This window comes from Dendrobates tinctorius, unplaced genomic scaffold, assembly GCF_039654945.1.
Source record: "Dendrobates tinctorius isolate UK_male_01 unplaced genomic scaffold, ASM3965494v1 ptg000004l, whole genome shotgun sequence".
NCBI classification, from domain to species: Eukaryota; Metazoa; Chordata; class Amphibia; order Anura; family Dendrobatidae; genus Dendrobates; species Dendrobates tinctorius.
In genome coordinates, this window is record NW_027361672.1 from 41,279,135 (window position 1) to 41,351,223 (window position 72,089).

The following is a 72,089-nucleotide window of genomic DNA, read 5'->3' on the forward strand; positions in this document are numbered from 1 at the left end:
AAGCTGTATATAGTATTGGTGGGAATTTGAAGCTCACTGTAGATTGGAGGACGCTGAACTATTTTTTCAGGCCCAGGACAGATTACACCGCAATGTGACAGGCAGAAATTGGCTGGTGTATGAGAAGGCAGAAGCTGTATATAGTATTGGTGGGAATTTGAAGCTCACTGTAGATTGGAGGACGCTGAACTATTGTCTCAGGCCCAGGACAGATTACACCGCAATGTGACAGGCAGAAATTGGCTGGTGTATGAGAAGGCAGAAGCTGTATATAGTATTGGTGGGAATTTGAAGCTCACTGTAGATTGGAGGACACTGAACTATTTTCTCAGGCCCAGTAGAGATTATACCGCAATGTGACAGGCAGAAATTGGCTGGTGTATGAGAAGGCAGAAGCTGTATATAGTATTGGTGGGAATTTGAAGCTCACTGTAGATTGGAGGATGCTGAACTATTGTCTCAGGCCCAGGACAGATTACACCGCAATGTGACAGGCAGAAATTGGCTGGTGTATGAGAAGGCAGAAGCTGTATATAGTATTGGTGGGAATTTGAAGCTCACTGTAGATTGGAGGACGCTGAACTGTTGTCTCAGACCCAGTAGAAATTATACTGCAATGTGACAGGCAGAAATTGGCTGGTGTATGAGAAGGCAGAAGCTGTATATAGTATTGGTGAGAATTTGAAGCTCACTGTAGATTGGAGGACGCTGAACTATTGTCTCAGGCCCAGGACAGATTACACAGCAATGTAACAGGCAGAAATTGGCTGGTGTATGACAAACTGCAAGGTGTATATAGAATTGGGCAGAATTGGAATCTCCCTAGAATGTAGGTCTGTAAGAATGGACAAACTCCTCGGCTTTTTCTTACAGAGTCACACACAGATAGCTTCAATTTGGCCGCTGAACTAGTATCAAGCGCAGTTGAGATTACACCGCAATGTCACAGGCAGAAATTGCCTAGTGTATGACAAACTACAAGGTGTTTATAGAATTGGGCAGAATTGGAATCTCCCTAGAGTGTAGGTCTGTAAGAACGGACAAACTCCTCGGCTTTTCCTTACAGAGTCACACACAGCTTCAATTTGGCCGTGATAACAGTCGGTCCACGGTACTGTGTGAGGAGCGTACACCGCTGTAAGGTGTGTGAAAAAATGAACGCTCAGTAACTCACCAGGACAAAACAATAAAATTTGGATTGCTTTGAAAAAAGCAGTTTGCTCAGCAGTGTGAAAACAGCAACGCAGCTATCAGGGAGCCTTAAAAGGCAGCCTAATAACCAACAGAGCTGATGCACCAAAATATAGCCTCCCCTTGCACTGCACAGTAACTGGTGTGTTGTACAGGCAAAATCGCTAGCAGCAGAAGCAGCTTTTGGTATCTTCTTCCCTGCCTAACGCTCTCCCTACAGAATCATCATCAGCAGCAGCAGCTCTCCCTATTCTGAGATCAGCATAAGTAAGATGGCGGTCGGCGTGCACGCCCTTTTATACCCCCTGTGACGCCACACAAAGCAAGCCAATCACTTGCATGCCCTTCTCAAACATGGTGGTGATCGCTGCCTATGTCATCACGTTGCCCACAGTGTCCGTTCTTCCTGATTGGCTGAAAAAGGGCGCTAAAGCATCTTTTGAAACGCGACTTTGGCGCTAAAGTCGCCGACCTCGTGGCTGACCTCACGCTAAGGTCGGGTTTCGTTTCGTGAAACCCGACTTTGGCAAAAGTCGGCGACTTTTGAATTTTTTCGACCTGTTTCGCTCAACTCTACAACTGGGGTAATATTTGGGATTGATGTCAGCTGTGAAATGTCTGCTGACATCAAGCCCAGAGGTTAGCAATGGGGCAGCACCTATCAGACTTCATAGTTCACTCCCATTCAGTGGCAGGCATGGAAATTCTCACCCTCTGCCTGTCGGTGATTGCACGCAACCCTATTGAGGATCATTCTTAGAGGATCATTCACAGTCAGCAGAAGTCATGAGCACGAAAATTTACGTGCCTGTCGCTGAATGGGAGTGAACTGTGAAGTATTTTCTGAGAGTCCATAGGATTCAATCAGTGTCATGGGATATAGCACTATTAGATTACCATCAGAACTTCCTGGATTTATTTTTAATTAATAAATGGGTAAATGAGGGCGTGTGCAGGAGTCTATCTTCAAATGAAGTATTTTTTTGTGTTTATTTATTTTTACTACTAGGGTAGTAATGGGGTTTTCTGACTTACACCCCTCCATCACTAACTCCTGGACTTGTTGTCAGTCAGCTGCTGACAACAACCACGAAAACAATTACCTCGATTGCTTCCACACCAGGGCAATTGGGAAAAGCCGAGGCAAATTGCTAGAATTGTCATATCAAATCTCAAATATGATGCACCACTTATGGGACAGCTGCTGGCTGATATTTGTAGGTTGAGAAAGGCAAAATAACCATGGGCATTCCCAATCTATTAATATAAGCCTTCAGATGTCACCCACACTGTCATTTATTTATTTATGTATTCATAACTAATAAATAAATAAATGAATGAAAAATACTAAGAAATAAATAAATGAAAAAAAATATGTAGGGTCCTCCCACTTTTTAGTAACTAGTCAAGGGAAAGCAGACAGTTTTGGGATGATATTAATAGGCTGAGAAGAGCCATGAATATTGTCCTCATCTCAGCCTAACAATACCAGCTCTCCGCCGCCCTAGAAATGGCGCATCCATTTGGCTTATCCTTGGCTCTTCCCAGTTGCCCTGTGGCAGTGACAATTGGAGTAATGGGACTACGGGGTTAAGCTCAGCTGTGCAATGTTCACTGACATCAAGCCCACGGGTTAGTAATGGAGAGGCATCTATCAGAGCTGCAGTTTACCATGCTGTCACACAGAGGACATCATGGAAACTTCTGGATGTTTGGGCCCCCGTTGAATGGAGTTCAGGATCAAGTTTGGGTATCGTTCCTGTACCCAAACCAAACTTTTTTTTAAAGTTCGATCGTCCACATGTCCACTCATTCCTACTTGTGAGGTATCAAGCAGCTTTGTTTGAAGTGAAGAAAGAAGTTCTTCAATCCAGAAAAGTGAGTTAAAAGCAAAAAAATCTTTATTGTGACTTAATTAAAATCTACGTCGATACGTGGCAGATATGCCCATGTTACTATTCTATGAATTTTTTGCTTTTAACTCACTTTGCTGGATTGAAAAATCTTTTTCATCACATCAGAGAAATATTGATATAAAGTGGGTACCTGATCATAAATACCAGGACTGTCCTTAGTTTGGATGCTTATTGCAGTACCTTATATTGCATCCCCATGGTATACCATATTTAGTAAGGACTGACGCAGAATTGTGGTTGAAGACAGTTGCAAATTTTAGTGTTTGCTTTGTTGTACAAAAATATGCCTAATTTTCTAGTTCTTTCACCCTCATTTTTAACAAGTGGGCAGGACTTAGCAGAAGCGACATGCCATCCCACATCAAGACAAACTTATCATAATTAACACCAGTTATTGGCCTATTGGACAGCTGAGGGTGTAGAAAATTTACCGTATATACTCGAGTATAAGCAGAGATTTTCAGGCCATTTTTTAAGGCTGAAAGTCCCCCTCTTGGCTTATACTCGAGTCATATACCGGGGATCGGCGGGGAGGGGGAGCGGGGTGTCAGAGATCATACTCACCCCCTCCTGGCGTGGTCTCTGCAGCCCCCCTGCTCCTTCCATGGTCTCGGCACCTCTGCTCTTCCTGTGTTCAGCGGTCACATTCTGGACTTTAATGAGTGGTACCACATGACCGCTGAAACCTGGAAGAGCTGCAGTGCCGAGACCATGGAAGAAGCAGGGGGGCTGCAGATACCGTGCACCAAGAGGGGGTGAGTATGACTGGGGAGGACGGGGAGCAGTGCACTATTCACCTGTCCCCATTCCACTGCTGTGCGCCGCTCTGTCCTCTGCGTCCTCTGAGTGTGACGTTCAGGTCAGATTGCGCAATGACATAGTCAGTGCGTGCCCTCTGCTGAATGTCACTGCAGAGACCCGGGAGACAGGATAGCACGCTGCGATGGAACGGGGAGAGGTGAATATTGCCAGTGCCAGGGTCCTGAGCCAGCGGTGACATCGGCATCTGTCCCACATAGCGCACCGGTGTCCCCGCCTGCTCAGGACACCGGCACCTGGCCCCCAGCGACGAGAGGTGATGTAATTTTATTTTTAATTGCAGGAGCGGCAGCAGCAGCAATATATGGGCCGTATTTATCTATGGAGCATCTTCTTGGGCCACCATTAACCCTTGTGCAGCATTTTATGGAGAATATTTATCTATAGAGCATCTTCTTGGGCCACCATTAACCCTTGTGAAGCACCACCCTCGACTTATACTCGAGTCAATAAGTTTTCCCAGTTTTTTGTAGCAAAACTAGTGTGCATTACTTAAAAGATTAGATACATCTTTCTCCAGTGCACTATGGATTAAAACTTGTGCATCTAACATAATAAATTCCAGGTACTAGGAACTTTTTATAGATTCAGTGTGATATTAGGTTAAAAGCCCAAGGTGCACAGGCCATCAAGGTTAACATAGCCTTCTTCAGTAAGGAGAGGTGATGATCTTTTTGCACCTGAGGGTCCTGTGTAGGTAAATATTATATTCATTGACATACTATAACCTGCATGTTATGGAGCAAAAATATAGGTAGAAAGAATAAAGAGGCACATTCTCAAACTCCTGCCCTGGGCTACAAGGGTGCTTGTCCCTCCGTTGCTTAAGTGATTGGTGCACAGCTTCAATAACAGATATAGCCCAGTGATGCCAATTACATTGTTTCTGAAACACAGTATAAGACCTTTTTCCTAATCTCATTCAACCCTTTTACCAGAAACTTATACCCTCTATTTTTTGGAAATCAACTGGAGTCCAAACTAACAAACCCACACAGATGTAGCCTATTGACATGTCTATACCACTTCCTAAAAGATCAATGTTTTCTGTGTTCGCACCTTAAATTGTCTGATAGAATAAAAAAGTTGATCTGTTTCTAACACATTCTTCGATTTCAATTGTTTAGTTTGATTTTTCCACTTAGTTACATATACATTCATATTTATCGATCCAATTAATATGCAGTGAAAAGTATACTGGAAATGTAGTTGTCATATTTCAACAACAGGAGAGAAAATGTAAGTTCATTCTATTAGTAAGATAATACAATTCTTAGCTCATTTACACAAACAAGTCACATATTTCATTTTATTTGAAAAAATATTGAATACATTTAAATGAATGTAGATTTCATTGATATATTTCACACTGAGCACAGTTGTCAGGAACATATTTCCTTTTCTGCATTGCCAATGAGTGTAACATCATTATTATAATGGATTCCAGGCTTATTCATATGATTCATGGAACTGGTCTTTCATAGTAATTACTGATCCAATTGGCATGCACATAATTCTGTGATCTGGCCAAGGCTATGGAACTGGCATAAATGATGGACCTCCTGCCGGGAAAGAAACATGTCCATAGATTTCCAGACGGCTTGTTTAGTCCCATGACTGACTGTCACCTATACCCTTAGGCAAAGTGTAACCATCTGAGAAATGGGCACGGTGCCACTCAACCAGATGGGCAAGAAAGAAGTCAGACTTTGTGAATGTGTTTGAAGAGGGCAGAGATTAGTTTTTGAATGTCCATAGAATATTACTAAGGCTGTGTCAGCAAGTTTGTAGGGGAGTAAAATTCACTTCGTGGCACACAGGGGTAATTTCGTATATGAATTATTGTAGTGGGTGACAGAAGGAACACAAAAAATACTACCAAGGCCAAAATGTCATTTTATTAGTCAACAAATATGTGTAGTTCCACATGTTTCCTGATTTTGAATTGTAGATAATATAGCTGCATTTTCTATGGCTGGCTTCCACCACATTCACAAAATGTGACTAATAAGGTGCTCATTCTAATTACTATATATTAACTCCATAAGGTTACACTTTGAAAGTTCAAATCCATAAAAAATCCACATGTACATGAGATTTCTTAAATCTCATTCACTTGCTGGTATTGGAAAGTAATCACCAATTCACAAAACAGAAAAATAGGGGTGTACAAATAAACCATAAATCCTACAAATGACGTGCCACACTTCAAGGTATTAAAAAGAACTATTAAAAAACATACTATATCACATCTATAATATAATGAGCTAAGCGTCACTCTGTCTGAAGCCTCTATAGACTGCGCAAGCGCAAACCGCCTGCACACTGCGCAGTCTTGCTCCAGACAGAGTGACGCATCCCCCACAGAGTGACGCAGACCCCAAGAGATCACGGTATGCGTAAGCACTGAACGCATACTGCGATCTCTGCAACACCTTACCGAGCCGGTGTTGCTGTTGCCGTGGGGTCTTGCGTCTTCACGTGAGGGCAGGAGAGAGCGGGTTGTGGCGCCGGAATCGGCGCATGCGCAGTCTGCGCTTACCGCCACCATTTTGTAGAAGACTCACTGCAGTGCGCCTTCAAGAAAATAGCGGCGGAAAGCACGGACTGCGCAGGCGCAGATTCATGTCTGCAGTGGGCGTGTTCTGGTGCCGGACTCGGCGCCTGCGCAGTCCTCACTTTCCGCCACCATGTTCTTGAAGATACACTGAAGTGTGTCTTTAAGAACATGGCGGCGGAAAGCGAGGACTGCGCAGGTGTCCAGTCCAGCACCACAACATGCCCAGAACAGGACAGCGCTGGACACGGGGAAGAAAGGTGAGTATAAATGTTTTTTTTTTAATGTGTGCAGTTTAATAGGGGTGAGGGGGACCAATCATATCAGGATTTTTGGGGTGAGGGGACAATGCATACCAGGAAAGGGGGGTGAGAGGACCATGCATACCAGGATAGAGGGGTGATAGGACCATGCATACTAAGATAGGGGGGTGAGAGGACCATGCATACCAGGATAGGGGGGTGAGAGGACCATGCATACCAGGAAAGGGGGGTGAGAGGACCATGCATACCAGGATAGGGGGGTGAGAGGACCATGCATACCAGGATAGGGGGCAGAGAGGACCATGCATACCAGGAAAGGGGGGTGAGAGGACCATGCATACCAGGAAAGGGGGGTGAGAGGACCATGCATACCAGGATAGAGGGGTGATAGGACCATGCATACCAAGATAGGGGGGTGAGAGGACCATGCATACCAGGATAGGGGGGTGAGAGGACCATGCATACCAGGAAAGGGGGGTGAGAGGACCATGCATACCAGGATAGGGGGGTGAGGGGACCATGCATTCCAGGATTGGATGGTGAGAGGACCATGCATACCAGGATAGGGGGTGAGGGGATCATGCATTCCAGGATTGGATGGTGAGAGTACCATGCATACCAGGATAGGGGGGTGAGAGGACCATGCATACCAGGATTGGGGGGTGACGGCACCATGCATACCAGGATAGGGATGAGGGGGTACCATGCATACCACGATATGGATGAGGGGGGTGCCATGTATACCACGATAGGGATAAGGAGGGTGCCATGCATTCCAGGATTGGGGGGTTTGGGTACCATGCATACCAGGATAGGGATGAGGGGTGCAGCACATACCAGGATGGGAGACCATATACCAATAAAAATGCCCGCCACCCGGGCGTAGAACGGGTTCATAGCTAGTTCAAATACTTCCATGAAAGGAAAATACAAAAAAAATATAGTGGGACAGATAAGGGTAAGCGTATAATAATGTACCAGATCATAATAGATGATAAAGAAATCATGCTGAATAGTACAAAAAAAATAGTAGTAATACATAATCAATCCACCAGTTTACAATGTAGGTGTAGATATGCACATCTATACATGATACTAGATCAAACAAAGCATGATCATAAATATACCAAATAATTACCCGTACTTAAGAAATGGCGACACCTGACGCACGTTTCACACACTACTTGAAAGGATGATAGCATGCATATAACAACATACAATATAGCACTTTTTTACTCTTGAAAAACACGCAGCATGTGAATAAGCCTTACTTGCTATTTATACAAAAATAAACAAACATTGTATTAATTTTGTAGTTTGTTCTAGCAGTTTTTCGCTTACCAAATAGCACATTTTTTTTACTTAATGTTGGTCTTTTATGGCGTGAAAAACTACAAACTTAATTTTTTTTCTTAAACATTATTCTTAAAAAAATCATTATTTTTTTCATTAATTATTTTTATTTCGTATACAAAGCATCCTCTGAAATGTTAGAAAATACACTTTTTTAGTAGAACTTTTTGCACAAATGTGTTTCCTTTGAAAGTCCAATATGTCTGTTATACTGTATAGATTAAAAAAAATTAATTTCCAATCTCCAGATTTCATGACTGTGCCATGCTGTTTTTACCAGATAGACATTAGACCAACTGTGAAGACACAGTGCCAATGAGAGATTTTTTTTTAGACAACTGACAACTTGGCTGTCCAAAATATTGGGCAGCCAAAATTTTTTATAGACAAAGTAGTAAACCTTAATGAATTATAACTTTTTTATCACAATCCTACAACTCAATAGACTGACATGAGCCGATTGCCAGCATTCACTGTGCTCTGTAAAATAATGGTAAAAGCACTCCACGCACAATGATCTGCTCATGTACTACTATCCTTGCATGCACACATCAATTTTTTTCAGTGGGAAAAGTCCCTTATTTTTATAGACTATCCAAAAACGTGTAGACTGTTTGCAGCCCTGCAATCTGTTATACAGTAAAGGCTCATTCAAAGGTGTTCAAGTAAACAGAATAATTTCTCTTGATGGAAATGTTTAGATATTTCTGTTATTTCTGTTTTATAACTGCTTATTTTTTGTGATGCTTTATTATCTTTTTATACCTTTTTCTTGTAAATACTGTATTTTTTATATTAAGATTAATACATTCAAATGTTTGGGCCTTGTATACCCTAAACAATCCAATAATCCATAGCCTTTCAGAGAGTGTGTGGCCTTTTAACTGTAGGACAGTGATGTATATTTCAGAGACTCATTTGTAAGGAGATGGAAATGTTGCCCATGTTCTACCTTGAAGACACGTGTATCATTATAATGTTTATGTGTTTAATGATTTGTTTTATTAGTGATGAAGCTGTGTTCTGTCCTGCAACAGATAGTTGACAGGGACAGTTAGAGTTAATGGTTGGGACTTGCCCAGATTGGGGGGCCATGCTAAAGGGACAAGAGACAGTGTCCTGGTAGTGAGTCAGAAAGAGCCCAGAGTGTGTAGAGAAAAGACCCTGGGTCTAGTTTGAGCTGTGCTGCATGCAGTGGGAGTCCCTGTGGCAAGAGAGGAACTACTGAGGCAGATAGTAAAAATCTATAAGAGAAGAGATAAGTGAGAAGAGAAGCGAGCAGCAATATGGAATCGGGTCAGAGAGAGAGGGAAAGAAAAAAATATTGAGGCTATGGGCAGGAAGCTTACCAGTACTGTATAGTATGGAGTTTTAGGTCAGAGAGGTAATGGAATACAAATTTGTTTAGAAGTCCAGCTCACCCACGTCTGACCTCACCGCACCTCAGACTCGGATCCGGCCCTGCCCTGGCCGCACAGCAATAATAAAAGAAGAAGCGATCCAGCTGAGTGCTCTGGTGATTTATTGAATGCTGTTCAAACAACAGAACGTTGTTAACGCGTTTCTGGCTAGACGCCCTTAATCAGAACAACTAGTGAATGTTGCCAGTTCCACTATATACCCCCCTCTTTGATAGGGGAAATTAAGTGCAAGTGGAAACATACAGTATGTGTCAGCAAATAATGCTGTATTATACAAAAGTGAATAAGTGAAAAAACAAAACCACGAAAATAAAAAAAATGTAAAAATATCTACTGAAACCACATATAATGCTCTTTCAGATTATATATAACAAAAAACTCAATTGAGATTTATTCTGAATGAATTTATATACTGTATATACAGTGGGGCAAAAAAGTATTTAGTCAGTCAGCAATAGTGCAAGTTCCACCACTTAAAAAGATGAGAGGCGTCTGTAATTTACATCATAGGTAGACCTCAACTATGGGAGACAAACTGAGAAAAAAAAATCCAGAAAATCACATTGTCTGTTTTTTTTTCATCTTTTTAAGTGGTGGAACTTGCACTATTGCTGACTGACTAAATACTTTTTTGCCCCACTGTATATATATATATGTAATGACCAATGAAATTTGTGAGTCATTAAATGCATAGTTTTTATAGTTCATATTATTAATCATTGTTAATCATTGATAAACAATGATATAAATAAAATGTAGAGCAATTATAAGGGTTTTCACAAAAATAATATCAACATGATATATGATACATGATGGTGGAAAACATACACTTATAGATAATCATTATGTATGAAATCCTAAGAACTGGAAACAAAAACGAAGACAAAAATGGATAAGTCATCTTCAGGATCAGTATGAACGGCAGCGTTACCTTCAGGGCCTGTTGCGCCCCAACGTTCCAGTTTCCTTCAGGGCCTGTTGCACCCCAACGTCCTCGTTTTCTTCAGGGCTTGTTGCGCCCCAACGTTATTATTTTCTTCAGGGCCTGTTGCCCCCATCGACATCACTTTCCCCAGGACAGCCACCTCAGCGACCTCAACGCGGCCACGCTACCAAACCCAGCAGTCCCTGGAAGGCTAAGTGAAACTATATTTGGCTAAGATTGTTGAGTCCCTGCGTGGACTGTTGGTGTTGTTCTTTATCCTTGTTTTGTTCAGCCTAGCCCATCGGCTAGAGTTATATAAAAGTAATTTCGAAAACCACCATTCGTTTAGTGTCTCATCACTGCATCCTGTGAACCTGTCCGACCCTACAGCAGCCTCTGGCTTTAAGTCATACAGGTGCAGCTCCAAGCACAGCTCAGGACATAGTGAGTGGCAGCTGTAATCACACCCTGACACTGACTGACAGCTACCTCAGTACTGATGCACTGCTAAGCCAGCTGTCAGTCAGTGTTGGGGCATGGTTACAGCCACCACTCACTTTCTTCATGCGTACTATTGATTTATGTAAAGAAAAAAGTAAAACGACAGTTACTCTTTAAGGCTAGGGTCACACTATCGTATATGCTCTTTGCGAGAGAATAGGGTCTATTATGACAATGACACTCAGTGCAAACTGTGCTCCGAGTGCTATTCGATAAAACATCAGATAGCACTTGTCCTATGAATACGCTTGAGTGAGGAAACCCTAACTCTCATAATCTGTTGGTTTGAGAATGAAAAGGTCCTAACACGCTTATGTAAAACTGCCAATTTTGGGTCTTTAACCCCTTTACCCCAAGGGTGGTTTGCATGTTAATGACCAGGTCAATTTTTACAATTCTGAACACTGTCCCTTTATGAGGTAATAACTCTGGAACGCTTCCATGGATACTGGTGATTCAGACATTGTTTTCTCAAGACATATTGTACTTCATGTTAGTGGTAAAATTTCATTGATATAACTTGCGTTCATTTGTGGAAAAAACGGAAATTTGGCGAAAATTGAGAAAATTTCGCACCTTTCCAACTTTGAACTTTCATGCCCTTAAATCACAGAGATATGGCACACAAAAAACGTCATAAGTAACATTTCCCACATGTTTACTTTACATCAGCACAATTTTGTAACAAAATTTTTTTTTGTTAGGAAGTTGTAAGGGTTAAAAGTTGACCAGGGATTTCTCATTTTTATCACACCTTTTTTTTTTTTTTTGACCACATCACATTTGAAGTCAATTTGAGGGGTCTATATGATGGAAAATACTCAAAAGTGACACCATCTGCACCCATCAAGGTAACATAGTATCATAGTTATTAAGGTTGAAGGAAGACTTTAAATCCATCGAGTTCAACACATATCCTATCCTAACCTGCCCTAACATGTTGATCCAGAGGAAGGCAAAAAAAACACATGTGGCAATCAGTAAGCTTCACATTGGGGAAAAAAATTCCTTCCCGACTCCAAATACGGCAATCAGACTAGCTCCCTGGATCAACGCAATATTAAGGAAACTAGTGTATATCCCCTGTAATATTATACTTTTCAAGAAAGGCATCCAGTCCCTTCTTAAATTTTAGTAGGAAATCACTCATTACAACATCATATGGCAGAGAGTTCCATAGTCTCACTGCTCTTACAGTAAAGAATCCGCGTCTGTGATTATGCTTAAACCTTCTTTCCTCCAGACGTAGAGGATGCCCCCTTGTCCCCGTCACAGGTCTAAGAGTAAAAAGATCATTAGAAAGGTCTTTGTACTGTTCCCGCATATATTTATACATTGTATTAAGATCAAAGCCTTCAATTTTCCAAACTAAATAACCCCAAGTGTAATAACCTATCTTGTTATTGCAGACCCCCCAGTTCTCTAATAACCTTAGTCGCTCTTCTCTGCACCCGCTCCAGTTCAGCTATGTCTTTCTTATACACCGGAGACCAGAACTGTACACAGTTTTCTAAGTGTGGTCGCACTAGTGACTTATATAGAGGTAAAATTATATTCTCCTCATGAGCATCTATGCCTCTTTTAATACATCCCATTATTTTATTTGCCTTTGCAGCAGCTGCCTGACACTGGCCACTAAATGTGAGTTTGTCGTCCACCCATACACCCAGGTCTTTTTCAGTGACAGTTTTGCCCAGTGTTTTACAATTAAGCACATAATTAAACATCTTGTTTTTTCTACCCAAGTGCATGACCTTACATTTATCCCCATTAAAGCTCATTTACCATTTATCAGCCCAAGCTTCTAGTTTACATAAATCCTCCTGTAATATAAAATTGTCCTCCTCTGTATTGATTACCCTGCAGAGTTTAGTGTCATCTGCAAATATTGAAATTCCACTCTCTATGCCCCTTACAAGGTCATTAATAAATATGTTAAAAGGAAGCGGGCCCAATACTGACCCCTCTGGTACCCCACTGCTAACCATGACCCAGTCCGAGTGTGCTCCATTAATACCCACCCTTTGTTTCCTATCCCTGAGCCAGCTCTTAAGCCACTTACACATATTTTCCCCTATCCCCATTGTTCTCATTTTATGTATCAACCTTTTGTGTGGCACCGTATCAAAAGCTTTTGAAAAGTCCATGTACACCACGTCCACTGCATTCCCTTGGTCTAGTCCGGTACTTACCTCTTCATAAAAGCTTATCAGATTAGTCTGACAGGAGCGGACCCTCGTAAACCCATGTTGATATTGGGTCATGAGGTTATTCTTCTTCAGATACTCCAGTATAGTATCTATTAGAAAACCCTCCAGGATTTTACCCACAGTTGAGGTTAAACTTACTGGCCTATAATTTCCAAGTTCAGTTTTTGTCCCCTTTTTGAATATTGGTACCACATTTGCTATACGCCAGTCCTGTGGTACAGACCCTGTTATTATGGAATCTTTAAAGATTAAAAATAATGGTCTATCTATGACTGTACTTAATTCTTGCATTACTCGGGGGTGTATCCCATCCGGGCCCGGGGATTTGTCAATTTTAGTGATTTGTAGACTCCGCCGTACTTCCTGCTGGGTTAAGCAGGTGACATTTAATGGAGAATTTTTATCACTGTTCATGTTATCCGTCATGGGATTTTGTTGTGTAAATACTGTTGAAAAAAAGTCATTTAGCATATTGGCTTTTTCCTTATCCTCATCTACCATTTCACCAAGACTATTTTTAAGGGGGCCAACACTATCATTTTTTAGTTTCTTACTATTTATTAAAAAATATTTTGGGATTATTTTTACTTTCTCTGGCAATGAGCCTCTCTGTCTCAATCTTTGCTGTCTTGATTTGCTTTTTACAGAATTTATCTAATCTTCTGTATTTATTTAATGCCTCATCACTACCTACTTGCTTTAATTCTCTAAATGCTTTATTTTTATCTCTTATTGCACTCCTTACAGCTCTATTTAGCCATAGTGGTTTCTTCCTATTTCTTGCATGTTTATTCCCATACTTTACATATTGTGCACAGGTCCTATTCAGGATGCTAATAAATGTCTCCCATTTTCTTTGTGTATTTTTATGTCTCAGGATATTGTCCCAGTTAATTGCACCAAGATCATCTCTCATCCATTGGAAATTTGCTTTCCAGAAGTTTAGTGTCCTTGTAACCCCTCTACTACACATCTTATTAAAGGATACATAAAAACTTATTATTTTGTGATCACTATTACCCAAGTGACCCTCAACCCTTATATTTGATATGTAGTCTGGCCTGTTGGTTAATATTAGGTCTAGCAGTGCCCCTGTAGGGTCGGTGGGCCGAGCTTGGGGGTGGTCCCTCTCTTACCGCGCAGAGATGTAACAGAGACACGATGGAGGCAAATGTCGGGTACAACAGGTCCAAGTTTTATTCTCTCTTGCCGCCCACTTGATGGCCTCCGTAGTACACCGCACTTCAATGCACTTCTTCACTTTACTTATCGGCCCTCCGTTCCCAGGGCCGCTTCCCGCACACCATACTTTACACTGGGGACATGTATGTATACACCGTCCCCTCTTCACTCTTCGACGCTCCTGTCAGATCCGTCACTCTGGCCGCCTTAGGCCCGTAAACCAACAGTACTTCTACTGAACAGTCGCCTCTCTCAATACGGTATGCTTTACCTCAGTGCCTCGTCTTTTCTGCGGTACTTTCCTGTCAGGACCACCCCCTGACGTTCTCTCTCCTCAGTTCCCCCTGCTTTGGTTTTCCTCAGAGTGCACAGACTGTCGTAGTCCTCCTGTCACTTGAGCTCCCCCTGGGGACTGGAACTTTCTGGAACCCTCTCTCAAATTTATACCTTTCCTGGTTCCCTGTAACTCCGCCCCCCATGACCAACGGTTTCCTAAGCCCTAAGCTGATGTCAAGTCCTTTGTTCACACTCCTCCCTGCCCTCTAATGGTCAACCCAGGTACTGCACGTCCACTACACTTTCCTAGCTGTTTCCCCACTGTAGTAATTGACAACTATCTGAACTGTGCAAACCTTTCCTTCTCTATACTGACAGGTCCGTCCGTCCGTCAGGTCACCTTCCCTACACCCTCCCTCTTGTTGGGTCCTGAACCAGTTGTGAAAGATAATTGTCTCTCATAGTTGACAAAAACCCATTACCTTTGCTGGAACTGCAGGTTTCGGTTCCCCAATGTATTTCAGGGTAGTTGAAGTCCCCCATAATAATGACTTCTCCTTGGGTCGCTGCTTCATCTATTTGCTTGATAAGGATATTCTCTGTGCTTCCATTATTTTTGGAGACCTATCACAAACCCCTATCAGTAATTTATTATTTTTTCCCCCTCCCCTTATCTCCACCCACAGTGACTCTACATTTTCATTAGATTCATATATATTATCACGCAGGATGGGTTTTAAGGATGATTTTACATATAAACACACGCCTCCCCCTCGCTTATTTGTACGGTCATTTCTGAACAGACTATATCCCTGTAAATTAACTGCCCAGTCATGACTCTCGTCCAGCCATGTCTCAGATATCCCCACCATATCATAATTATGTTCCAACAAAATTAATTCTAATTCCTCCATTTTGTTAGCGAGGCTTCTGGCATTAGTATACATGCACTTTATGTACCTCTCTGTACCTCTATTCTTTCTTAAATTATTAACTTCTAACCCCACCCCCCATGCCACCCCCACCCCCTATTTCATTATTTGTGCCCAGGTCTCTATCTGCACTGTCTTCCCCTCCTATAAAAGGAATACCCTCCCCCCATTCCCTAGTTTAAACACTCCTCCAACCTTCTTGCCATTTTCTCCCCCAGCACGGCTGCACCCTCCCCATTGAGGTGCAGCCCGTCCCTAGTGTAGAACCTATAGCCAACTGAGAAGTTGGCCCAGTTCTCCAGGAACCCAAACCCCTCCTTCCTACACCAATTCCTGAGCCACTTATTATCCTCCCTAATCTCCTGTTGCCTCTCTGGTGTGGCACGTGGTACAGGAAGTATTTCCGAAAATACCACCTTGCTGGTCCTTGCTTTAAGCTTGCAGCCTAATTCCCTGAAATCATCTTTAAGGACCTTCCACCTACCTCTAACTTTGTCATTTGTGCCAATGTGCACCATGACCGCTGGATCCTCACCAGCCCCTCCCAGTAATCTGTCAACCCGATCAGCGATGTGTCGCACTCGAGCGCCATGTAGGCAGCACACCGTTCGACAATCCCTGTCTTTGTGACAGATTGCCCTATCTGTTCCCTTAATAATTGAGTCCCCCACTACCAGAACCTGTCTGGCCTGCCCTGCTCTCCTATTTCCCCCCTTACTGGAGCAGACACTCCTCCAGCGGCTTTCAGAGGACATGCCTTGCTGCAGCAGTGCTACCCCTGCGCTGACAGTCCCCTCATCTGCCAACTTAGCAAACTTATTGGGGTGTGCGAGATCAGGACTAGCCTCCCTGGTGCTCTTCCCTCTACCCCACCTTCTAACTGTCACCCAGCTGGCTACTTCACTGTCCTGCAGCTCCAACCTATCATCCCCCCTCATCTATCCCATTGAGTGTCTGCTCAGTGAGCAGAAGACTCCTTTCCATATTGTCTATGCATCTCAGTGTTGCCAGCTGCACATTTAGATCCAGTATCTGGGCTTCCAAATGCACAACGTGCTCACACATCGCACAGCAGTATGCACCATCGACCGGCTGGTCAAGGATTTCATACATGCGGCAAGATGTACACTGGATGGCATTGGCAATAGAGGAGCACATCCTAATTGGAATTGCACCAGACAGAAAAAATAAGTAAAAAAATAAATAAATAAAAAGTATTAATAAAATATAACAGTAATTCAGTAATACCTCCCTTGCAAACTCCCTGAATCCAAAGTCACTGAATCACAAGTCACACACTTACCACAGATCGCACTTACGCTCCGGTCACACTCAGCTCATTCACACTCGCTCAGGCAGAAGATTTAGGCTAAGTGCACACGTTGCAGAAAATTTCTGCTCTAAAACCTGAATCCCTTCATAGAAAACGCACCTATTTTTCCGCGGCGGTTTTTGCCGCTTTTGCGTTTTTGATGCGGTTTTTTCTGCAGTGGTTTCAAACCGCATGGAAGAATCCAAAACCGCGGAAAAATCCGCAAAATTAATGAGCATGCTGCGTTTTTTTTACCGCGATGCAGTTTTTTCGCGGTAAAAAGCGCATCAAAGTGCAAAATGCATAGAAATGACTGGGAAGCTTATTTTTAGCGGTTTTATAGCGGTTTTAGAGTGAAAACCGCGGTAAAAACCGCTAAAAAAACGCTGTGTGTGAACACAGCCTTAAAGAGTTTTTTTCCCTTCAACAGCAAACCACCCTGCTGCTCAATGCACTTCCAAAAGGTGCTCAAAACCACATTCAAGAAGTTTATTAACCCTTCAGGTGCTTCACAGGAATTTTTTGAATGTTTAAAAAAAATGAACTTTTAACTTTTTTTTCAGGTCCAAATTTTTTTATTTTACCAAGGGTAACAGGAGAAATTGGGCCACAAATTATTATGCAATTTGTCCTTAGTACGCTGATACCTGATATGTGGCGGGGGGGAACTACTGTCTCGGCACATGGCAGAGCTCGGAAGGGAAGGAGCGCCGTTTGATTTTTTCAACGCAAAATTGGCTGGAATTGAGATCGGACGCCATGTCACATTTGGAGAGCCTCTGATGTGCCTAAACAGTGGAAACCCCCACAAGTGACCCTATTTTGGAAACTAGACCCCCCAAGGAACTTATCTAGATGTGTGGTGAGCACTTTGAACCCCAAAGTGCTTCACAGATGTTTATAAAGCCCGGGCATGAAAATAAAAAAATCTTATTTTTCCACAAACATGATCTTTTCGTCCCCAATTATTTTTCTTTCCTAAGGGTAATAGGAGAAATTGGACACCAAAAGTTGTTGTCCAATTTGTCCTGAGTACACTGATACCCCATATGTGGAGTAAACTACTGTATGGGCACACGTCGGGGCTCGGAAGGGAAGAAGTGATGTTTAGGAATGCAGACTTTGATTGAATGGTCTGCGAGTGTCATGTCACGTTTGGAGAGCCCCTGATGTGCCTAAACAGTGGAAACCCCCACAAGTGACCCATTTTGGAAACTAGACCCCCAAAGGAAGTTATCTAGATGTGTGGTGGGCACTTTGAACCCCCAAGTGCTTTACAGAAATTTATAACGTAGAGTCATAAAAATAAAAAAAAACATATTTTTTTCCACAAAAATGATGTTTTTGCCCTCAATTAAATTTTTTATTTTCCCATGGGTAACAGGAGAAATTGGACCCCAAAAGTTGTTGTGCAATTTGTCCTGAGTAGGCTGATACCCCATATGTGGGGGTAAACCACTGTTTGGGCGCATGACAGAGCTTGGAAGGGAAGGAGCACCATTTGACTTTTTCAATGCAGAATTGGCTGTAATTGAGATCAGACGCCATGTCACGTTTGGAGAGCCCCTGATGTGCCTGAACAGTGGAAAACCCCCAATTCTAATTTCAACCCTAACCACAACACACCCCTAGGTCCATCTTGGATCCAGGGGCCTGCAAGGAGGAAGGCCCTCAGATCAACATGAGCACATCGCATTGTTCCGAGAGTCTCAGGGAAGCATGCAGGGAGCTCCCTCCTTGCGCGATTCTTCCCTATGCCCCCGGAACACTGCGATCATGTTTGATCACAGTGTGCCGGGGGTTAATGTGTCCGTGACTGCTCCTGGCACATAGTGCCGGGTGTCAGCTGTGATAATCAGCTGACACCCGGCCACAATCAGCTGCGCTCCCCCCGTTAGCGCAGCTAATCGCAATGACGTACTATCCTGTCCACGTTCATACGGGCCCGGGTCACCTGGACGGGATAGTACGTCATCTGTCAGAAAGGGGTTAATTCAAGATGAATAATGGCATTTTTTTTTGTAGAGTGGCTAAAAGTCAGACCTAATTCAAAGGTCTGATCATCAGATATTTTACACGACAGTTACTTATTTTGCATGACACTTGGTCAAGTGTGTTTACATTTCTTTTTTTTTAAAAAGTTGTTTTTTTCTACACTTGGTCACAATGTATTTTCTTTAAGGAAGCAATTCTAAGAAATGTTCCTAAAACTGCTTCTATGAAAACTTTTTTTGCTCTTCATGTCACATTATCACATTTTCCACGGATAAGGAATGCTGTAGAGTGAAACATATAGAGTTCTAGATAAATGTGAATAAAATTTTCTATAATCATATACATGCTACACCTAGACACTTGCTTGTAGATTTTCCACGGTGAATCCACTGCACCAAATTGCACATGACATGCCTTATTGGACTCTGTGAAGCCTATTTATTATACTGGCTAAAAGAAAAACTGTCTTAGCTGCAGATAATAACCAATCACATACTAGCTTTGATTTTCCAAGAAAGCTGCAATACAATATTAATGTCTATTCTGTGGGGCTGCAGCTGATCCATGATCACCAATGATTGCTAGAATGAAGTGACATTGACTGTGACTTTCAAAACTTCAGCACAAATGATCAACATTTTACATCCAATAGCAGACTATAAATCCGAAATGTGGTTTGGCCAGGATATGTTACCAGGAAACAGAGTTAGCTCCTCCACTCTTCCACTTTGATATTGCCTCTATTCTTTTCCATGGAGGCTTTCTCTACATGGGCTTATTTTCTATACAATAATGGCCCAATTGTAGGCAGCCTTATTCCTAGGAGGTGCACCATGGGGATTTGTTCACTATTGGCTACCTCATTACCTAAGGGCATGTGCAATATTTGATCAACATCTATCTATTATAGAGCATCACTATGTTTTATTGCTATTTGATGTACAGTTGTGCTCAAAAGTTTACATACCCCAGCAAAATTTTTGCTTTCTTTGCCTTTTTTCAGAGAATATGAATGATAACACCAAAACTTTGAAAAGACTAGGTCATATGAAAATATAAGAAGGAATAGATATCTTTCACCTACTTATCTGTTCCCAATACTACGCCTATTCCGACCCCATAACTGGGCTGCAAGTTTGGGGCTCTTGAGACAGTTCTTCTATGAATGTCTGCATTGAACCAGTACTCACACCAATAATTTCATCAGCTAGCTTGAACTCAACTGCAGAGACATGTATGAAGAAGTTTATTCTCAGGCTGTATTCTTCTGTTATGCACAATAGTAACAGCAGTAGCTGCAACAACCACAGTAGGTAAAAAGACAATTCTGAACCAGAGATGTACAGAGATGAACCTAAAACGAAGGCTATCGAAGAAGGGAGGGCTAGATATATCAGAGCTTGACTACAGGAAGACAGACAGGCCAAACTTCAAGAAGCAAATCTGATTCTATAGCAGCATAATAATAAAAATGCAATGATAATACAATACTGTATGATTCCAAAGTGGTGGGACATGAAAGGGCTTGCTGCCCAAATAACACTGTCCATGTTGTGGAGTGAAATACCCTCAATTCTCTGCATGCTATTCTGCCCAATACCAACTAATGTTGTTCCTTCTTTTATGCCCAAATACTGTCTGATGCACTGGGCCCCAACAACTGTCCTATATCACTCATGGTGCAATCCTGGCTTGCTCACATACCATGTCCTCCTGAGGGTCCTTTTACAGGATGCTACCTGCTTTCCCTCATATTAATATATATGGCATATATCAGCACAGAATTATGGGCAAATTGGTATTAATTGTTATAGTTTATGATTCAAGTTATATAGGAATATTACTGGATGGAGGGTTATTTGGGTAGTATGATCGAATTCCATCCATTTTCAGAGACTTTTAACTACTGGAAAAGACAAATGAAATCTCACCACCCTGCTAGCATATAGGAATAGTGGAACGCTTTTTTAATATGTTGCCATTAAAAATAAAGTATTGTAAATTAGAGGAATGACTTCTGACATGTATTGGGGAACTCAAAAATTACAAATCTTAACTGTAAAATGATGCCTACAGTGTGTGCCCCATTAAGGAGAGGTCCACAGCAAGACTTCATCGTGACTTGGAATACATTATTACTCCCGTCCGTGTCCACACGTCGCTCGTTGGCGCCAACAGGAAGCCCAGCAGGAAGCGCCCGACGAGAAATGGAGCTGCGCGATCTCGCGCAATCAGCGACAGACAGCGGGGGAGCCAGTCGGAGGTAAGTATCACACATAGCGATATCGCTAGCGATATCGCTGCTGCGTCACTAAATCGGTGATGCTTTAGCGATATCAATATCGCTATGTGTAAAACCCCTTAGCTCTTTTTTCTTATCTTTCAGGTTACATCGGGGGATTATCTACAGCATTACAGAATGCTGTAGATAAGCCCCTGATGTCAGTGCTGGCAGCTGATAGGCGAAAAATGGGGTGACAGATTCCCTTTAAGATAAGGTGGAATGAATTATGAACAGCTCCAAATGTCAGTTTATTTACATCAAAATCTTTGTCTCTGTTAAAACGTAAAAAGTAATTTCAACTTTCTGCATGACAACGACCATAGGTATACCTCCAAATCCAAAAAAGAATGGTTTTACCAAAATAAGAACAAAGTTTTTTTAATGGTCCAGCTAGAGCCCAGACATGAATCCAATTGAAAGTCTGTGGACAAAGATTGCCAATTCTAGATGTCCCAGACTGATAGACTCCTACCCAAAAAGACTGATTGCTCTTTTAAATTCAAAGAAAAGTATTAGATTAAGGGTGCGATCTTAGGGTTCTTCTCTACCTCTCTCACCAAGGCTCTTCTCCCACGATTGTTCAGTTTGGCTGGATGGCCAGGTCTAGGTAGACTTCTGGTGGTGCCAAACTTCTTCCATTTAAGGATTATGGAGGCCACTGTGTTTGTAAAAACCTTGAGTACTGCAGAAATTCTTTTGTAACCTTGGCCAGATGTTTGCCTTACCACAATTCTGTCTCTGAGCTCCTTGGCCAGTTCCTTTGACCTCATGGTTCTCATTTGGTCTGACATGCACTGTGAGCTGTGAGGTCTTATATAGACAGGTGTGTGCCTTTACAAATCAAGTCCTATCAGTTTAATTAAACACAGTTGGACTCCAATGGAAGAGTAGAACCATCTCAAGGAAGATCACAAGGAAATGGACAGCATGTGCCTTAAATATTAGTGACTGAGCAAAGGTTTTAAATACTTATGACCATGTGATATGTGATATTTCAATTTAACCTTCTTAATAAATTTGCAAAAATTTCTACATTTCTGTTTTTCAGTCAAGATGAGGTTCAGAGCGCACATTAATGAGAAAAAAATGAACTTTTTTGAATTTACCAAATGGCTGCAATGAAACAAAGATTATTTTCCTTGAAAACTCATACTTTTATTAATCAAATGAGTCGCCAAATGAATTTAAAATCTAGTCCAGACATTGATTGACAAGGTTCAGAAAAAGATTTTTATTTGAAATAATTTTCTCCTTCAAACTTTGCTTTCGTCAAAGAATGCTCCCTTTGCAGCAATTACAGCATTGCAGACCTTTGGCATTCTAGTAGTTAATTTGCTGAGGTAATCTGGAGAAATTTCACTCCATGCTTCCAGAAGCCCCTCCCACAAGTTGATTTGGCTTGATAGGCACTTTTTGCGTACCATACGGTCAAGCTGCTCCCACAACAGCTCAATGGGGTTGAGATCTGGTGACTGCACTGGACACTCCATTACAGATAGAAAACCAGCTGCCTGCTTCTTCCCTAAATAGTTCTTGCATAATTTGGAGGTGTGCTTTGGGTCATTTTCCTGTTGCAGGATGAAATTGGCTCCAATCAAGCCATGTCCACAGGGTATGGCCTGGCATTGCAAAATGGAGTGATAGCCTTCCTTATTCAAAATCCATTTTACCTTGTACAAATCTCCCACTTTACCAGCACCAAAGCAACCCCAGACCATCAGATTACCTCCACCATGTTTGACAGAAGGCGTCAGGCACTCTTTCAGCATCTTTTCAGTTGCTCTGCGTCTCACAAATGTTCTTCTGTGTGATCCAAACACCTCAAACTTGGATTTGTCTGTCCATAACACTTTTTTCCAATCTTCCTCTGTCCAATGTCTGTGTTCTTTTGCCCATATTAATTTTTTCATTTTATTAGCTAGTCTCAGATATGGCTTTTTCTTTGCCACTCTGCCTTGAAGGCCAGCATCCCAGAGTCGCCTCTTCACTGTAGATGTTGACGCTGGCGTTTTATGTGTACTATTTAAAGAAGCTGCCAGTTGAGGACCTGTGAGGTGTCGATTTCTCAATATACAGAGTCTAATGTACTTGTCCTGTTGCTCAGTTGTGCAGCAGGACCTCCCACTTCTCTTTCTACTCTGGTTAGAGCCCGTTTGTGCTCTCCTCTCAAGGGAGTAGTACACACCGCTGTAGGAAATCTTCAGTTTCTTGGCAATTTCTCACATGGAATAGCCTTCATTTCTAAGAACAAGACTAGACTCTCGAGTTTCACATGAAAGTTCTTTTTTTTCTGGCCATATTGAGAGTTTAATGTAATGCTCAAGATTCTCAACTAGCTCAAAGGAAGGTCAGGTTTATAGCTTCTCTAATCAGCCAAACTGTTTCCAGCTGTGCTAAAATACTTGCACAAGGGTTTTCAAGGGTATTCTAACCATCCATTAGCCTTCTTACACAGTTAGCAAACATAAAGTACCAAAAGAACACTGGAGTGATGGATGTTGTAAATGGGCCTCTATATACCTATGAAGATATTGCATTACAAACCAGACGTTTGCAGCTAGAATAGTCATTTACCACATTAACAATTCATAAAGTGTATTTTTTAATCATTTAATGTTAGCTTCATTGGAAAAAAAACTGTGCTTTTCTTTAAAAAATAAGGAAATTTCTAAGTGACCATAAACTTGTGAAAGGTAGTGTATGTATATATATATATATATATATATATATATATACAGCTCTGGAAAAATTAAAATTAAGATACCACTACATAAAAACCCTGTCATGGGCAGCCCATTCTCCAGACATGAACCCCATTGAAAACCTCTGGAATGTGATCAAGAGGATGATGGATAGTCACAAGCCATCAAACAAAGAAGAAATGCTTACATTTTTGTGCCAGAAGCAGTGTGAAAGACTGGTGGCAAGCATGCCAAGACGCATGAAAGCTATTTTTAAAAATCATTGTTATTCCACAAAATATTGATTTCAGAAGTCTTCCTGAGTTAAAATATTAATATTGTTGTTTCTAAATGATTATGAACTTGTTTTATTTGCATTACTTGAGTTCTGAAAGCACTGGTTTTTTTTTTTAATTTTGACCATTTTTCTTTGTCAGAAAAAAATACAAAATGTATTGCTTGGAAATTCAGAGACATGTTGTCAGAAGTTTATAGACTAAAAAAAAATTTACATTTTACTCAAAAATATACCTATAAAGAGAAAAATCAGACAAACTGAACATTTGAAAGTGGTCTCTTAATTTTTGCCGGAGCTGTATATACAGTAGATAATAACCTTGTCTAAAGTGATGCATTTTTAGGGTAAGCTTAAAACTGTGGATATTGAGAACTAACTGTTATGTCTGGGATAGTGCACTTTAGAGATTTGGTGCAGCACAAGAAAAGTTTTGTAGATGGGACAGAGATTTGGATCATGTGAGATGTTAGTCTTAAATCATTAACAGAACAGAGAGCATGGGTAAGGTGGTAGACAGAGATGAGGGAGGAGATGTAGGGTGGTGCAGAACATAAGTGGAGAGTTTTGTGGGCGAGTGTGAAAAGATTATATTTTACTATGTAGAAGTTGAGCACCAACTCAATATCAGACAAAGGGTGTAGGCTTTGATGTAGCGGCTGGAGATAAGTATGAGCATGGCTGCTGAATTCAGGATGGATTGTAGAGAGAAGTGTTTAGTAATAGGGAGAAAACGTAATAGTAAAGTGTTGTAGAAGCCAGAGAGTGAGAGCAACTGTTTATATAGCTTCAAAGGTGAAAAAAGCAGATTCTGGAGATGCCTTTGAGATGTAGGTGGCATTTCTGTAAAATGTAAAGAGTGGAAGCTGGATTGTAAAGGTTCAAGAAGCGAGTTATCTGAAAAATAGATTAGAAAGGAGTGGAGCATGCATTCAAGGAGCTAAGAGATGGTGGTTAAATTATTACTGCCGGTCAGAGAGACGCAGCTCCCACTCTGTCAAATGACTGCGTGAGACCGGAGCTGTTGTGAGTTCATTTTTCCCTTCACCATTGAGGTCTGATGAACTCTCTCCTCTGGTGAAGGAAGGTAGTGAGACTGATTACCAAACACCTGGGCAGCTAGATGATAACTGGGTGGCTGGAATTGAGGACTGGATATAAGGCTGCCAATGCCCTTCTTCCTGGCTGGTGATTTTCCTGCTGGATTCTTGGAGACCAGTCTGATTCCTGCGTCTCAAAGCTAAGTTTTTCTGCTCTGCTTTGTACTCTTCAGTTTTGTTTTTGTTTTCCCTTGTTTTTTGGGAGTTCTGCCATCCCCGGCCGGGGGTGAGCTGAATTCCATTTTTGTCTCTGATCTGTTGATCTTTTGCTCTGTCTACAGAATATACCTGAGTGCTGATATAGTCTTTTGAAGCCTAGCGACTTCAGGGCCTGTTTTTCCTATCAGTCTGTTGGCTCATTTTGATAGGGTTTTTGCGGATGGCAGACAGCAGCTTTCCTATCCTGTCCTATGTAGTTAGCTTGGGCCCCATCATTTGCTCAATCTATCTTTCTATCTGTGTTAGTGTTTTCATCTTGCTTCACCGTCATTATATGTTGGGGGCTGCCTATTGCTTTGGGGTCTGCTCTGGGGCAGTTTAGTTTTTCCCCCTTTCTGTCTTTAGGCTATGTAGCTCTCAGGCTGTGATCGAGGGGTCTAGGGCACCGTAGGAACCCCCCACGGCTACTGCTAGTTGTTGTGGATAGGTTCAGGGGTCTGCAATCTGATAGCTGCCAACCTCTCTGGTTTTTCTGGACTTAGCTGGTATTTTGTTTTTTCCTCCTTCGGTGACTCATCATAACATGGAGCTGTGACTGGAGGTAAAAAGTTTACTTCTTGTCACCGGTGTAAATGTGGCACCTCTGAGGGTTCAGTCACAACAGAGGTACTGCACCTCCTCCTGAGGTGTAGTATCCCACTTTCCAGGTAAGATGGAACACCTGACCAGACTCCACCACTCACATCCAACACAAACACTAGTAGCGTAGCAGAGCAACCTTTGTGACTCCCTGCTTGGAACACAAAGAGTGCTGGGTGGTGGGTGGAGCTGAGATGACACCAGAGAGCGGGAGAATGTTAGGAAGTGGTCAGTTAGAGAAAGAAGATCCCCAGAGAGGGATGGTGTGAAGGAGGTGCTGCAGCAGACTTCAGTGACCTGGAGCTGCTGGCATGGGAAAGAGCAATAGAAAGCCTGATTCTTCAGAAGGAAGATAGTTTAGTGCGGAATGTAAGGCGAAGAGAACTAAGGACTAGGGTCAGAGCATAGCCCTTCCTCAAGTTTGAAGTGCATGGCCGGAGTCCGGTCTCCGAGGCTGTTTTTGAAACTAAGGTTCCTGCAGCAGAAACCGGAGGAATAGGAGCTGTGACCACTCTATTCCCACAAAAGACTCGAAGAAACGGTGGCAACCTAAGTGTGAGCCGGGACATGACGGATGGAGTCCCCGAAGCAGGCTACAGTCACTTGTAATGCGAGTGGAGTTTGAGTTACAACAAGCAGGAGGAACTTCAGTGTAACTCAGTACTGCAAGTACCTCTGATAAGCACTAGAAAGGAGACGTTCAGAACAGGCACACGAAAGGGAGTGCTGGAAAGGTCAATTCCATCTGCCTGGGAGTTGGCTGAGCCCCTGATCTGGAGACCGCAGCATTGAAGCGGGCACCTGTCTGTGCCAAAAACGTGAGTAAAAGAACTGGAACTGCACTCAGCTGTCTCATTGCCTTCTTCCTGCGCCAACCCACTCAGCACTGCTACATCTCTGTGCCCAACACTGCACCATCTACCTCAACACCTATTACTACTGCCCTGGGACTACAGCTCCACCTGTGGGAAGCTTCAACATCATTGCTGCACGACACCATCTGTTCCAGAGAAGCAACCCTGCAGCGCTGGTCAAACTGACCAGAAACCACAGGTGGCATCATGAATCATCTTAATAACTTTATCCCCATCACTCTACCCCTTTTACATTGACCGCCTGAGGCCACGGGCCGGGTCACCGCCACTGTGACATCTCCCATTGAAAGCAACGGGCCTGGCACCGAGTACCCCATAGCCTTTGGGAGCGAGTCATAAGTTGATGGGGCTACTACTCCCATCAGTTTACGCCTGCTGCGCTAATAACAGCAAAAACAGGCTGTGGTTGAATAGAGCATTCATCAGCCGTCGCCTGCACTCTAAATAAATAGTTAAAAAAATGGCATGGGTTCCCCAGTATTTTTGATATCCAGCCAGGCAAAACTGACAGCTGTGGGTTTCATCCCTCAGTTGGCAGCTTTAACAAGGTTGGTTATCAAGAATAGAGGGGTCCACACACTGTTTTTTAAAATTATTTAAATAATTTTTGACGACCAGCCAAACTAAAGCGACAGCTGCGGGCTGGTATTCTCAGGCTGATAAGAGCCATGGATATTGCCCCCCAATCTAAAAATAGCAGCCCACAGCTGCCAGAAAAGGAGCATCTCTTAGATGCGCCAATTTTGGCGCTGTGCCCGGCTTTTCCAACTTGTCCTGTGGTGGTGGCAAGTGGGATTCTTTTTTGTGGGGTTGATATCACCTTTGTATTGACCGGTGACATTGAAGAGTAGGTGTGAGAGAATAGGATCAATGGTGCAGGTAGTAGAGCAAGCAGAATAGAGGAGCCTAAAAACTTCTGTGACCAGTTCAAGGGCGGAAAGTGAACTTGATGAAGGGTGAGATTATTTCCTCTCGGATATTGTCAATTTTTTCTTTTAAATAAGTAAAACCGAAATAATACCGAGAATATTAACACTGTCCATTAAACAGACAAAACCTAAGATAAAAACAAAATGAACATATACCTTGCTATAAATAAGTAAAAAGCAATAGTTAATATAAATGACAAAGGACATTTAATAAACACTGTTTTTGATAACAAATAAATAAATAAAAGCCATCCCACCAGCGTGAAGGTGTACCCAGTCGGAATTGGTTCTAAACACTAGTATTAAAACCTTACCCTGTGTCAAAAATGACCTCAATGTGAATATGGTCCGATCAGGAGCAGGGAAAAACTGTCGATACGTAGCAATGGGAAACTATTTAATGGTAATGCATGGCTCAATGAAAGGGAGGCCATGCCCATGTGTGCACGGAGTTCAAGAACCTAGCCAAGTTATCTGTACTGAGGTTGATAATAAGATCCTGTAGTTTAAAACTAAGAAGGGAGTGACCATTTTCAAAAAGTCAATTTGGATTATTTGATAGAGAGGTGATGAGGGCAAATAGATTAATTTGGTAAGATAAAGAGCAGAGATACACAGTAAGTTTTCACCATAAATTTTCAGATGACAAAGTCTTTTGCCAAATGTGATTTTTGTTCACCACAAGGGTTTGCGATGATCGCCATTGCTGTGGTGCCAGGGTGTGATCTGTGCGTAGGGGTTGCAGCTTCATCCAGGGCACTTTTGGGTGTCTTATGACAATGTTTCAAAGTTAAATTTTCTCATTATAGGAAGGAGGTTCTGGAAAATGTTGACTGTAAATTCTTCATAAGCTGCTGGGTATTAAGGGCATTAAGAGACGAGCAGATTGATCCACGTAGGATTGATTTCGAGCCAAATTTCCTGATGTTTGCAGGTACCTAAAAGGTATCAACCATTGAGGACTTTCAATTCTAAATATTCTTCTTGCAAGTACCTATGAATTCAAACAATCTTTGGTTCAATTTGCAAGGCTCAGCAATAAAAAAAATACTTATCACAATTTCACTCACACACCGCTGAAGATTCACAATAATGCCCTGCAGCTATTATATCACATGGTGTAGGACAGCCAATCAGGGGTGCTAAGCAGGACCATAGTAGGCTTTTATAGCATAGAGGTAGAAAAAGACCTAATCTAATTTTAGTGTAATACTGCAGTGCAGAAGAATATTGAAAACAGGAGTAGTAGACACAGCCTGTGGATAATATAATCTGAAGAGTCAAATGGTATAGGGAAGTTCTGTACTTGTGGGTTGCCCTCCCAGGGCTGTGGGGTACTCGGTACTGAGCCAGTGTCAGGGGAATGTGTCACAGCAGCGGTGACCAGGACCATGGCCCTGGGCGCCCAAGTCAAAGGCGGAATGTATATGTAGTTAATGAAATGGAATAGTTCGTGACGCCACATGTGGTGCTCGGCAAGGAAGGTGTTAAGCCGACGCTGCAGACAGATCCTCTGGGACAGATGGTATGGTGCAGCAGTGATGGTATAGCCCTCCACAGGCAGGGCTGATGTCTCAGGGCAGTGTAGTTGTAATGGTTGTGGAAAGGCGCAGGCAGTGTAAAAGATCGTCCCCAGATGTAGCGGTGCTGAGTGGGTTGGGGCGAGAATGAATGGAGGACAGAAAGGCTTGCAGTTCCAAAGCTTTACTCACAGTCTGCGGTACACAAGGGTGCCTGCCTCCGGGCCGTGTCCTCCGGGTCAGAGACTCAGTCAACCTCCAGGCCAGATGGAAAGCTCCTCTCCAACACTCCGCCAACATGTACCTTTCCTGAACGACGCCTCTATTGCGCCTTAAGGTGTGAAGAGCTCCAGTACCGTGGTACTCTGGAGTTCCTCTTGTCAGATGTTCTCAAGAACTCTACTCGTATGGCAGACAGCTGTAGCCTGCTTCGGGGACTCTCTACTCCTAAGTCCCGGCTCTCTATCCGTGTTGCTGTTGTGCCCCAAGTCTTAGATAGGAGTAGTGCATTTACAGTCAACTACTCCACTGGTGTCTGCTGCAGAACCATAAGTGTCCATACAACCTCGGGGACCGGGCTCCGGCCTTGCTCTGAGAACCTATAGGCAGGGTTCCTCTTCCAACCCACGTCTCCTCTCTGTTCTCTCTACTCCTTCGTTCCGTACTGATCCTTATCTCTCTTATGGAAGCTTAGGTTGCAGTTCTATGTCTTTCTCCTTCTGTTACTTTCCCGTGCCAGATCACTGAGGCAGCTGCAGCACTCCTTCCTCCATCCCTTCTTCTAGGGATCCTTACTCCTGTCTGAGTGACTTCTTACCTGCCTGACCTTCTGCCAGACTGAACCTGACTCCACCCACCTCCAAACACATCCAGTGTTCCATGCAGGGAACCACCAGAGGTGCTCTGCTACTCTCTAAGCACTGAGCCGCAATGTGGTTGTGCAGAACTACCCTGTTGTGTGTGGTGCGAGTGTTGGAGTGTGGAAAGGAGTTCCCACCTTACCTGGATGGTGGGGCACTACACCTTAGCAGAAGGTGCAGTACCTCTGTGGTGACCGAGCCTCAGGGGCGCCACACTTGCATAATCAATGTGACTGTAAACTGATTGAGCAATGAGTGCAAAAACAGTACCTTCAAAAGGGTTAGCCACTACTTTTTTTTATTGATCACTTATCCTCAGGATAGGCCTTCAATATCTGACGAGTGGGGTTGTAACAGTCGGCACCCCTCGCCAACAGCTGTTACCAGCCCAGTGGCAGCCAAAAGTTTTCTGATGCAGCTGGTGCACAGAAATTGGGTCCTAATTGTCAGTCTATTGTGAGGCTCAGGGGCCAGATTGAAAAACAAGATTTCAGGACTTTTTTTATTTGTGATAAAAAAAAATCATAGTTTTTAGAAACGATTTTTCTTATGACAATATTTTTATGACAATTTCCCTTTTAGAGATTTTGTTAACTGCCTGGTATATTTGTAACACAAATAGTTTATAAGAAACGTAATGTTTTGCGCTGATCTCTCCAAAGTATTGCTCTGTTTCTTGGTGGTGAGGTTATCGTTAGAGTTGAGCGACTTTAGTCGGATCGGGTTTCTTGAAACAAAATTTGTTTCAGATGAAACTGGTCCAACTAGGGCAAAAAAAGTCGGAGTTTCGTCCGAAACCCGACTCCAATGCAAGTCAATGGGGAATAAAAGTTGGCATTGAGCAGATGACATTCATCCGCTCAATGCCGACTTTTATTCCCCATTGACTTGCATTGGGGTCGGGTTTCGGACGAAACTCCGACTTTTTTTTGCCCTAGTCGGACCAGTTTCATCTGAAGCAAATTTTGTTTCAAGAAACCCGATCCGACTAAAGTCGCTCAACTCTAGTTATCGTCAATCTATGTTATAGTCTCTATGGAAGAATTGCTTTTGCATTATTTTAGATTACGGTAGTTCTCCCTAGAGAAGTTCTGACTCATTTCCTTCATGTATTCTAACAGATCTCCCCACTCTGCCTCTCTTTATTCTCCTTTGGATCTGCTGCCTATCATTCTTTTTTGGATTTTATGGGCTATAAGAAACCCAAGACCTTGCTAGTGCCGAAGGTTTCTTATAACTCAGCATCTTATCCAATAATGCCTTCTGGAAGGTCTCTCAGTCTCGTCAGTAACTCTCTTTAGAATTTTGCTATTCCTTGCTCCAGTCTTTTCTAGGTGTTAATCACCCCTTAGCAGCACTGCACACTTGATATTCTCCAAACTCTATCTCACTATATTTAGGAAACACAGTCTTGTCCCTATCATTAAGCACTCCCCCTGTGGGCTAGTCACAACTCTAACTACTTCTATTCCAGCTGTCTTGCTGGGAGGAACTTCCTTACACTACACACTATGCATACAAGAAATACTTATCGCACTCGATACAAACACAGGCAAACATCACAATGCAATAAAATTCACATGACACAATATATAGGAAGACATATTGCATAATAGGGATAAGCAAACCTGCTCGGGAAAACAAGGATATCACTCGTGTATCTGGGTGCTGGGATGTGCTCGGCACTCAATGAATATTGACTTGTGCTCAGTAGAGTTGAGCGAAACGGGTCGAAAAAATTCAAAAGTCGCCGACTTTTGGCAAAGTCGGGTTTCATGAAACCAAACCCGACCCTAGGATGAGGTCGGCCACGAGGTCGGCGACTTACGCGCCAAAGTCGCGTTTCAAAAGTTTGTTTTGCGCTCTTTTTCAGCCAATCAGGATCCACGGACACTGTGGGCAACGTGATGACATAGGCACGGGTCACCACCATCTTTCAGAAGGGCATGCAAGTGATTGGCTTGCTTTGGTGGGCGTCACAGGGGGTATAAAAGGGCGTGCACGCCGACCGCCATCTTACTTCTGCCGATCTTAGTATAGGGAGAGGTTGCTGCTGATTCTGTAGGGAGAGCGTTAGGCAGGGAAGAAGACAAAAAAACTGCTTCTGCTGCTAGCGATTTGGCCTGCACAACACACAAGTCACTGTGTGTGCAGTGCAAGGGGAGGCTATATTGTGGTGTATCAGTGGTGTTGGTTGTTGGGCTGCCTTTTAAGGCTTCCTGACACGCTGGCATTGCTGTTTACCCACTGCTCCGCAAACTGCTTTTTTAAAAGCAATCCAATCTCCCTTATCCTCTCGTCACTTTGGTCACAGGCAGCTGTGCCATCGAGCGTGTCACATAGCGCTCAGATATCAGTGGGCCGCACACAATCCACAAGTGTCCAGTGTCCAAAAGTGTACGCAGAGATTCAAAATCTCCATTATCCTCTCGTCACTTTGGTCACAGGCAGCTGTGCCATCGAGCGTGTCACATAGCGCTCAGATATCAGTGGGCCGCACACAATCCACAAGTGTCCAGTGTCCAAAAGTGTATGCAGAGATTAAAAATCTCCATTATCCTCTCGTCACTTTGGTCACAGGCAGCTGTGCCATCGAGCATGTCACATAGCGCTCAGATATCAGTGGGCCGCACACAATCCACAAGTGTCCACTGTCCAAAAGTGTACGCAGAGATTCAAAATCTCCATTATCCTCTCGTCACTTTGGTCACAGGCAGCTGTGCCATCGAGCGTGTCACATAGCGCTCAGATATCAGTGGGCCTCACACCATCCACAAGTGTCCAGTGTCCAAAAGTGTACGCAGAGATTCAAAATCTCCATTATCCTCTCGTCACTTTGGTCACAGGCAGCTGTGCCATCGAGCGTGTCACATAGCGCTCAGATATCAGTGGGCCGCACACAATCCACAAGTGTCCACTGTCCAAAAGTGTACGCAGAGATTCAAAATCTCCATTATCCTCTCGTCACTTTGGTCACAGGCAGCTGTGCCATCGAGCGTGTCACATAGCGCTCAGATATCAGTGGGCCGCACACAATCCACAAGTGTCCAGTGTCCAAAAGTGTACGCAGAGATTCAAAATCTCCATTATCCTCTCGTCACTTTGGTCACAGGCAGCTGTGCCATCGAGTGTGTCACATAGCGCTCAGATATCAGTGGGCCGCACACAATCCACAAGTGTCCAGTGTCCAAAAGTGTACGCAGAGATTCAAAATCTCCATTATCCTCTCGTCACTTTGGTCACAGGCAGCTGTGCCATCGAGCGTGTCACATAGCGCTCAGTTATCAGTGGGCCGCACACAATCCACAAGTGTCCAGTGTCCAAAAGTGTACGCAGAGATTCAAAATCTCCATTATCCTCTCGTCACTTTGGTCACAGGCAGCTGTGCCATCGAGCGTGTCACATAGCGCTCAGATATCAGTGGGCCGCACACAATCCACAAGTGTCCACTGTCCAAAAGTGTACGCAGAGATTCAAAATCTCCATTATCCTCTCGTCACTTTGGTCACAGGCAGCTGTGCCATCGAGCGTGTCACATAGCGCTCAGATATCAGTGGGCCGCACACAATCCACAAGTGTCCACTGTCCACAAGTGTACGCAGAGATTCAAAGTCTCCATTATCCTCTCGTCACTTTGGTCACAGGCAGCTGTGCCATCGAGCGTGTCACATAGCGCTCAGATATCAGTGGGCCGCACACAATCCACAAGTGTCCAGTGTCCACAAGTGTACGCAGAGATTCAAAATCTCCATTATCCTCTCGTCACTTTGGTCACAGGCAGCTGTGCCATCGAGCGTGTCACATAGCGCTCAGATATCAGTGGGCCGCACACAATCCACAAGTGTCCACTGTCCACAAGTGTACGCAGAGATTCAAAATCTCCATTATCCTCTCGTCACTTTGGTCAAAGGCAGCTGTGCCATCGAGCGTGTCACATAGCGCTCAGATATCAGTGGGCCGCACACAATCCACAAGTGTCCAGTGTCCACAAGTGTACGCAGAGATTCAAAATCTCCATTATCCTCTCGTCACTTTGGTCACAGGCAGCTGTGCCATCGAGTGTGTCACATAGCGCTCAGATATCAGTGGGCCGCACACAATCCACAAGTGTCCAGTGTCCAAAAGTGTACGCAGAGATTCAAAATCTCCATTATCCTCTCGTCACTTTGGTCACAGGCAGCTGTGCCATCGAGCGTGTCACATAGCGCTCAGATATCAGTGGGCCGCACACAATCCACAAGTGTCCAGTGTCCAAAAGTGTACGCAGAGATTCAAAATCTCCATTATCCTCTCGTCACTTTGGTCACAGGCAGCTGTGCCATCGAGCGTGTCACATAGCGCTCAGATATCAGTGGGCCGCACACAATCCACAAGTGTCCACTGTCCAAAAGTGTACGCAGAGATTCAAAATCTCCATTATCCTCTCGTCACTTTGCTCACAGGCAGCTGTGCCATCGAGCGTGTCACATAGCGCTCAGATATCAGTGGGCCGCACACAATCCACAAGTGTCCAGTGTCCAAAAGTGTACGCAGAGATTCAAAATCTCCATTATCCTCTCGTCACTTTGGTCACAGGCAGCTGTGCCATCGAGCGTGTCACATAGCGCTCAGATATCAGTGGGCCACACACAATCCACAAGTGTCCACTGTCCAAAAGTGTACGCAGAGATTCAAAATCTCCATTATCCTCTCGTCGCTTTGGTCACAGGCAGCTGTGCCATCGAGCGTGTCACATAGCGCTCAGATATCAGTGGGCCGCACACAATCCACAAGTGTCCACTGTCCACAAGTGTACGCAGAGATTCAAAATCTCCATTATCCTCTCGTCACTTTGGTCACAGGCAGCTGTGCCATCGAGCGTGTCACATAGCGCTCAGATATCAGTGGGCCGCACACAATCCACAAGTGTCCAGTGTCCAAAAGTGTACGCAGAGATTCAAAATCTCCATTATCCTCTCGTCACTTTGCTCACAGGCAGCTGTGCCATCGAGCGTGTCACATAGCGCTCAGATATCAGTGGGCCGCACACAATCCACAAGTGTCCAGTGTCCAAAAGTGTACGCAGAGATTCAAAATCTCCATTATCCTCTCGTCACTTTGGTCACAGGCAGCTGTGCCATCGAGCGTGTCACATAGCGCTCAGATATCAGTGGGCCGCACACAATCCACAAGTGTCCACTGTCCACAAGTGTACGCAGAGATTCAAAATCTCCATTATCCTCTCGTCACTTTGGTCACAGGCAGCTGTGCCATCGAGCGTGTCACATAGCGCTCAGATATCAGTGGGCCGCACACAATCCACAAGTGTCCAGTGTCCAAAAGTGTACGCAGAGATTCAAAATCTCCATTATCCTCTCGTCACTTTGGTCACAGGCAGCTGTGCCATCGAGCGTGTCACATAGCGCTCAGATATCAGTGGGCCGCACACAATCCACAAGTGTCCACTGTCCACAAGTGTACGCAGAGATTCAAAATCTCCATTATCCTCTCGTCACTTTGGTCACAGGCAGCTGTGCCATCGAGCGTGTCACATAGCGCTCAGATATCAGTGGGCCGCACACAATCCACAAGTGTCCAGTGTCCAAAAGTGTACGCAGAGATTCAAAATCTCCATTATCCTCTCGTCACTTTGGTCACAGGCAGCTGTGCCATCGAGCGTGTCACATAGCGCTCAGATATCAGTGGGCCGCACACAATCCACAAGTGTCCAGTGTCCAAAAGTGTACGCAGAGATTCAAAATCTCCATTATCCTCTCGTCACTTTGGTCACAGGCAGCTGTGCCATCGAGCGTGTCACATAGCGCTCAGATATCAGTGGGCCGCACACAATCCACAAGTGTCCAGTGTCCAAAAGTGTACGCAGAGATTCAAAATCTCCATTATCCTCTCGTCACTTTGGTCACAGGCAGCTGTGCCATCGAGCGTGTCACATAGCGCTCAGATATCAGTGGGCCGCACACAATCCACAAGTGTCCACTGTCCAAAAGTGTACGCAGAGATTCAAAATCTCCATTATCCTCTCGTCACTTTGGTCACAGGCAGCTGTGCCATCGAGCGTGTCACATAGCGCTCAGATATCAGTGGGCCGCACACAATCCACAAGTGTCCACTGTCCACAAGTGTACGCAGAGATTCAAAATCTCCATTATCCTCTCGTCACTTTGGTCACAGGCAGCTGTGCCATCGAGCGTGTCACATAGCGCTCAGATATCAGTGGGCCGCACACAATCCACAAGTGTCCAGTGTCCACAAGTGTACGCAGAGATTCAAAATCTCCATTATCCTCTCGTCACTTTGGTCACAGGCAGCTGTGCCATCGAGCGTGTCACATAGCGCTCAGATATCAGTGGGCCGCACACAATCCACAAGTGTCCACTGTCCACAAGTGTACGCAGAGATTCAAAATCTCCATTATCCTCTCGTCACTTTGGTCACAGGCAGCTGTGCCATCGAGCGTGTCACATAGCGCTCAGATATCAGTGGGCCGCACACAATCCACAAGTGTCCACTGTCCACAAGTGTGTGCAGAAATTCTAAAACTCCCCTGTCCTATAGACACCTTGTACCTTGTTTTACATTACTATATAGTTTGTTGGATTTTGTCTACATTTCTACCAAAAATGAGGAAGGCTGGTGGAAGAGGCCGTGGAATTGGGCGGGGGTTGCCAACTGGTAATGATGGTGTTGGTGGTGGATCTGATGGTAGTGGCAAGAGCAAAATAGGACCGAATGCAGGAGGTGCTGACCCTGCGTCATCGTCTGGCTACATAAGGCCTCGAACGCTTAGTTTTCTAGGAGTTGGCAAACCGCTTTTAAAGGCAGAGCATCAGGAAAAAGTTTTGTCTTACATTGCTGACTCAGCCTCCAGCTCTATCGCCCCCTCTTCTTCAGTTGTAAAAAGTAAAAGCACTGAGTCGTCATTGGAGGCTCATGTTCATGAACCACACCTTTCCTTGTGTCCTTCACCCCAACCAAGATTGAAGGATGACGCAGGCCATACTACTGATTACTCCATGGAGCTGTTTTCACATACCATGCCTGGATTATCAAGTGAAATGGTGAATTACCCAGGCCAAGATGAATCTGACATGAAGTGCACTGATGCACAGCCGCTGATGGATGATTCTGCTGGTACATTCACTCAGAGCACTACATTGTCCTCGCAGTGTACAGAGCCAGATTTTGACCCTGATGAGACTCAGGTGCCCCTTCCCGCACACTATACCACCATACACGGTGACACAGAGAAAGGTGCACATGACATAGAAGAGGAGGTGATGGATGACCCAGTTGTTGACCCAGATTGGCATCCATTGGGGGAAGAGGGTGCTGCTTCCAATAGCTCAGATGAGGAGCATCCACAGCAGACATCGACATCGCAACAGCTGTTATCTGGCAGGCCCGGAGCACTCCAAAGACAGGTTCCAAACATCAAAAGAGTTGCTGGACAGCTTGTCCAGAGGGTCAAAAGATCACAGCGTGCTAGGCCGCAAAATGTCTGCCAAAGTAGGAAGAGTGCAGTGTGGCAGTTTTTTGAACAAAATCCTCATGATCAGGCCAAGGTTATCTGTAAGAAGTGCGCAAAGACCTTTAGCCGAGGGAAAAATCTGAAAAATTTGAATACCAGTTGCATGCTTAGACATTTAACCAGCATGCACTTGCAAGCGTGGACACAACACCAAACCTCAAGTGCCACATGTGCAACTGATCACAACGAAGGTAGTCAGCAACGCTACATTGTTTCCCCCACTGTAAGCCCACCGGTTAGCACAGCAGCAAATGTTGAGGTGTCGTTGCAAGGCCACAGCAGTCAGGGAATCCCACTGTTATATCAACGAAAGACTGATTCTAGGCCATCAGAAAGAACACCAACTCCATCACCATCATCAACCCTCTCTCAGTCCGCCCTGTCCACCGCTAGTTCCACCATATGCAGCTCTCAAGTCCAGCTCACCCTCCCAGACACTATGAGTAGGTCAAGAAAGTACTCAGTCTCTCATCCGCGTACACTGGGTTTGAACGCCCACATTGCCAAACTAATCTCGTTTGAGATGATGCCCTTTCGGTTGGTGGAAAGCACAGCTTTCCGCGAACTCATGGCCTATGCAGTACCACGCTATGACCTACCCAGTCGCCACTTCTTCTCTCGCAAAGCCATCCCAGCCCTCCACCATCATGTGAAAGACTGCATTGTCCATGCACTCAAGCAGTCAGTGAGCGGAAAGGTGCACCTCACAACTGATGCATGGTCCAGTCGGCATGGCCAGGGCCGTTACGTGTCCATCACTGCACACTGGGTTAATGTGGTGGATGCAGGGTCCACAGGGGACAGCGGTGGTGGGACAGTGCTGCCTAGCCCACGGTATAGGAAACAGTTGGCTGTAGGCGTTCGACCCTCCTCCTCCTCCTCCTCCTCCAGAAGCGACAGCTCGTCCACAGAGCGCAGTCGTACGAGCACTCCATCTGCAGCTGCCACTGTTGCACACGATGTGTCCCCCTATCGAGCAGCTAGTGGAAAGCGTCAGCAGGCTGTGTTGCAGATGATGTGTTTGGGCGACAGACACACCGCCGAGGTGCTGGCCGAGTACTTGAAGCGACAAACTGAGTCATGGCTGGGCAGTGTACATCTTGAGGCAGGCAAGGTAGTTAGTGATAACGGCCGTAATTTTGTGGCAGCCATAGCCCTTTCAAAACTCAGCCACATACCTTGCTTGGCTCACACCTTGAACCTGGTGGTGCAGTGCTTCCTCAAAAATTATCCGGAGTTAACAGCCCTGCTCCAGAAGGTGCGAAGACTGTGCGCGCAAATCCGCCGGTCGCCTGTACACTCCGTTCGTATGCAGAAGCTGCAGCGATTGCTCCACCTTCCCAACCACCGCCTCATTATCGACATTGCAACAAGGTGGAACTCCACCCTGCACATGGTGGAGCGGCTGTGCGAGCAGAGGCAGGCCAAAATGCATTTGTGGGAGGATACACGGCCAGGCACTTTGAGAGCAGACATGGAGTTGACAGGCGTGCAGTGGTCAAAGCTGAAAGACCTTTGTAAAGTCCTTCAGTGTTTTGAGGAATGCACACGGCTGGTAAGCGCAGACGACGCCATCCTAAGCATGAGCATCCCACTTATGCGTCTGCTCATGCAAACTTTGACGCACCTTAAGGAGCAGGCATCTGCAGCCAATGTTGATGAGGAGGAAGAGGAGGAGGGAATCCTTGATGACATTCAGCCATTGTCTGCTCAGGGACCTCTCCTGGACGAGGTGGAGGAAGAAGAGGAGGAGGAGGAGGAGGATGATGGGGATGATTACTTAGGGGAGGAGGATGCATCTCGTGGGGCAAGTGAAAATGTTGGCGTGGCAAGGTCTGGTACAGGGTTTGTGCGTGACTGGAGGGATGTGGATTTGCCAGAAAGTGCTCCTCCACCCAGCACTCGCAGTGCATCATTGACACCGGGAACATTGGCCCACATGTCAGATTATCGGAAAGAGTCTTCAGTGCAGCTGGATCAATCCTGACAGAAAAAAGGACCCGTCTGTCAACCCAAAATGTGGATGATCTAACCTTCATTAAAATGAACCACGCATGGGTTTCCAAGGATTTTGTCCCACCTTCCCCTGATGACACATAGGGTGACAGAAAAATGGCTTGCTTTGGTCCACCTCTTCCTGGTACTTCACCTATTTCGCCTTTTGCATCAGCTGAATGTCCAACATCAACATATGCCACTTTCTAAAACTCCCTAACTGTGCTGCCTCCCCCCCATGGCCGGGGTCACCACCTAGCGCACGACACCGTGCGAGTGCCGTTGACCTGGACAGGTGGGTAGGCCTTCTCTTGGGCGCGGGCACTGGCACAGGGTCCCTCATAGTGCAATCAAGTGTCTCTGACGGTGGTGGTGCACACCCGCCGTCAGACACACCGCTGTACTATGAGGGGCCCAGTGCCAGTACCAACGCCCACGAGTGGGCCCCCCTTGCTTGGCCAGGGCCCCAGCATTTGCAATCTTTACCTCTCCCTGCTCCTCCGCTGTGTAATCTGGGCCGTCAAATCCATACTGTGCCTGACACCGTCTGAGCCTGCCTCCTGAGACATATATTTTGAATGTGTACGCTATCCATACATGTTATCCAGGGATACGGTACCCTTTCTAACCTTTGTGCAATGACGTGCAATCCATACTGGGCCTAACACCGTCTGAGCCTGCCTCATGCTGTATAGACATATATTTTGAATGTGTACGCTATCCATACATGTTATCCGGGGATACGGTACCCCTTCTAACCTTTGTGCAATGACGTGCAATCCATACTGGGCCTAACACCGTCTGAGCCTGCCTCATGCTTTATAGACATATATTTTGAATGTGTACGCTATCCATACATGTTATCCGAGGATACGGTACCCCTTCTAACCTTTGTGCAATGACGTGCAATCCATACTGGGCCTAACACCGTCTGAGCCTGCCTCATGCTGTATAGACATATATTTTGAATGTGTACGCTATCCATACATGTTATCCGGGGATACGGTACCCCTTCTAACCTTTGTGCAATGACGTGCAATCCATACTGGGCCTAACACCGTCTGAGCCTGCCTCATGCTGTATAGACATATATTTTGAATGTGTACGCTATCCATACATGTTATCCGGGGATACGGTACCCCTTCTAACCTTTGTGCAATGACGTGCAATCCATACTGGGCCTAACACCGTCTGAGCCTGCCTCATGCTGTATAGACATATATTTTGAATGTGTATGCTATCCATACATGTTATCCGGGGATACGGTACCCCTTCTAACCTTTGTGCAATGACGTGCAATCCATACTGGGCCTAACACCGTTTGAGCCTGCCTCATGCTGTATAGACATATATTTTGAATGTGTACGCTATCCATACATGTTATCCGGGGATACGGTACCCTTTCTAACCTTTGTGCAATGACGTGCAGTCCATACTGGGCCTAACACCGTCTGAGCCTGCCTCATGCTGTATAGACATATATTTTGAATGTGTACGCTATCCATACATGTTATCCGGGGATACGGTACCCCTTCTAACCTTTGTGCAATGACGTGCAATCCATACTGGGCCTAACACCGTCTGAGCCTGCCTCATGCTGTATAGACATATATTTTGAATGTGTACGCTATCCATACATGTTATCCGGGGATACGGTACCCTTTCTAACCTTTGTGCAATGACGTGCAATCCATACTGGGCCTAACACCGTCTGAGCCTGCCTCATGCTGTATAGACATATATTTTGAATGTGTACGCTATCCATACATGTTATCCGGGGATACGGTACCCCTTCTAACCTTTGTGCAATGACGTGCAATCCATACTGGGCCTAACACCGTCTGAGCCTGCCTCATGCTGTATAGACATATATTTTGAATGTGTACGCTATCCATACATGTTATCCGGGGATACGGTACCCCTTCTAACCTTTGTGCAATGACGTGCAATCCATACTGGGCCTAACACCGTCTGAGCCTGCCTCATGCTGTATAGACATATATTTTGAATGTGTACGCTATCCATACATGTTATCCGGGGATACGGTACCCTTTCTAACCTTTGTGCAATGACGTGCAATCCATACTGGGCCTAACACCGTCTGAGCCTGCCTCATGCTGTATAGACATATATTTTGAATGTGTACGCTATCCATACATGTTATCCGGGGATACGGTACCCCTTCTAACCTTTGTGCAATGACGTGCAATCCATACTGGGCCTAACACCGTCTGAGCCTGCCTCATGCTGTATAGACATATATTTTGAATGTGTACGCTATCCATACATGTTATCCGGGGATACGGTACCCTTTCTAAACTTTGTGCAATGACATGCAATCCATACTGGGCCTAACACCGTCTGAGCCTGCCTCATGCTGTATAGACATATATTTTGAATGTGTACGCTATCCATACATGTTATCCAGGGATACGGTACCCTTTCTAACCTTTGTGCAATCACGTGCAATCCATACTGGGCGTGAGAACGGCTGGCGAGCTGTTAAGCAAGCTACAGCACCTGTCCAGACAAGTACTGGGATTCCCTAGCGAGGAGACTTATTTGATTGTTTTCTATGTTGGGACAGCAATTTTTGGGGAGCACTATACTCTGGAGAATGATAGATGGGGCCCACCATACACTGGAACATTCCAAAGGTGGACATCAGACACTGGAGCAGCATTTACAGGGCCCATTATACACTAGAGCATTAGAAATGGGGCCCATTATGTTTGGAGCATTATTTGGGCCCATAAGACAGTGGAGCTTCATCCATGGGGACCAACATATACTGTAGCATTATGTGGAGCTCATCATATACTGTTTCAAACATTATATGGGACCAATGATTTTGTATGGAGAAATAGATGGGCCTCGTCATGAGATGTAAAAAGTGAGGTATTTTTCATTGTACTATATACCGCTATTTCTCTGCCGTATCGGAGCATGATGAGTTGTGGTATGTGTTAAAGGGGCGCTCTTTCGCCCAGGGCACATGAAAACCTGCAGCCAGCCCCCCCCCCCACAAATTTAGCCAAATAACCCCCATTTTTCAGTGCGTAACTTGTATTATGAAGTTAATTAAGGTTGACAAGCTTAAGTAAGAAGAATTGATGCTTTTGGCATTCAAATGGGCACTGTAGGTGTGTTTCCTGTCCTCCTCTCACTGCCGACTTTTATTCCCCATTGACTTACATTGGGTTTCGTGTTTCGGGATGACCCCGACTTTTCCCTATAATCGGACGATCTTGCTCGACCCGACTTTTGGAAAAGTCGGGTTTCACGAAACGAAACGCGACCCTAAAAAAACAAAAGTCGCTCAACTCTAGTGCTCAGGTTTGAAGCTTGAATCCCCCTCCCACCCATTTGGCTCCTGTTACACAGACAATAAGCATGCAAGAATTGCCTGCCAGTCATTGAAAGCCGTAGCCATCTTGGTAGCGGCATTACTGTGATTGGCTTTTTACCTCATTAGAGGTTATAAAAGGACAGGCGCTGCCTTGCACAGCTCACTGATGACATTACACAGCTCAGGGACAGTTGTGATTGAAGGGAGAGGGGAGAGCAGTTATCCAGACCAGTGTGTGCAAAGTTTAACTTTTCAGAGTTCTCTAGTGTTGATACTGGTGCTGATGCTGAACCATCATACTAAAGGTCCTACTAAGGGATACTAATAATAATATAAATAATCTTTATTTATATGTTGCTAACATTCTTCAGCACTTTACAATTCAAACATTCATATACAACAGTCATAAGTAACAAAGTTAAAGATAATACAATAATTAAAGCAAAGACAATGATGACCCTCTTCACCACTGGGGTTCTTGCGGACTGTGGATGGGAGAGCCATGATACAGCAACTGGTGAGTGGACTGTGAGGCCTATGCTGGACGGAAGAGAGAAGGAGGCGAGCCAGGACCAAGGCTGAGAATATGCTAGTGGGCCTGCTAGCCACAAGGTACCAAGAGTTGTCAGTCTGGGGGAAGGTCATTACGTACAACCACCAGCAGAGATGGGAGTCCATGCAAGAGCTTGGGACCCATCATCCCATCTTGGTCATTGATCAGGCAGTAGAGACAAAACACTTGCCTCGAAGTTTGCAAGAGCTGATGGCTGGACCCAGGGTTATGTTCCTTAAAATGTAGGGGCAACATTGCTGGTTTATGGTGGGTGTGATCCAAGAAGGAAGGGAACAGGATGCAAAATGAACGGGCCTGGGAGAGGCTCCTTGAGGCGGCTCAAGATGGGGCTACTATCCTGAGAGATAGTACTGTCCTTAGAGTTCTCCACCTCCTATGTGGGAGCAAGTGATTGTGCAGTTGACACAGGGGGCTTTCGCCCATTTCAGCATGTAAAGGGCTCCGACACTACCCAATCATTTACAACCCAGGCATCTGTAATCAGGCCCAGGAAGAAGGTGGAGGCAGTCCCCCCAGGAAGGAAAAGAAGCGGACACATGAAGAGGATTGCAGTATTACCATCCTTATCATTTTCTCCTGGCTTCACACTTTGTGCACAACTACACATTCAAAATATTTGAATGAGGCCCAACTTCAAGAGTCTGTGCATGACTGGATGATACTCCTTATCATTTCTTCCTAGCTTTGCAATGTGTGCAAAGTTTTTACGAGTTTAAAAGTGTCAAAACTACACCTTCTTATTGTACAAAGCCTTTATAAGTGTAGGAGTGCCACAACTATACTTTCAAAAGTTTCACAAGTTGTTGCCTTCAAGGGTCTATGGGTAACTGGATGACGCTCCTTATAATTTTTTTTTAGTTTTACATTTTATACAAAGCCTTTATGAGTGTAAAAGTGCCAAAACTACACCTTATTTTTTATGAGACACTCCATTTGGCCATTTTTCCGGCTTTGCACTGTGTGCAGAGCTTTTATGAGTGCACCACAACTACACTTTGTTCACAATATTTGAATCAGGCACTACAGTTAATTCCTTCAAGGGTGTATCGCTAACCTTGCTTGTCATTTTTGTCAGGTTTTGCACTGTGTGCAGAACTTTTATGCATGTAGGAGTACCACAACCACACTTTGTCATCCATGGAGTATTACGTAGTTTGTGTTACATTTCGGTGGTATACCTTGTTTGCAATATTTGAATGAGGTACTGCAGTTGGTGCGTTCAAGGGTGTGTGGCTGACCCTGCTTGTAATTTTTTGGCAGGCTTTGCACTGTTTGCAAAACGTTTATGAGTGCAGGAGTACCACAAATGCACTTTGTATACAATATCTGAATGAGGCACGATAGTTGATGCCCTCAGGGGTGTATGGATGATAGTGCTTGTAATTTTTGGCAGCCTTTCCATTTAGTGCATAGCTTTTATGAGTCTAGGAGTACAACTACATGACAATTTGAAAATAATGTATATTAGGCCCTCCTTTATGCCTAAAGCAGGGTGTAGCTGAGTCCCTCTTCCATCTAATTTTTGGCACTTCTTGCTTCCTTCATAATTTACACTGAAATTTCCATTTTTTTTAAATAAACATAAAAAGAAATATTTAATAAAAAATCTATTTTGGTTTACTTAAATTATTATTTTTATAATTCCTTTTTAAATTTTGCCTTATACACAAGTCATTATGCAGGAAAGAATGTTTCTTAACTTTTTTTTCCTGTGAACTGAAATTCTCATCAATTTTTAATGTTTTATTGTCTGCGAAAGGCTGTTTCCCTCCAAAAATACTAAATTATAGTTATTAAAGGGTAACTCTCCCAGCACCTCTATTGAGGTCTGATATTAACTAGTAATGCCGAACTCGACTATTAATAATTAATATCCACTTAGTAATGCCTTAACATTATCTGTTCAATATACTATATACTAACTGAGACAAAACGGCGTATCAGTAAAGGATATTTATTACACACACAAGTCTACAGTCTATTACATACATATATATTTATGCACAAGCTGTTGACTATAAATATAAATATTTACACATATATTAATGCTACCACACTAATACAGTAATATCACAACAATATCACACATTCAAACCCACGATTAACTCAAAATACTAAGGAGCTAGGGGGGTTAATGCTGGAATACAGGGCCTAGTAAGAAAAGGGGTTACATGGGATACTCAGCCAATGTGTCCCATCAAGATGTCCAAGGAGAAAGAGAGCAAAAAGTACATGTCTCTTGGAATTATCGTCCAGCCAAAAAGAGATATGTCCTGTCCCAGGTGTGAGGGACAATGTCACCAGTGTATTGTCCACTGGTTGAGGTTCATGCCCCCTCTTGATTAAATCAGTTCTATTATCACATGGCTGGACCTATCTTTGTCTTAAGGCAATTGAAACCACATGATTGAGGAGGGGGCTTCTGATACACATACATACATATTTGAAATACATGGGCAACATGCAATATTTACAGCTCTGGCAAAAATTAAGACACCACTGCACAGTTTTATAAAAATCAGCTTCTCTACATGTCTGACAGCCATTCCATTCCAGTGTCAGTTGAATTCCATCCAGATTACACCCCATTCTAATTAATGTGCTTCTGATAAGGTGATCACCTGAACCAAATCTTATTTAACGAAGGAAAGTATAAAAAACCCTGCTGTGGTGTTCACAATCCTCTTGCAATAGGACAAGCTGGATGGCAAAACAAGTGCTAGTAATATCCCAAAAGTAATTGGAATGAAAAAGTAACTTTTAACCATGACAAAGGAGTTGAAAAGAAAAGTCTTGAGTGAGGAAAAGAAGGTCTCAGTTCTGGCTTTACTAACAGAGGGATACAGTGAGTGTCATGTTGCCTCCATCCTTAAAATTTCTAAGACGGCAGTCCATTACAACAAGGTCAAGCAGCAGACGTTGGGAATAACAAAGCTACAGACTGGTAGAGGGCGAAAACGACTCTCTACTGACCGGGATGACAGTCATCTTATTCGAATGACACTCAGCAACCGCAGGATGACATCAAGTGACTTACAAAAGGAATGGCAAATGGCAGCTGGGGTGCATGGCAAGAACAGTTCGTAACAGGCTCCTAGAGGCAGGGCTCAAGTCATGTAAAGCTAGAAAAAAGCCTTTCATCAATGAGAAGCAAAGGACAGTCAGGCTGAAGTTTGCCAAAGACCATAAAGATTGGACCATAGAGGACTTGTGTAAGGTAATCTTCTCTGATGAGGCTAATTTTCAACGTTGCTCAACACCTGATCATCTAATGGTTAGCGCCTTTCTTTACAGCCAGTTTGCACAAACCTTATAGCGCATAACTTTTACCCAGCAGGGGAACTTTGGCTATTTATGTCTGAAAAAGGTCTGGATATTGACCGAAACGTTACATAACAATGTAAACCTTGTGGACTACCTAATTGTGAATAAAACAATTAATTTTTTTCTGCATTTGGGAGTGCCGGATTTTTTTTTTCTGCATTTGATCTGGACTGGTATCCATCTCTGTGCACCCCACACTATGATTACGGAGTGATGTGTCTTTTTGTGTTAATGGTTAAATGGAGACCTGGAGAGGCGTACAAGCGACAGTCTCTTGCACCCACTGTAAAATTTGATGGAGGATCAGTGATGATCAGGGGATGCTTCAACAAGGCTGGAATTGAGCAGGTTAATCTTAGCGAAGGATGTATGAATCAAGCCGCATACAAGGTTACCCTAGAAAAACAGTTGATTCCTTCTGCTCAGGCAATGTTCCCCAACTCTGAGGAATGGTTTTTCCATCAGGACAATGCGCCATGCCAAGCAGCTAGGTCAATCGATGTGTGGATGAAGGACCACCACATCAAATCTCTGTCATGGCCAGCCCAATCTCCAGACCTGAACCCCATAGAAAACCTCTGGAATGTAATCAAGAGGAAGATGGATAGTCACAAGCCATCAAACAAAGAACTGCTTAAACTTATGTACCAGGAGTGGCATAAAGTCACCCAAAAGCAGTGTGAAAAACTGGTGGAAATCATGCCAAGACGCATGAAAGCTGTGATTAAAAATCATGGTTATTCCACAAAATATTGATTTCTGAACTCTTCCTGAGTTAAAACATTAGTATTGTTGTTTCTAAATGATTATGAACTTTTCTTATTTGAGGTCTGCAAGAACTGCATTTTTTTTATTATTTTGACCATTTCTCATTTTTCTGAAAATAAATACAAAATGTAGTGCTTGGAAATTCGAAGACATTTTGTCAGTAGTTTACAGAATAAAATAGCAATTTGCATTTTACTCAAAAATATACCTATAAAGAGAAAAGTCAGACAAACTGAAAATTTTGCAGTGATCTCTTAATTTTTGCCAGAGCTGTATATATCTATATAAAGATGTACATTTTGGGGAACTTCCGTTCTACACAATCCTTAAAATGGAGTAAAAATTTGACACAATTGTTCTCAGCAGAAATCTGGAAGTCAGAGATGCTTCCAGAGGTCTTCCCCATGTTGTTCTCATTCCATTTCCTTCCTGCACTTTTCCATCCATTTCAACATTTTCATTTCCCCCATATCTCCTTGTAGGGTCTGTCGGAAAAGTGCTTTGATTTCCCATTGACTCCCATTATACTCTCATTATAGACTCATTATACATCTGAACATTAGGAATTGCTCGGTTCGAGCAATGAGCATCCAAACATTTTACTGCTCACTCATCATTAGTAAGCAAGCCTTCTTTTTTCTCATAGCTGATGCATATAAAGAAAAGGGGGCTGGCATAGTTTTAAAGTGATTCTATCAGCTGGTTTGCTATGTAATCTGAGGACGGCATGAGATAGAGGTTAAAACTTAGATTTCAACAATGTGTCAATTATTAAGCTGTGTCCTGTTGTTTTCTTATAATAAAGGTTTTATCACTAGGACATTATCATTGCTGTAGCTAACTGGCTGCATGAGTCCTGGTCTCTGACTCCACCTCCTTCTCTGATAAGCAGCTCACTCACTCGCTTTCTCAGATCTGCTGCATTATATAGCTAAAAACTCTGGTTGTGCAAGAACTCCCTCACTCAGTAAATACTATAACACATTGCTGGATTCAGGGTCTGTTTGCTTACTTCATGTTGTTTTTAGATGGGGCATCAAAATCCTTGTGACAGATTCCCTTTAATGATTTGAAATTATGAAAAAAAGATGTTATTTTTGTTTTGATATCATATATATTTTTTTCTTTACTGTAAACAGACATCAAGGAGCGAGCTCATAAAAAAGAGAGAATACATTTTATGTGGTTACATTTGTCTGTCACAGCACATTGTCATATTTCTAGCTATTCAGTGCTTTACAACTCATGGTTCTTGCTTGGAGGTTCCTCTTAGTTTCTATGCCATGTGTCATCAGCAATCTACTATGGAACTGAAGCACAACAACAGTTTTACCCTCACAAAAGTGTATTGGTGTTCAATGCGTTATTTAGGAAAACATTTCTCAAAATCTTTCCCCTAGCCACCACATTTAGAAGAGAATGCATTATTGTTAAAGTATAAGATACATCTTATTTCTTTTTACTTTTTGTTTCCTGCCATAGGCTATGACATACTTTCTCATCTAGTGGCAGGAGCGCCATCGTTTTCTGACGGGGATCGGGCTTAGTCAAATCCTTTGTAATTCTACACGTTGTATCATGCTGATCTGCCCCTGCTACGGTCGTCAACTACAGAATTCCAAGTGATAAGTGACGAGATCATACCGAGCTCTTTAAAGTAATCTCTTTGGTTAAAGGAAAGTTTCAAAATGTCAACTTGGTTTCATTGCAACATGGACTGACATTTGTTCCAAAATAGAAGAAGCATCTTTTAAAATGGAAACTGATCATATATAAAAGTATACACGGTGAGTAAGAGAGCAGTTGCTTCCCTCACGGGTGGCCCTGGGGCTGTAATGTTTTGCCAGTAAGTAGTTATATCATATTGGTCTCTATCAAGCTATATCTGTCTTTTTCCATTGTAGAATTCTATGATGATCTCAGCCTGCAGGAATGAAACATTTTAATTCACATAATAAGACAAACATGGATTGCTAAAATAAAAACATGTGCAGTACAGTTAGAGAAATGTCACTTTTTAGTGAAACGGGTTGTGACTTTCAAGTGGACCATGCAGCGTTATATCGGACTCTTGGAAAGATAACCACACTTCCCTTCCACTCATGACTGGGACTACAGACATTCTTTGGCAGTTTGCAGTACTGCTGTATAGTACTTAAAAGGTAAAAGAAAATGTCCAAAATGCCAATTTTCTAATGTAATATTATAGCTGGTGTCATCCCCTGTAGGTATAGATATGACATGGTAGTAATACGAAAGGTTGCAGGGATTTTCTTATTCCCAGTGGCAGATGGTTTCCTTGTTTTATAGAACCGCGGTACACTTTACTTTAAGTGAATGTCGGCACTGGAAACTATTTCTTACATACAATTTAAATAAATACCATAAATATTCAAAAATAAGCTCAACATTTTTGAAAAGTTATCTCTTTCCCATTCATAGTATTTCTGCTGACCTCTTGGCACTCCAGGAAGAATGAAATGATGTTGAGAGATAATCACACTTACCTGCTGTTCTTCCCATTGTAATTTATGGACAATGATCAGCAATTTTTTGTGGCAGTCCAAAGAGGTGGTATTACAAAAAGGAACCCTCATCCACAAATATTGTGTGCTCCAACATGTTTCACCATGTGGCATCATCAGGGGTTTGACGGTACTGTATATTCATTATAGCTTTAAACCCCTGATGACGTCACATGGTGAAACATGTTTAGGAGGCTAATTGCTGCTGACTTTTAACTAGCATAATCTAGTGTGGTGATTAGTGTTTAGTGCACAATATATATCCTAAAATATAAGAGTCAAAGTGCCCTATATGATATTTGAGATAGGAACAAATTAATACAATGGCGCCATATGATTCTGAAAGCTATCTGTCTGGAGTTTGGTGTCAAATTCCAGGACAATCACTAACAACAGAAAAAAAAGACAATAATAAAAAGTTTAAAACATTAGATAAGTTAATTTTAACATGCAGAATGCCTTTCACTATATATATTTATATGCTACAGAAATGTTTTAACCAACCTTCAACCTAACCTATCAGGATGTGGAATATTGGATGGTCTTAGAAAAATACACTAAAACTCACTTGTATGAGTAAAGACTCTTCAGACACAAAGCACAAAACAACATGTGAACACCAAATACGCTATTACACTTTAATTATAGTTATTTCCTAATTGCTTCTCTGCTCAGTCTTCTCTTACATGTCTTCTGATATTATACATATATATATATATATATACTAGCTGAAGAGCCTGGCATTGCCTGGGCATAGTAACCAACTGTGGTTAGTTATAACAAATCATAATGATTATATTGCACATAAAACTGTGCATCTGATCCTATCCTGTGTGATACTGACTGCTGAGCCGTGTATCTAATCCTATTCTGTGTGATACTGTCTGCTGAGCCGTGTATCTAATACTATTCTGTGGGATACTGTGTGCTGAGCCGTGTATCTAATCCTATCCTGTGTGATACTGACTGCTGAGCTGCGTATCAAATTCTATCCTGTGTGATACTGTCTGCTGAGTCGTGTATCTAATCCTATCCTGTGTGATACTGACTGCTGAGCTGTGTATCTAATCCTATCCTGTGTGATATTGACTGCTGAGCTGTGTATCTAATCCTATCCTGTGTGATACTGGGCTCCCCCTGCTGTCTGTGTCAGAGGGTGGTCTGTGTTGGAACGGTAATAAATTGTGTTATTTCCAGCTTTACAGAAGGACGATAACATCATAGAAATGATAAGAATAATAGGCCTCAGTTACCACAACTGTCTACAAAGAAAACTGTTGCTGATAGCAACCAATCACAGCTCATTTTTCATCTTTTAAACAGCTCTGGGACAGTGTGGCGAGTTTTGAGTGGCAACTTGTGTTTTGACTTTTATGTGGTGAGGTTGGTGTATGTGTGGTGAAATGTGTTCTGAGGGTGGTATATGTTTTGAAGCACGTGGTAGTGTGTGGCGCATTTTGTGTGTGTGTTCATATCCCCGTGTGTGATAAGTATCCCATGTCAGGGCGCTACCTTAGCAACTGTACGGTATATACGCTTTGGCGCCATCGCTCTCATTCTTTAAGTCCCCCTTGTTCACATCTGGCAGCTGTCAATTTGCCTCCAACACTTTTCCTTTCACTTTTTCCCCATTATGTAGACAGGGGCAAAATTGTTTGGTGAATTGGAAAGCGCGGGGTTAAAATTTTGCCTCACAACATAGCCTATGACGCTCTCGGGGTCCAGACGTGTGACTGTGCAAAATTTTGTGGCTGTAGCTACGACGGTGCAGATGCCAATACATATATACACTTTTCCCCATTATGTAGATAGGGGTAAAATTGTTTGGTGAATTGGAACGCGTGGGGTTAAAATTTCGCCTCACAACATAGCCTATGACGCTCTTGGGGTCCAGACGTGTGACTGTGCCAAATTTTGTGACTGTAGCTGCGACGGTGCATATGCCAATCCCAGACAAACATACATACATACGTACATACACACCCACATTGAGCTTTATATATTAGATATATACATATATATGTATATATATAATTATAAATTTCAATGCTGCACACAAGTGGCAGTACGGTGGTTCAGTGAATAGCACTGCAGCCTTGGGGCGCTGGAGTCCTGGGTTCAAAGGACAACGTCTGAAAGGAGTTTGTATGTTTTTCCCGTGAATTTAGATTGTGAGCCCCATCAGGGACAGTGATGATAATTAGAGTTGAGCGAAACGGGTCGGTCAAATTCAAAAAACGCCGACTTTAGCTAAAGTCAGGTTTCGCCGTTCGAAACCCGACCATAGCGTGAGGTCGGCCATGAGGTTGCCGATCAGAGTGCCAAAGTCACGTTTCAAATAATGCTTCCAGCGCCTTTTCTCAGCTAATGAAGGTGGACGCACACTGTGGGCAACGCGATGACATGGGCAGCGGCCACCACCATCTTAGAGAAGGGCATTGAAGTGATTGGCTGGCTTTGTGTGGCGTCACAGTGGGTATAAAAGGCTGTGACCACTGACCGCCATCTTACTTCTGCCGATCTTAGAATAGGGAGAGGTGCTGCTGCTGCTGATTCTAAATAGGGAGAGCGTTAGGCAGGGAAGAAGAAAAAAAAATTGCTTCTGCTGATAGCGCTTTTCACTGTACAGTTAGTGTGCAGTGAAAGCGGAGGATTTTTGCTTTTGTGCAGCAGCGCTGGTGGTGATATGGCTGCCTTTTAATGCTACCTGATAGCTGCATTGCTGTGTGCACACCACTGTTCAAACTGCTTTTTTCAAAGCACTCCAACTTTTATTATTTTGTTCTGGTGAGTTACCGAGCGTTCATTTTTTCACACACCGTATAGCGGTGTACGCTCCTCACACACTACCGTGTACCGGCTGGTATCACGGACAAATAGAAGCTATCTAGGTGTGACTCTGGAAAAACAAGCCAAGGAGATTTTCCATTTTTCCAGACCTACACCTTAGAGAGCTGTCCGCTTTTCAAACAGTTTCGTATATCTGTTGTTTGAGTACGGTCAAAACTAGACAAAGACAGCATGTGTCAGTCCGTATACAAATAGATGGAGATTGACAAATTTCCATACAGACACCGTATAGCGGTGTACTCTCCTCATACACTACCGTGTACTGCCTTGTATCACGGACAAATAGAAGCTATGTGGGTGTGACTCTGGAAAAACAAGCCGAGGAGATTTTCCATTTTTCCAGACCTACACCTTATAGCGCTGTCCGCTTTTCAAACAGTTTCGTATATCTGCTGTTTGATCACGGTCAAAACTAGACAGAGACAGCGTGTGTCAGTGTGTCAGTGTGTCAGATGGAGATTAACAGTTTTCCAAACAAACACCATATAGCAGTGTACGCTCCTCACACACTACCGTGTACCAGCTGGTAGCACGGACAAATAGAAGCTATCTGGGTGTGACTCTGGAAAAAGAAGACGAGGAGATGTTCCATTTTTCCAGACCTACACCTTAGAGAGCTGTCTGCTTTTTAAACAGTTTTGTATATCTGCTGTTTGATCACGGTCAAAACTAGACAGAGACAGCGTGTGTCAGTCCGTATACAAATAGACGGAGATTGACAAATTTCCATACAGACGCCGTATAGCGGTGTATGCTCCTCATACACTACCGTGTACCGGCTGGTAGCATGGACAAATAGAAGCTATCTGGGTGTGACTCTGGAAAAACAAGCCGAGGAGATTTTCCATTTTTCCATACCTACACCTTATAGAGCTGTCCTCTTTTCAAACAGTTTTGTATATCTGCTGTTTGAATACGGTAAAAACTAGACAAAGACAGCGTGTGTCAGTCCATATAGAAATAGACGGAGATTGACAATTTTCCATAGAGACACCGTATAGCGGTGTATACTCCTCATACACTACCGTGTACCGCCTTGTATCACGGACAAATAGAAGCTATCTGGGTGTGACTCTGGAAAAACAAGCCGAGGAGATATTCCATTTTTCCAGACCTACACCTTAGAGGGCTGTCCGCTTTTCAAACAGTTTCGTAAATCTGCTGTTTGATCATGGTCAAAACTAGACAGAGACAGCATGTGTCAGTCAGTATACAGATAGACAGAGAGTGACAATTTTCCATACAGACACCGTATAGAGCTGTCTGATTCTCAAACAGTATTTTATATCTGCCGTTTTCATTACAGTCACATCTATACAGAGTTAGCGTGTGTGTGACACTTTGTAAATACATATACGGAGATTGTTAGTTACACATAAAACGCGTACAGCTGTACACTTCTGATACAGTTCCGTATATCTGCTTGTTGGATTACGGTCAAATACATACTGGGAGAGCATCTGTGACTAACAAAATATATATGTAGCTTTCATTTTTTAATTTTTTTAATACACCTCATACAGCACCATCTCTCTGCTGGTATTTTTGGTACATTTTCCCAAACATAAGGAAGTATGGTGGAAGAGTCCGCGGACGTGGGCAGAGGGCCGTAGCTGGTACTGATGGTGGTGGACCGCATTGTCCATGTACTAAAACAGTCAGTGAGTGGAAAGGTGCACCTCACAACAGATGCATGGACCAGTAGGCATGGCCAGAGCCATTATGTGTCCATCACTGCGCACTGGGTTAATGTGGTGGATGCAGGCTCCACAGGGGACAGCGGCGGTGGAACAGTCCTGCCTAGACCACGTATAGGAAGCAGGTGGCTGTAGGTTTTCGACCCTCCTCCTCCTCCATAAGCGAAAGCTCATCCACAGAGTGCAGTCACACTAGCACTCCATCCGCAGCTGGCAGTGTTGCACACGAGGTGTCCCACTATCGAACCGCTAGTGGTAAGCGTCAGCAGGCTGTGTTAAAGATGATGTATTTGGGCGACAACAGACACACCGCGGAGGTATTGGCCGACTACTTGCAGTGACAAATTGAGTCAAGGCTGGGCAGTCTACATCTTGAGCCAGGCAAGGTAGTCAGTGATAACGGCCGTAATTTTGTGGCAGCCATAGCCCGTGCAAAACTCACACACATACCTTGCCTGGCTCACACTTTGAACCTGGTGGTGCAGTGCTTCCTTAATAATTATCTGGAGTTAACATCACTGCTCCATAAGCTGCGAAGACTGTGCTCACACATCCGTCGCTCAGCCGTACACTCCAGTTGTATGCAGAAGCTGCAACGATTGCTCTACCTCCCCAAGCACCGCCTAATCATAGACATTGCAACAAGGTGGAACTCCACCCTGCACATGGTTGAGAGGCTGTGCGAACAGAGGCAGGCTGTAATGCATTTGTGGGAGGATACACGGGCAGGCAGTTTGAGGGAAGACATGGAATTGTTGGGTATGCAGTGGTCAAAGCTGAAAGACCTCTGTAAAGTCCTTCAGTGTTTTGAGGAATGCACATGGCTGGTAAGCACAGACGACGCCATCATAAGCATGAGCATCCCAATTATGCATCTGCTCATGCAAAGTTTGACGCACATTAAGGATCTGGCGCCTGCAGCAGAGGAGGAGGAGCAGGAGGGAAGCATTGCTGACAGTCAGCCATTGTCTGGTCAGGGAACTGTCCTGGACGAGGTGGAGGAAGAAGAGGAAGAGGAGGAGGAGTAGGATGAGGGGGATGATTATTTTGGGCAGGAGGATGCTTCTCAGGGGGCAAGAGAAAATGTTGGTGTTCCAAGGTCAGGTACAGTGTTTGTGCGTGACTGTAGAGATGTGAATTTGCCAGAAAGTGCTCCTCCACCCAGGAGTGGCAGTGCATTATTGACACCTGGAACATTGGCTCACATGTGCGATTATGCCTTGCGGATCCTAAAAAGGGACCCCCGCATTGCCAAAATGATGAAGGATGACGACTACTGGCTGGCCAGCATCCTCGATCCACACTACAAAGGCAAATTACACAACATCATGCCACAGTAGAACCTAGAGATAATATTGGCTAACAAACAAGCAACTCTGGTAAACCGTTTGTTTGAGGCTTTCCCCACACACAGCAGCGGTGCTGGTTCTCCCACGAGCTGTAGTGGGCACAATGGAAGAGGTTTTCGTGGTGCACACAGCCAAAGTGGCGTTGGAGACAGGGGTTTAATGATCATGTTGTGGAATGATTTCTCAAGTACCGCTCACACGACTGCTAATACTGCATCGATTAAAAGTGACAGAAGACAGCAGTTGTCAACTATGGTTACAAACTACTTCTCCTCCCATATCGATGTTCTCCCTCACAGATCATTCCCCTTTGACTATTGGGCCTCTAAACTGGACATCTGGCCTGATTTGGCACACTATGCCTTACAGGAGCTCGCTTGCCCTGCTACTAGTGTGCTACCTGAAAGAGTCTTCAGTGCTGCTGGATCAATCCTGACAGAAAAAAGGACCCATCTGTCGACCCAAAATGTTGATGATCTAACCTTCATTAAAATGAACCATGCATGGGTTTCAAAGGATTTTGTCCCACCTTCCCCCGATGACACATAGGTTGCCAGAAAACTGCCTCACTTTTGTCCTCTTCCTCGGACTTGCCCAATTCCGCCATTTGCAGCAGCTGAATGTCCAGCCTACACATCAACATATGCCATTTTTTAAACCTTCCTAACTGGGCTGCCCACCCTCCCCCAAGGGCTGGGGTCAACACCTGGCGCACCTGGGCAAGTGCCGTTGCTCTGAACAGGTGGATAGGCCCACTGATGGCCGATGGCACTGGCACCAGGCCCCTCATAGTACAATACAGTGTCTCTGACGGTGGGGAGGCCCACTCGCTGTCAGACACACCAGCGTACTATGAGGGGCCCTGTGCCAGTACCGTCGACCATGAGTGTGCCCCCCCGCTTGGTCCAGGCCACAGCACTTGCAAGTTGCAATACTTACCTCTCCCTGCTCCACCGCTGTGTAGTCTGGGCAGTTAAATCCTTCACAGGGACGGCCACTAGAAATTTAGTGTATTGATCGATGATGGTTAAGATGTAGCTATGGCCTGTCCTGCTGGCCTATACCTTCAGATGATCAATGGCTACCATTTGTAATGGACGTCAACTTACAAGCGGATGCAGTGGTGCTTTATGATCACCTTTCACAATTGTGATAGTCACAGACATGTGACATTCCTGCCAGCATTTTTCAATGTCTCCTCTCATGCCAATCCAATAGAATCACCTACAGCCTGTGGCTTCTGTCTTTTGCACTCCAAAATGACCAGACACATCATGATATGCAGTGAGGACAATGTCTACATCTCTCCCTGTGATCACAATTTGATGGAGACAAGTAACGGTGATCTGATCCATGCTACTGTGATAAAGCAATCCTTTCTTCACAAAGAACCATTTTCACTGTCTCCACGGATGCAGTAGTTGAGGGTCTGCATCGCCTCTGCAACATCTACCGGGAGTTTTTCCCGCGATGAGTAATTCCCAAATTTCTGTAATACTCAACTTTCCATCTGTACTTGTATCCATGTAGTTTCCAGTAGCGTAGAGTCTGGACTGGCTTACTGAGATTAAAATATAAACAAATATTTAAAGTACCACAACACTGTATACTGTTGTATGCTTCGAATACCTTTCCCTTTTTCTACTTTTTAAATTCAGGTGTAAGACATAGTGAGCCTGTGAGTGTCTCTGTCTGACTCCAGAAGTATAGACGGAAATTTACAATTACCCCTAGACTGGATACACCTGGTATGTGCTGATACAGTACCTTTGTTCAAAATTTTTTATTACGGTATCATCCATTGGGAGTGAGCCTATGTGGTTTACGCCTTCTATATATATGGTGAATCGGAGATACCAATTTTTACCCTATACTCGATACAGCTTGTATCTTGTTATACAGTACCTTTGTTTGACATTTAGTATTACTATCAAATCCATACTGAGTAAGCGTCTTAGAGTGACTACGGGACTATGTATACGGAGATATCAATTGTACCCTATAATATATATACTTGCTATCTTGTTATCCAGTACCTTTATTACAACATTTTTTATTATGGTCAAACACAGACTGAATGAGCGTCTGAGGGTGACTCCGGAAATATAAACCGAGATTTCAAATTTGTCCAACACTGTATACAGCTGTACGCTTCTAATACAGTAACCTTTTTTGCTATTTAGATTCTGGTGTAATCCATAATGAGCCTGTGAACGTCTGTCTGTTACTCCGGAAATATACTTGGAGATTTAAGATTACCCCAACACTGTATACAGCTGTACGCTTGTGTTACATTACCTATTTACAGCTTTTCATATTCTTGTGTAATCCATACTGGGCCTGAGAGCGTTTGTGTCTGCCTCCTGAAATATATACAGAGATTCCTAATGTTTACACTATACTATATATACCTTGTATCTGGTGATACTGTACCCGTTTTTGACTTTTATTTTATTGTGTACTCCATACTGAGCCTGTGAGCGTCTGTGTATGACTCATGAAATATATATGGAGATTTACTGTTATCCCTAGACTGTATAGTGCTGTATGCTTCTGATACAGTACCATATATCTGCTGGTATTTTGGGTCCATTTTCCAAAACATGAGGAAGTATGGTGGACGTGGGCATAGGGGGGCCACCTGGTACTGATGGTGGTGGTGGTGCATCTGCTGGTAGTGCCAAAAACACAATAGCAGCTAAGGCAGGAGGTGTGGAGCCTGCGTCATGGTGTAGCTCTGGAAGGCCTGTAAGGCTCCCTTTTCTGGGAGTAGGTAGACTGCTTTTAAAGCCAGAGCATCAGGAACTGTTTTTGGCTTACATTGCTGAAACAACCTCCAGCTCTATTGCCTCCTCTTCTGAAGTTTCAAAAAAATGCAAGCACTGAGTCGTCAGTGCAGGCTTCTGGTCAGGAGCAACCCCTTTCCTTGTGTTCTTCACCCACACCAAAAGTGAAGGATGCGGCAGCACACACTTCAGATTACTCCATGGAGCTCTTTTAACATACCATGCCTATGTTAATTAAAAATGGGGCCCATCATATACTGGAGCATTCCAAATGGGGGACATCAGACACTGGAGCAGCATTTACGGGGCTCATTATACACAGGAGCATTAGAAAAGGATCCCATTATATATGGAGCGTTATTTGGGCCCATCATACACTGGAGCATCATCCATGAGACCCATCATATACTGGAGCATTCCAGATGGGGGACATCAGACACTGGAGCAGCATTTACAGGGCCCATTATACACTGGAGCACTAGAAATGGAGCCCATTATATATTGAGCATTATTAAGGCCCATCATACACTGGAGCATCATCCATGAGGCCCATCATATACTGGAGCATTCCAGATGGGGACATCAGACACTGGAGCAACATTTACAGGGCCCATTATACACTGGAGCATTAGAAATGAAGCCCATTATATATGGAGCATTATTTGGGCCCATAAGACACTGGAGCATCATCCATGGGGCCTATCATGTACTGGAGCATTCTAAATGGGGCAGATCATACACTGGAGCAGCATCTATGGGGCACATTATACACTGGAGCATTAGAAATGGAGACCATTATATATGGAGCATTATTTGGGCCCATAAGACACTGGAGCATCATCCATGGGGCCCATCATACACTGGAGCTTTCTAAATGGGGCAGAACAGACACTGGAGCAGCATCTATGGGGCACATTATACACTGGAGCATTACAAATGGAGCCCATTATATATGGAGCATTATTTGGGCCCATAACACACTGGAGCATCGTCCAAGGGGACCATCATATACTGTAGCATTATGTGGAGCTCCTCATATACTGTATGGAACATTATATGTGACCAATTATTCTGTATGGAGAAATATATGGGGCTCATTATTCTGTATGGTGCACTAGGTGGTGGCCATAATACTGTATGGAGTAATATACTGTCCGTTTTTTGAGCTATTGTACAATTTAAAATAGATCAGTCATGTCATATAAGCAGTGAAGTATTTGTCATTGTACTATACCTATAATTCTGTGCCGTATCGGAGCATCATGAGTTGTGGTATGTGTTAAAGGGGGTGCACTGACACTCTTTGGCCCAGAGCACACGAAAACCTGGAGCCAGCCCTACCCCCCCCCACAACTTTAGCCAAGTAACCCTAGTTTTCAATGCGTAACTATTATTATAAAGTAAATTAAGGTTGACAAGCTTCAGTAATAAGAATTGAGGTTTTTGGCATTAAAATAGGCACTGTCGGTGTGTTTACTGTCCTCCACTCCCTGCCGACTTTGCTTCCCCATTGACTTGCATTGGGTTTCGTGTTTCAGTCGGCCTCCGACTATTCCCTATAGTCGGCTGATTTCATTCGACTTGACTTTTGCGAAAGTCGAGTTTCATGAAACCCGACTCGACCCTAAAAAAGGCAAAGTCGCTCATCTCTATTGATACTGTGTGCAAACTGTAAAGCGCTGTGGAATATGTTAGCGCTATATAAAAATAAAGATTATTATTATTATTATTCTCAACTATACGATTTTGGATAAGTCTTGAAATCGGATAAAGCACAATAAATATAGTATTTATTCTGAAAGGAACTTTTACAACAAATATATTATCTATGAGAGCATACCTTTTTTGCTAGAGATGAGCAAATATATTTAAGTGGAATTGAATTCTGCTTCAATATTCCAAAAATACAAATTTGCCAAGATATAGTTTTTGTAATTCGCAGCACCGATTCAGCAAAATGGAGCTGTAAAGGGCCATCAAAAGGTTAAAAAGTAAAAAAAACACTATTAGGCTGGCGTCACACTAGAGAGGAATACGGACGAGTGACAGGTGATAAAAAAACGCATTGCACACGGACCAATGATTCTCTATGGGGTAGTTCCCATCAGCCATATTTTTCTCGCGTATTTTCTACGGTCCGTGCCAATCGCAGCATGCTGCGATTGTCAGCGTATTACGACCATAGTACGCCAATGCAAGTCTATAGGTGAGCTAAAAATATGCATTACACACGGACAACAGGTGTGACTTGCGAGAAATACGCACCCGGTGTCTTTTAGAAAAGCCATCAATTCAGTGCGTTATACAGTAAAATCACACTGACACCTTTAATAAAGAAACGAAAGAATAGATCTAGACACATAGAATACATATATATATATGTATATATATACATGTCATTGAGACACATATATATTTATATTTCACAGAGTTCTTCATAGCAGAATAGCCGCTAATTTAATTGCCGGCTTCTGTCAAATCATGTGCAAAATTTGGGAGGTGTAGGTATTAATTTAAGGGGTTAATTTGTTGTCAAAAAATGCATGGGCTCCTGCTGTAATTTGTCAACCAGAGAGGTAAAGCAGGTGAGTGAGGGCAGATTTTAATAACCATGAGACAGACCATTGTTTTTGGCCCCCCGGCTACAAAAATCTGCCCCCAGACACCCCAGAAATGGCGCATCTATATGATGTGCCAATTCTGGCACTTATCCTCTCTATTCCCATTGCCCTGTAGCGGTGGCGAACGGGTTAATATAACAAAGGGTTAATGTCACCATTCGATTGTAAGGTGACATTAAGCCGATTAATAATGGAGAGATGTCAATAAGACACTGATCTATTATTAACCCTATAGTAAGAAAGGGATACAAACCACACACAGACATTAATTAAAAAGTCTTTTAATGAAATAAATACACCAAGTTTTTGACAAATTTTTGTTAGTCTGGTAATCCAAAATAAAACCATGACCTGCAACAAAAATAACATAAAAGATCACCAATATCCTTACGTCTCCGCTGTTCAGTCATGTCCCATGCTGCAATCCATCAGAAGGGGTTAAATAGTTTACAATGAGGACCGGTGCTAATGCGACCAGCCTCACTGTAATCTACAACAAAATGAATTGATTTAGCTCAGCGCACCGTCAATGGCTGCCTGTAAATGAACTAATTACGGTGGGAAAGTTTCTGACTTTTTTCCCACGGTCATTAGTTCATTCACAGATCAGCCGAGGACTCCCCGCAGCCTCAGTGATGTCAGCAGGACATGCATATAATGTATATATACATATACTGTATGTATTCTATGTGTATATATCTATTCTTTCGTTTGGATTTGAAAACCTGTCATCGGGCTCCATTATATGTCCGTTTTGCAAGCCTGCGAGAAAAAAACAGTATACGGATGCCATACGGATTACATACGGATGCTTACATGAGAAAAATACGCTGCCACACCCATACGGAGCACTATTTAGGGACCATTTATGCGTATTACGGCTGTACAATACGGTCCGTATTTTTCTACCTTGTGTGTGACTCCAGCCTTACTCACCCTCTTCCTCACCTCCTCGGCCCCTCCACTCCTCATTGTCGCCCTGTTCGGTCCTCATTGGATCGTGTTATCACCAATACCAAGCACTAAATCCTTGGGCTTCTTCGTGATAGCCTGGGACTTCCAACTTCGATTACAGGATGGTTCTGAAAATGCATGTGCAAGGTCACAACGCACATCGCAATGTCAAGACATTATGACATTATGCACACTCCGTGGCCTCATCTGAGATGGAATTCCTGGCCTAATGTGAGGAGGCCTGAAGATTCAGAAGTTGTGATGAGAAGATGGACATGAGAAATTTTGTAATATATGTTATCTGAGAGATCAGTTTCTTTCTCTGCCAGAATTGATCAGTTATCAAAATTCTCAGCTTTGAGTTAAATTCTGTATTCAGTGAAGACACTTTCCTTGAGATAGGAGATCTACAGATACACTTCTACGTAGACAGGAGGAAGGAAGAGCTACAGGCAGAGCTTCTCCCTCTCCTGTCTACATAGAATCTCATCATTAGTAGCTGCCATCTCCTATCTGAGTAATGGGAATGTGTCTTCACTGACTACAGAATTTACCTCACAATTGAAAATTTTCTTAATGACTGATCAATTCTGGCAGAGAAAGAAGTCGATCTCTATGATGAGATAAATTACAAAGTTGCTCATGTTCATCTTCCCATCACAACTTCTGAACACATGACCCATTGAAGGGCAGTTATCGTGAAACGGCCGTTGTCCACAGAAGTTTTCCACTAGGGTGAGTGCCACCTTTCTCTCTTTTTTGGACATTTTTGGAAGCATTATTTACCTGCAAACATAAGGTTAATCTGCAGGTGAATAGCATTAAAACAATGATTGCCTTTCTTACTGGAACAAAGACTACAGAGGGAAAATTAACTTTTATCCTCCTTGAGCCCAATCGCTTCCAGTAATAGGGCAAGTGCAGGGCTACATTCACTTCTTACTATATGGCACTTTGATTGACTGTCTGCACATGTGTACAGGAAAGGCTGTAATCCAATGTGCCAAGGAGTGATTTCAGTTGTGCTTTCTCTACATAGTGTAAACTCTCTAGTGACTGGAAGTGAGTGGTTGCAGAAGGCTGAGACCCATTTCAGAGGTTGGGTTAGTCCTTGCTGTACTGAGCAGGCATCAGTTGTCAATTTCAATGGATGCTTAGTAGATTCTTCTCACTGTACAATATGCACAGTGACAATGTGCACCCTTGCCAGCTCTGATCAGAAGTAATGATATTACAAGAGAGCGCACTGTGAGTGTGTGTTGTAAGAGTACCCAGCGTGGTGAGACCAGAGAAAAGGGATATTCTGTACGACAGGAAACTTCTACATTAAATGGAGTCCATCAACCAAAAATGCATTTCCCAGTATATTAGTTCAGTGAGTGGCGTCAAAGGAAAGGAGATGGAGGAGAATGCATGCGGTGACTGTGTGCGCACATGGCTGTATACATGTGGCAATATTCAGGCGGTGATCACTTTAGGAAGTGTGCACTGTCAATCAGAAGTGGAAGAAGGGCCTTAATATGCAAATGAGATGGTGTAATGGTGCACTAAACTCTTGGCCACGCCATGGATGCTAGTTTAGTTTTTATAGAGGCCAAGCCCCCTACAGCACTTTAAAGCCCATTTAAAATGCATATCCCAACCTGAGAGGGAAAAAAATAAAACATTAAATAATAATAAATTGATATTGAAGTCTATTGGAGCTGTACAACCGTGATTATTGTAAGGATTGGAATAGAGTAATAATGCAGTAAGCAAAGGGTAGCGAGATACTTATTTAAAGGGAATCTGTCATCTCATTTTTGTCCTATGAGATGCGGCCACCGCCATCAAGGGCTTATCTACAGCATTCTGTAATGCTGTAGATAAGCCCCCACTGTAGCATGAAAGATAAGAACAACGAGTTAGATTATACTCACCCGGGGGTCCGGTCCGGTCCGATGGGTGTCACGGTCCGGTCCGGCGCCTCCCAACTTCTAGCAATGACATCCTCCTCCTTATTTCTGCCGCAGCTCCTGCACAGGCGTACTATATCTGCCCTATTGAGGGCAGAGTAAAGTACTACCTTGCCCGTTACAGTCTCCATCTGCTGCGTTGACTGTAGTGGAAGAGGTGTCCATCCCCATTAACCCCATTCTGCCATATGACATACTATCCCGTCCATGTGCCCTGGGACTTAATTCCCAGGGACGGGATAGTACGTCATAGCGATGAGCGGCTGGGTGTCAGCTGATTATTACAGCTGACACCCGGCACTATGTGTCAGGGGCGGTCACGGACCGCCCCCGACACGTTAACCCCTAGCACACTGCATTCAGACACGATCGCAGTGTACCGGGGTTTAGGGAGGCATCGGGAGGGAGGAGGCTCCCTCCGTCCTTCCCTGAGACCCCCGGAGCAGCGCGATGTGCTGCGCTGCTCCAGGGGCCTCCTTCCCTGCAGGTCCCCGGATCCAAAATGACGGCGGGGACCTTCGGGGGCCTGCAGGGAGCCGCCTTCCTCAGTGCCTGCAAAGCGCAGGCACGAGGAAGCCTGCAGCACTGCCTGTGACAGATCGCTGATCTGTCACATGACAGTTATGTCCCCCTGGGACATTGTAATAAAGTTAAAAAAAAGTCTAAAAATAATTTATAAAAAATCGCTAAATAAATTTGAAAAAAAAAAAAAATTCCCTAATAAATTCATTTTTTGGAAATAAAAAAACATTAAAAAGTACACATATTTGGTATCACCGCATCTGTAACGACCCGTCCTATAAAACTGTCCCATTAGTTAACCCCTTTATCGAACCCCTTAAAAAATAAAAATAAAAACCAAACCAAAAAATAAAGCTTTATCATCATACTGCCAAACAAAAAGTGCAATAACGCGCGATCAAAAAGGCGGATATAAATAACCATGGTAACGCTGAAAACGTCATCTTGTCCCGCAAAAAACGAGCTGTGATACAGCATCATCATTGAAAAAATAAAAAAGTTATAGCTCGCAGAATAAAGCGATGCAAAAATAATTATTTTTTATATAAAATTGTTTTCATTGCATAAAAGCGCCAAAACATAAAAAATGACATAAATGAGGTATCACTGTAACCATACTGACCTGAAGAATAAAACTGCCTTATCAATTTTCCCACACGCGGAACGGTGTAAACGCACCCCCAAAAGAAATTCTTGAAATGCTGGTTTTTGTTCATTCTGCGTCCCAAAAATCGGAATAAAAAGCGATCAAAAAAGTCACATGCCCGAAAATGGTATCAATAAAAATGTCAACTTGTCCTGCAAAAAACAAGACCTCACATGACTCGGTGGGTCAAAATATGGAAAAATTATAGCTCTCAAAATGTGGTGATGCAAAAACTATTTTTACAATAAAAAGCGTCTTTTAGCGTGTGACAGCTGCCAAATATAAAAACCCGCCATAAATAGTAAATCAAACCCCCCTTTATCACCCCCTTAGTTAGCGAAAAATAATAAAATAAAAAAATTGTATTTATTTCCATTTTCCCCTTAGGGTTAGGGCTAGGGTTAGAGCTAGGGTTAGGGTCAGGGCTAGGGTTAGGGTTAGGGCTAGGGTTAGGGGTGAGATTAGGGTTAGGGGTGTGTTGGGGTAAGGGCTGGAGTTAGAATTGGGGGGTTTCCACTGTTTGGGCACATCAGGTGCTCTCCAAACGCAACATGGCGTCTGATCTCAATTCCAGCCAATTCTGCGTTGAAAAAGTCAAATGGTGCTCCTTCCCTTCCAAGCTCTGCCATGTGACCAAACCGTGTTTTACCCCCACATATGGGGTATCAGCATACTCAGGACAAATTGGACAACTTTTGGGGTCTAATTTCTCCTGTTACCCATGGGAAAATAAAAAAATTGGGGACTAAAAGATCATATTTGTGGATAAAATGTGATTTTTTTATTTTCACGCCCGGGCGTTATAAACTTCTGTGAGCACTGGGGGGTTCAAAGTGCTCTCCACACATCTAGATACGTTCCTTAGGGGGTCTAGTTTCCAAAATGGGGTCATTTGTGGGGGGTTTCCACTGTTTAGGTACATCAGGGGCTCTCCAAAGGCAACATGACACCCGCAGACCATTTCATCAAAGTCTGCTTTCCAAAACATCACTACTTCCCTTCCGAGCCCCGACGTGTCCCCATACAGTAGTTTTCTCCCACATATGGGGTATCAGCATACTCAGGACAAATTGGACAACAAGTTTTGGGGTCCAATTTCTCCTGTTACCCTTGGGAAAATAAAAAAAATTGGGGACTAAAAGATCATGTTTGTGGAAAAAATATGATTTTTTCATTTTCACGCCCGGGCGTTATAAACTTCTGTGAAGTCCTTGGGGGTTCAAAGTGCTCACCACACATCTAGATAAGTTCCTTGGGGGGTCTAGTTTCCAAATGGTGTCATTTGTGGGGGGTTTCCACTGTTTAGGTACATCAGGGGCTTTCCAGATGCGGCATGGCGTCCAATCCCAATTCCAGCCAAAAAAGTCAAATGGCGCTGCTTCCCTTCTGAGCTCTGCCATGCGCCCAAATAGTGGTTTACCCCCACATGTGGGGTATCAGCATAATCAGGACAAATTGCACAATTACTTTTGGGGTCCTGTTACCCTTGTAAAAATAAAAATTGAGGGCGAAAAGATCATTTTTGTGGAAAAAAATATGATTTTTTAATTGTTCGGCTGTACGTTATAAACTTCTGTGAAGCCCTTGGGGGTTCAAAGTTCTCACCACACATCTAGATAAAGTTCCTTAGGGGGTCTAGTTTCCAAAATGGTGTCATTTGTGGGGGGTTCCATTGTTTTGGTACATCAGGGGCTTTCCAAGCGCGACATGGTGTCCGATCTCAATTCCAGCCAAAAAAGTCAAATGGCGCTGCTTCCCTTCCGAGCTCTGCCATACGCCCAAATAGTCGTTTACACACACATATGGGGTATCAGCGTACTCAGGACAAATTGCACAATAACTTTTAGGGTCCTGTTACCCTTGGGAAAACAAAAATTGGGGGTGAAAAGATCATTTTTGTGGAAAAAATATGATTTTTTAATTGTACGGCTGTACATTATAAACTTCTGTGAAGCCCTTGTGCGTTCAAAGTTCTCACCACATATCTAGATAAGTTCCTTGGGGGGTTTAGTTTCCAAAATGGGGTCACTTGTGGGGGTTTTCCATTGTTTAGGTACGTCAGGGGCTCGCCAAACGTGACATGACATCCGATCTGAATTCCAGCCAATTTTGCATTGAAAAAGTCAAACGGTGCTCCTTCCCTTCTGAGCTCTGCCATGCACCGAAACAGTGGTTCCCCCCAGATATCAGGTATTAGCGTACTCAGGACAAATTGCACAATAACTTTTGCAGTCCAATTTCTCCTGGTACCCGCGGTAAAATAAAAAAAATTGGACCTGAAGTAATTTTTTTGCGAAAAAAAGTTAAATGTTCATTTTTTTAAACGTTCAAAAAATTCCTGTGAAGCACTTGAAGGGTTAATAAACTTCTTGAATGTGGTTTTGAGCACTTTGAGGGATGCAGTTTTTAGAATGGTGTCCTTTTGGGTATTTTCTATCATATAGACCCCTCAAAGTGACTTCAAATGTGATGTAGTCCATAAAAATAAAATGGTGTTGCAAAAATGAGAAATCGCTGGTCAACTTTTAACCCTTATAACTTCCTAACAAAAAAAATTTGTGGTTCCAAAATTGTGCTGATGTAAAGTAAACATATGTGAAATGTTATTTATTAAGTTTTTTGTGTGCCATATCTCTGTGATTTAAGGGCATGAAAATTCAAAGTTGGAAAATTGCGAAATTTTCAAAATTTTATCCAAATTTCTGCTTTTTTCACAAATAAACGCAAGTTATTTGAATGAAATTTTACCACTAACATGAAGTACAATATGTTACAAGAAAACAATGTCTGAATCACCATGATCCATGTAAGTGTTTCAGACTTATTACCTCATAAAGGGACAGTGGTCAGAATTGTAAAAATTGGCCCGTCATGAACATGCAAACCACCCTTGTGGTTTAAGGGGTTAATCTATTTCTACTCTGGTGAAATTGATGCCATTTCGGTGGTGTCTGCCACTAATTGTTTGAAATGTGAACACTAATGGTTGGGTCTAACATTTTCTGGGTTGGCTGGTCCCCATTATACTAGTTCTACTGTGGAGAACTTGATGCCACTTTGTTGGTGTCTGCCATTAATTTTTTTTTAAATGTGTAGACTCCTAGTTGGGTCTCCTTCATGCCTGTTGCCTGTAGCAGTAGGTCTGCCAGATCGGCAGGCCACAACTTCCTTTGAGTCAATTACCCATGTTGCTATCCTTAGATTTGTCTGACAATAGTAGTCTAAGAAACTGATATTTGTGCCACTGGAGTGTGGCTAAGCATGAAAGAAGGTTGAGCTGTTGCATTTGATATCAGGGCTCCCAGCACAGCAGGCATATACCGATCCCTCACCCACCTCGTCTTAATTTTAAGTTCTATTCAAAGCTGTAAATGCTGGCACAGACCCTGATACCTCATGCATGGCTGATTGCTGCCAAGCCATTCTAAAATTTGTACTGTGGGTGAATTGAGGCCACTTTCCTGGTGTCTGCCCCTGATTTGATGTGTTTTGGCAGCTTTTTTTGGGCCCTTTTTATGTTGTTGTGTATGCATTTGTTTTTGCCTCCCATTGACTTTATTGGTGTTTGGCTATGGTCGACGAATAAATAGGCGAATATTGCAAATTCGGCAATCGGGATCCGAACCGAACTTTGAAATATTCGCTCATCTCTATACATCAAGTGTTTTGTTGGGGTCCCACTTGTTGTGGTGTTGGTGTTAGGAAATTTAGTAAGTATTTTCAGGATTGTTTTGTTTGACATACAAAGGTTTTGTAAATACGTTAATACATTTTTTTATCCATTTGTTTTCTAATATAGAGCTCTACATCAGGAAATAACATGAAGGAAGCCTACAAACTGTAGATAAGCATTGGTCATAACTAATGTTGAGTGAGGGCACCAATGCATAATTCTAAGGTTTAGTGATAAGCGAGTATACTCATTGCTCGGGTTTTCCCGAGCATGCTCCGGTGTCCTCCTAGTATTTGGGTGTGCTCAGACACTAAGTTTGTGTCGACACAGCTGCGTGATTTGCAGCTGCTAGACAGCCTGAATACATGTGGGGATTTCCTAACAAACAGGCAATCCCACACATGTATTCAGGTTGTCTAACAGCAACAAAATATTGCAGCTGCATCGACACAAACTAAATCTTCGAGCACGTCCAAATACTCGAACGACACCCGAGCAACGAGTATACTCGCTCATCATAGCTAAGGTACCAACCTTCACGGTAAGGCAGGGACAAATCAGGGTCAAATTAGGGAGTTGTCTAGTCTGTAAAGGAACCTGTGGTGTGCAGGTTTAACATCTCCCCTGGTTTGTTCATCCCTGTGCGAGTGTTATGGCTCAGTCATAACAGGCATTTTCTTTAAAGAGTATTGAGTGGAAACCAGATTGTAAAGGGTCGAGAAGGAAGATTTCTGAGAGATAGCAGACTAAACAGGAGTAAATGGGTTATGACCACTTGTTTAAATGAGGAGGGAAAAATCCTGGAAGAAAGGGAGAGGTTAAATATTTTAGTTAGGTGGGCAGTGACAGATGGGGAGAAAGACTGAAGGAGATGTGAGGGAATAGGGTAATTGGTGAATGTTGTAGGGAGAGAAGAAGCGAGGAGCCTAGTAACTCCTTCTGTGGAAAGTGTACTTGAAGTGCTAGAGGGAAGCGAATCCAAGCTATGAGGAAACTAGGAAAAAATGTACTGATGGATATGGTTCATTTTTTTCTTTAAAAAAAATTGCCAGATTGTCAGCCCTGAGGTTGGTGATGGGGGCCTGTACTTTGGAAAATTTCAAAGAGTTGTTTTGGATTGTTGGACAGTGATGTGTTGAGGGTGGTGAAGTAGGCTTGTTTGATAGATAGCAGAGTTATAAGTTTTAGGCACATTCTTATAGTGGATGAAGAATTCTGCTGAAAGTGACTTTCTGCACTGATGCACTGCACACCTTGAGCACCAATGGAGAAAATGTGTTTGCAGCTTGTGCCAGGGTTGCCATCATCTGTGTCTGGTTGTTCTGTGTGTAGTTACTTGATCCCAGGCACTTTCCAATATCTTATTAAAATGTGACAATGCTAAGTCTGGACAGGAAAGGAGAAGATTGAAGTTAAAAATGACTGTAGATTGTTCACACTGGGTATTGATGGCGCAAAGACTTCTGTATTTGTGGTAAGTGGAGGTGTCGTGACAGTTTTTTTACAGAGAAACAAAAAGGGTTGTGGTCAGAGCAGAAGAGGGGAGTTACTAAAGTCATATACTGAACTGAGCCAGGACAAAAACAGGTCAAGTGTATTCCCATCTTCATGCATTACTATGTTAGTAAGCTGTGAAAGGTGGAGAGAAGAGGTTAGAGAAAGAAGATGAGGAACAGGTGCAGACAGTGGATTATCAATGGGGATGTTAAAGTACGCCATGGTGAGAGTGGGAATGTCATAGGATAGAAGGTGTGGAAGCCAGATGGCAAAGTTATCCAGAAAGTGATTGGTTTTCACTGTGTTTGAAGAGGCTAATGGTATGCACCTCAAAGGAAGGAAACATAAGCGATGGGAACTTTTGGAAACTTGGAAATCACATTGTGATGAAAGGAGCAGACCAACATCTCCATATTGTCTGCTCTCAGGTCTGGGGGAATGTGAAAAATGTAGTCGACCGTATGTGAGCAGCAGCAGCGGTGGTGTCCAACTGCTGGATTCAGATTTCAGTGAGATTCAGAAGGTTGAGTGAAAATGAAAGGAAGAAGTTGTGGATGAATGAGAGTTTATTACAAACTGACCATGAGTTGCAGAGGGCAAAATTAAAAGAGACAGGAGAAGCCATGTACTGAATGTTAATAATATTAGCAGAGGGTTCCTATGTTCAGCAAAAAAGAGAGTTATACTTACCAGTGGAAGAAGGACCATGGTTATTGGAGATGTTGACAGCAACCAGAAGAAATAGAGAATGAGCAGGTGGTTTAGTAATTTGTGCAAGCATTTTGTGTGCTGTATGGTGGTAGTGCATAGTTAGGAGTGTTTGTGAGTAAAGCACCATGAGAGCTGTACATGAGAGGAGAAAAGAGAGACTGATGCGACAGAATGTGTAAAAGTGCAGTAGAGGTGAAAGAAAGCAGCTGTTGGAAAATAGATGAAGCAAAGAATTATGAAAAATAAATTATGCAGCACAATTGAACAACAATCATGTATGTGTGAATATCTTGCATAGCTTACCTGTTTCCTACCCTGCCCAATTGTGCATACACTTCAACAATATTGCACAGGGTAACACCTCTTTAGTCCTGCACTGCACACTTACAGCTAGCAGTCACTATAAGAAAATCTAAGTCCATTCATGTTGGGATGCAGATGTGATACTTTGTTAGCTATAAGGTTGTTTTAGTTAATGCTCAACCATCATGACATTAAATTACATGTGCCAAGCTAAGTTACTCAGTCCAGAGATAGAAATAAATTAATCAATGCGCTCTCGGCTGCTGA